This window comes from Xenopus laevis, chromosome 8L, assembly GCF_017654675.1.
Source record: "Xenopus laevis strain J_2021 chromosome 8L, Xenopus_laevis_v10.1, whole genome shotgun sequence".
NCBI lineage: Eukaryota > Metazoa > Chordata > Amphibia > Anura > Pipidae > Xenopus > Xenopus laevis.
The window spans coordinates 14286243-14342786 of record NC_054385.1 but is presented as its reverse complement, the minus strand read 5'-3'; the positions used below and the strand labels follow the sequence as shown (position 1 = coordinate 14342786).

The window sequence follows — 56544 nt, the reverse complement described above, 5'->3', positions numbered from 1 at the left end:
GAGCCGCCCCGCCGATAAAGTCACAATCACGTCACAAAAGGGGCGGAGCGAGCAGACACGAGACTATAAAACCGGAACCCGGATGCCGGGATTTGAAGTTGGCGGGTGGGGAGAGCAGGAGAAGAGCCTCAACCCGCGCCCACCCGCGAGGAGCACTGCGAGGTCGACCCGAACCCATCCGACCCGCGCGCATCGGGTCGGCCCGCACATCAATAGTGCCTAAGTCTGTGTGTCCATGTGTTCCTGTGACAGTGTCTGTCCATGTGTGTCCCTGCGGATCAGGTCGACCTCGCGGGTGGCGGCTCTCCCCGCCCGCCACCTTCAAATGCAGGCATCCGACTTCCGGTTTTATAGTCTCACGTCTGCTCGCCCCGCCCCTTTTGTGACATCATCGGCGAGGCAGGTCAGCGCGGGTCTATAAAAGTACCCCGGAAGAGAGGGTGCGGGCGGCGCAGGTTGTAGCAGGGCGGGTTAGGGTTGGGTGCGGGTCAGGGAAACCCTGACCCGCACATCACTAGTTGCCAGGTCTAATTTTCAAAACCAGCCAAAGTCAGCTACAAAACCTGGGCCAGATTTGTGCGAGCGGCGCCCCATACCAGTGCCGGTCACTTGGTGTGCGTGCCCTCACGTGGCCGCGCTGTCCTAGCGCCAACCACATGGTCCCACCACTGGCCCCGGTGAATGCAATTTTAAGTACATAGGGTCAGATGGAACCTATGGAACCCTCCAGCTATTTTTGAAGCCTTTCACAGTAAAGTGCTGGTAGTTGTAGTCCACCAACATCTGGGGACCCGAGGTTGAAGGAAAACGTGTTTTCTTTAAAAAGTTACTTGTAAATGTTAGGGATGTTTGGATTTGGTATTTACACAAATACAAAACTTATGGATTCTGTGCACCATAACATATGTAATCACTACTGATTATAGTAGTTTTTTTTTTTAATGTATGGAAATTTGCTTAAAAGGCACCTAGCACCTTAAATAGCCTCCCACTACAGAGGTGCGGGCTAATACAACCTGCACTCCAGGTTGGGGAAACAATGGGGGTTTTTTTTGTTAAAAAATATTCCCCCCGCCAGTTCTAGACTGCCCGCACTGGAAGGGGACTCCCAGCAAGAAACTTTTTTTTAAATTATAATTTCCTTCAAGAGCCTGCACCTCTGGTGGAGGAAATTCTTTTAGGGCAACAGGTGCCCTTTAATTTTTTTTTATTAGAGAAAAAAAGGCAGGCTTTGGTTGGAGTTCCCTAAAAACTCCTTATCCTTCAAAAAAAAAAACCATAATGTCAGTGTTGGGCTGAATGTTATGACCCAAAATATACAAAAGTCTGTGTTCTGCAATGGAAAATGGAGTCGTTCCTAAACTACCAGGATGAGGGGAAAGTACACTATTTTGGATACATACGGTCGCAAAACTATCACAATTATCTAGTAAGCTAAATCTCTAGAATATACAAATTATTTTCTACAGAGACAGTAGTTCTTTTTCCTGAGCTGCTACCATAGTCGTCACAGCCAGGAGGGAGGGTGACAACATAAACATCTTCCTTGAAATTCTTTCACTCCTGTTATTAAAAGCAGCCCTCTGTGTTGTTTCTTTAAAAACATCGCAACGCTCCTGTCATTAGCGTGAATGGAAACAGCATGTCACAACACAAGCATTTCCATTCATGTCAATGATAGGCGGTACGAATTGGGCAGGGGAGGTTAATTGGGCATGTTTCTGCTAACTGAAATATGTATAAATACAGATCTATAGGGAAGGAATGTCCTGGGCACACAATAAGCTATACCTTTATGCTTTTCTGTGGCAGATATAATCCATATGTATTAATACAAATATATACCTTTTGAAGTGTGAAAAAAAACTGACCACGCTCATTTTCATGCTAATTACCATGTTCATTTTACAAAATTTGGCAGGTTATTAAAGTATGAACATATTTCTGTGTTTTTTTCAGTTATTACAGTTTTGTTAATGAAGGTGAATTGCCCTTTAAGCTGTGAGTCTAACTTTTCCCAAGGGACCTCCTTATCTAAATTGATACTCTTATTTGCTTATCTCAAAATGTTTACAAAAGTATTTTAGTTGCACCTGGTGGCGGTTCTGGGCTCTCTGCCAAAAGCCAATTAAGTTAGAAACTTTGTATCTTTTTCTTTCTGTTCAGTGCAGAGATAGTCGGGACTTTTCAGTACAAACGCAGGACTGAGGGTTGAGCTGTGAAAAGCTGGACTGTCCCATTGAAAACAGGACAATTGCAAATATACAGAGAATTAATGTTCTGGGCACACAATGAGTTATACCCTCATACTGGACTGTCTACGGGAAACAATTGGCACCTCCATATATATATATATATAGGTATTCCTGCCTGTGTTTTGATTGGAGGGAACAGTTTGCTCTCACTATGGAATGTTCAGCTTGTGCAGTTTGTTTTTTGCCCCATTTAGACCCCCCGACTTGGGGAGACTCTGGTAGGCACAATGACACTTGACTTGCTCGCAGTTCGCCGCTGCACACCCCCGAATCCTGTGTGTACCTATGAATATGTAGGTGTGAATTTGCATCTGTGAACTGGAAATGTGCTTGCCTGAAGGCACAGTGGGTGGGAGGCAAAGACAGACACTTGCTAATAATTTCCCATGATGTTTCAGAACAAGCTGTTTCTTGTCAGACTCCAGGTTGAGATGCTGATTGGTAATTAAATTCATTCCCTTGGTAATAAACTCTGCGACTGTTTTTTTATGGTTATGTATGGCTTAATTGTAATTGCATACGTCTCCAGGGTTATACAAAGCCATAGCTCAAAAACATTCTGGGTCTCAGTTTGGGCACAGTCCTAGGCCTGAAAACTGCATGCCCACTCCATATAAATAAAGGGTTAATTCTATAACGAATAAAAGTGAGATGATGTTCAGTCCAGGAAAGACTTTACACTTAGGGTAGGACTACACGGACGTTTTAGGCGCAATCCGATGCGACAAAATGCCAGCAACAAATTGCATGCGACGGAAATAAGCTAAGGGTAGGACTACACGAACATTTTCTGCGTGATCCAACGTGCTGTGACAAAACGCATGCAACGGAAATAAGGTAAGAGATAGAAATGTCCGCAGCGTCTGCATCTGACAGTCGTGTCGCGTCGGATCAATGCTGCGACTTCATCTGACATTTCTATCTCTTACCTTATTTCAGTCGCATGCGTTTTGTCGCAGTGCGGCGGATCGCGCCGAAAACGTCCATGTAGTACTACCCTAAGAGATAGAAATGTCGGATAAAGTCGCAGCATTGATCCAACACAACACGACTGTCGGATGCAGACACTGCAAGCTGCGTCTGCATCCGACAGTTGTGTCGCTTTGGATCAACCATGCAACTTCATCCGACATTTCAATCTCTTACCTTTTTCCGTTGCATGCATTTTGTCGCATACGTTTTGTTGCAGCACGTCGGATTGCGCCGAAAACGTCCGTGTAGTCCTACCCTTAGGGAATGATTTGTAGTCACTAGCAGCTGGTTTGCAGGTTTGAGGAGTGGCTGGAATTTTGTCATTCTGCACCCGATGGAAGTGCAGCCTACCCTGTTGTTTAATTCTGCACCAATATGTGAAATTCCACAAGTGAATCATTATATTATTTGTGACACAGGGTAAGTAAACAGAATCACTAAACTTCACCGAAATAGAGGCTCTGCAATGCAGAAAGGGTCTTAGCCAAATACTGACATCAATTCACAAGTAGCCAGTTCTGATTAAACGGGTTGTTAACCTTTGAGTTAACGTTTAGTATGATGTAGAGAATGATATTCTGAGATAATTTGCAATTGGTTTTCATTTTTTATTCTTTGTGGATGTTGAGTTATTTAGCTTTTTATTCAGCAGCTCTCCAGTTTGCAATTTCCGCAATCTGGTTGCTGGCATCCAAATTACCCTAGCAACCATGGGCTGATTTAAAGACTGGAATATGAATAGGAGAGGACCTGAATAGAAAGGCGAGTCATAAAAAGTAGCAATGAAAATAAATGTGTTGCCTTAGATGGGGTCAGTGACCACCATTTGAAAGCAGTAAAAAAGATTTAGAGGAAGACGGCAAACAATTAAAAACTACTTTAAAAAAATAATGCAGACCAATTTAAAAGTTGCTTAGAAGTGACCTATAACATACTAAAAGTTAACTAAAAAGTGAATTGCCCCTTTAACCCTTCTAGGACAGCTACATGTATGGAATAGATCGGTCGTTTGGTCGATTGGACAGATTAAAAGATTTCTGTCGGCTGCCGATAATATCTCTGCATGTATTGCTTTGGGGCGGACATAACTTTCGTACGATTGCTGTCAGGGGCAGAACATCGGCTGATCTGTTCTTTGACTACTTTATTTGATCGGAATGGTAAGAATTTTAAAAGTTTTTACACTTGGCTATACAACAAATCAGTGCAGCATTACAAGTACACAAATAGACATATAACATATCCTTTCAACTACACACAGATAGTGGGAATGGTAAGACTTTGATCTGAATGCTTAGTGGCAGGTCGGGTGATGGGAAAGTCCGATCGTACATTGATTCGTACGATCAGATCTTTGCGTCTATGGCCAGCTTTAGGCCTATGGCACATGGAGCAATTGTGGGCTTTTTTTGGCCACACTGGACACAATATAAAATAAATCCAGTCCTGCGTGGCTATTTAATCCTTTTAGATGCATGCTGCTGACTACACTGGTTTCTGTGCAAACATGCTAAATGCATCTAAATCCAATTCAGCTAAGCCACCTGACATCAGTATATTTTATGTGCCTTGAAGCCTGAAAGGCCTTGTTTTGAGTGCATTTCAGGTCAAAGAAATAATTGGGGTGCCTGTGCCACCCCTTTGTCCCAACTGTTTTGTCCACAATTTCAAAGAAATAATTGAGCATGGCCCCTAGGGTCACTATCATACAGGGCTATAAATAATGTTACATAGTTACATAGTTAAATTGGGTTGGAAAAAGACAAAGTCCATCAAGTTCAACTCCTCCAAATAAAAACCCAGCATCCATACACACACCCCTCCATACCCTCACATAAATTCTATATACCCATACCTATACTAACTATAGAGTTTAGTATCACCCGGCAGTGCATTCCACAACCTCACTGTCCTGACTGTGAAGAACCCCCTACGTTGCTTCAAATGAAAGTTCTTTTCTTCTAGTCTGAAGGGGAGGCCTCTGGTACGGTGATCCTCTTTATGGGTAAAAAGGTCCCCTGCTATTTGTCTATAATGTCCTCTAATGTACTTTTAAAATGTCATCATGTTCCCTCGCAAGCGCCTTTTTTCCAGAGAAAACAACCCCAACCTTGACAGTCTCCCCTCCATTGGTGTAACTTCCTGTTCCTGAGCACCACAACAAAATAATTTTACGGCCCCTCTAAAGTTGCCAATAAATAATATTCCATAAACACATATTACTACTGCTCATGAGTCAGTATCCAACCCACTCGACCCCTGTAGCAGCGGACCTGTCTCAGCCCTAAAAAAGAGCGCCAACCCCCCCCCACACACACACACTATTCTGCGCTCTGCTGGAATTGCATGGCATCTGGGGGCCATATTTTAAGAAGTAAAAACAAAAGAGAGAGTGAAACGCACAAGCTTGCTATATCTGTGTGTGCTCCAGCTGATTTGGGTGATATTACCATATGCACTTACATTGAGGGAGACTGAACATTTGTACAGCAAAGGTATATTATCCTACTCTGCTGCTATACTACTAGGCTATAGGGAGACAGCACATTCCGACACTAAGTGCGACGTGACATCTGACCTTTCCACAATAAGCTGCTACCTCTGACATACAAACTCAGCACAGGGTGGGGGCAGTGGGGAGTCCCATATGTTGGGTCCCCTCCTGTTTGCCCATGATTTAACTCCTAGCCGGCCACATGTGCTTTTATGTGGTTTGTAACTAAGGTATTTTAAATGATGGTTGATCCCAATGTTATTAATAGGGGAAAGAAGATAAATATATAGGAAGGCCGGTATTTTTTTCAAGAAACTGTGGCAACCCTAATTGTAACCCATTAAAGGGAAAAGTTGACTAGTGGGTTGAGAGGCTGAGAAAGGAAGTGATGACCTGCGCTTGTGTTTGGGGGGGTGCTGCTAGGTCACCAGGGGGGGGTATTACTGAGTACAAGAAACCCATCCACATTATAAGTGAACCCGTTCCAATCTGACCCACATCTTACACAGAGTCAGGGCTGCCAGGTCTAATTTTAAAAACCAGCCAAAGTCGGCTACAAAAACAGCCCAGAGGCACTTCAAAAGTAGCCCAAAAACAGCGCAATATGTGCAGTGAAAAAAAGTCTTAAAAATAAATGGATATGTGTGTAAATATGCCTTTTTTAAATTTTCACTGTTTGGCAAATTTTCCAAAATGGGACAGTCACCTGTCACCAGGGGCTTAACTACAGAGGGGGGGCCCAGGAGGTATAAGGGCCCTATAAGGCCCTAATACATATACAATTTCAATAAATATTTGTAAAACAGGTCAACCTCTGGATATTTTGGTGGCCAGCAGATTTTTGCCACAAAATTGTCTGAAATTGAGGAAAGTCACCAGAAAAAACAAGTGCTTAAGGGGGACAGGTCACTGGGGTACAGAGCCCAAAATCTGGTAACTCCTGACTTCTACACAAGTCAGTCCCATTGCAGGCTGGGTATTGTATTGTCTTACATTGAACTTAGCAGTTGCCAAATTGTTAAACAAAAACGACATTACCCAACATGCATTGGGAGACGCAGGCTCTGCCCATGAGGGCAAGAATAAACTTTGGCTGGTTTCCAAACAACAAACCAGCCAAAGGCCCAAAAGGTAGCCCAAATCCATTTGTACTTTCAAAACCCGCCTGGGCTTTAAATTAGTAGCCCAATTTGGCTGGAAACCCGCCAGACTGGCACTCCTGCACAGTAGCAAATTTCAGCTCAAACTCACCTCTACTTCCGTGTACATTTGCCTTTTCTATGCGATTGCCATTGTTCTACCTGCTCAGATATAAAATAGGAGATTAGAATTTGTAAAGTCACCCAGGGCTCGTGCCCACAATTACATTAATCAGCTGCAACTTGTGGCAAACCCAGTTAAAATTTTGGCAAGGCCTCAATGGGGAGTTAGAGCCCCCTTTTTAACATTAGTTCAACTAATATTACTTTTGCTGGGCATTATTTTATTTTTTTTTTTAAAAAGTGTGGTTAGTAAATATAGACCAATTGCAGAGAGGCTGAGATCAGTACTTTTCGCTGAACTAGTAAATTCCAGGAAACAGCATTTGTATTAACCACGTGCAGGAGAGACGCGGCTGCTGTTTACTGTCAGTGGAACAGGTTACATGTAGCTGTGCAGGGTTCTTTCATAGCAACCGTTTCCTCCCACGCTCCGAAAACACACAGGCAGCGTCCTGAATCCTAGGGTGTGTGTGTGTGTCATAGGGACCTTACAATGATTACAATGATGTATAATCACAAGCTGCCCCCCAAAGCAAAATCAATTTTTAACCCAATAAGACAATTTTAATTAAACTGCTTATTATACTGAATTGATACAGTCTGCCCCAAATCAAAATCATTTTAGCCCCTCCCCAAACATTGGGGGAAAATACAATTTTAATTAAACTGTTTATTATGCTGAATTGATAATGTCTCCCCCAAAGCAAAATCATTTTAGCCCCCTCCTCAAACATTGCTCATAAGACAATTTTAATTAAACTGCTTATTGTGCTGAATTGATACGGTCTGCTCTAAAGTAATATCATTTTAACCCCCCCCCCCCCAAACATTGGGAATAAGACAATTTGAATTAAACTGCTTATTATGCTGAATTGATAATGTCTGGCCCAAAGCAAAATTATTTTTTTATCCCCCCCCCAAACATTGGGAATAACACAATTTCGATTAAACTGCTTTTCATGCTGAATTGATAACGTCTACCCCAAAGTAAAATCATTTAAGCCCCCTCCCCCCTAAATTTTGGAACAGTTGAGGTGCTTATTGGTGCCTCATTGCCCTCCATTATACCTCCTGCCCACCCCAGTAAGTCCTACTACCTTACTACCACTCTAAAGCTGGCCATACACAGGCCGAAAAAATCGCCCGACAGACCAAGTCGGCAGCTTATTGGCCCGTGTATGGGGTCCTCCGACGGTCTTCCCCGATCAATATCTGGCAAAAAACGGTCAGATGGGTCTAAAAATCCCTTCGGATCGCGGGCGCATCTGTTCGTTGATGCGGTCCCGCGATTCGACCGCCTTTTACCCATCGTTAGGATCCGATCAGTCCGATATTACCGACCTCAAGGTGGGCATATCTGGGTGAGATCCGCTCGTTTGGCGACATCACCAAATGAGCGTATCTCTCCGTGTATGGCCACCTTAAGTACCTTGCTATCCTAGTCCCACCCACAGATTTTCCCTCCTCTCTAGCAGACCAGAAACCCCCCCCTCTCCCAGTAGCCAGCCCATTGCTTACAAACAACCCCCAGACTGATTTCATTGCCTTTTCCAGCAGCCCATTGTTTCCACAAAGCCACTCAGACTGGTGTTGTCTGGCATGTTACTACACACAGCCCTTATTGGGCTTTGCTTGTCGTCACTGCACTCAGCCTCCTATTCGCAGCTGGTGGGAAGTAGACACACCCTGTATCCAGCCCACAGCATTGCACCCGCGTGACAGCTCCCCACACTGACTAGTCACATCGCTCCCCATACGAGGTGCCAGCATGTCCGACTCAGGAGCCCAGGGCGGCGAGAGCTGCATGAGTCTGTTCAACAATTATCTGCGCACCAGGAAAGGGATCATCCTCGCTGCAGAGACGGTAAGAGACAGACGGGCATCGCCGCCCTGCACCCACTACTCCTCTAACCGCTACTCACTCTCCTTCTTTTCTTGCTGTGGCCCTCGCGTGTGACTGCTCCCTGCCTGCCCACATTTCCTTGTGAACTTTCATACAAAATAACCGAGAAAACCTAAACAAGGACACAGCTGCTGCAGAGCTCTTGGGCGAGTGAAGGTTCAAGGGAGAATGCACTGCTGGGAGTGGCTGCTGTTTGCAAAGAGGTTCTGCGGTAGCTGCAGGGAGAAACTCTGGCATTATACAGGGTACAACTTTATCGCTGGATAGATCTATAAAGGGATATTAAAAGTTGCTCTGTTACCAGGCACGTGGGTTTTTGATTGAGACAAAAAGTTTCCATTAGCAATCCTGATCCCATCAGATGCCCATCGGAAGCAACAGTTCTGACCTGCTTTTTGGCTGAGATTCTTTGTATCTTTGTAACAGAGTATTTTGTAATACTTCTCCTGTTATCCATTGTGAGCAGCAGTCCTGCTTTATGGCAGCTGAGATTCCAGCTATCTGTATAACAGAGCAATTATATCCAATCCCCATTGTAAGCAGCAATCCTGCCCTGCTTTATGGCTGAGATTCTAACTATCTGTATAACAGAGCGTTCTGTCCCAGTGACTGCACATATCATCTCTGATACCCATTGCTCCCCCCTCCTTCATAGACACAGTAACCTTACTATACCCCTGTAAGCACACACACACACAGACTCACACAGAGTCACACACAGAGTCATAGACACATACAAGAGCGGCAGGAAGGAATGAGTAATCCAGCAGCTGCACCGAGTCCCTTCCTGACACACCCTGGACACATGGGTGCTGTACATTTATGGGCACATCTGGCCTGAATGTTTAACCAGACTGTCATTGGTACAACAAACACAGCTCTCAGCCTTCCACTCTCATACCTTATCTGTCACTCACATCTGTACAGCAGCTAACCCCTTCCTACCTGAACCCTGCAGCCAAATACTGTGTAACCCCTTCTTGCCTGTACTCTATACTCTGTATGTAACTCCTGCACTGTAAACCCTACAGCCAATCACTTTATAACCCCTTCTTGCCTGAACCCTATACTCTGTATATAACTCATGCACTTTAAACCCTACAGCCAATCACTATGTAACTACCCTTCCCGTCTGTTAATATAAAGAGTGCAAGCTCCAGTGTAAACTGGGAGTTTTTTTTTAATTTCCTTTGTTTTTTCTGGTGTTATTTTTGTTTCTAAGATTTATTTGATGTGAATTGTTACTTGATTTCTTTTTTTGTTGCAAGAATATTTAATAAAAAAATTCCATTCCCGTCTGTAGTCTACTCTTTATGTAACTTTTTCCTCCATAAACCTTACAGCCAGTCACTATGTAACCCCTTCCCACCTGTACTCTATACTCTGTATGTAACTTCTTCCTCCCTAAACCTTACAGCCAGTTACTATGTAACTCCTTCCCACCTGTACTCTATATGTAACTTTTTCCTCCCTAAACCTTACAGCCAGTCACTATGTAACCCTTTCCCACCTGTACTTTATACTCTGTATGTAACTTTTTCCTCCCTAAACCTTATAGCCAAACATTCTGTAACCCCCACTGTGTAACACGTTTCCTTCCTGAACTCTGTACTCCATATATAAAGGTGGCTATGTGCAGGTCTGCTTGTTTGGAGAAGTTGCCAAATGAGTTTATCTAGCCCCTTTATAGTGGGTGATATTGTGCTGACCCCATACACTGGCCAATAAGTGGCCAACGGTCTGTCAGCAGATTTTATAGGCCCATGTATGGGCTGCTTATCTCTGTCCTGCTTGAAACCTAAAGCCAATTATTGGGTAACTCTTTTCTGCCATCGCCCTACGACAAGGCACTGAGTATCCCATTCATGCATCAGCCATTTCTCCAATGAATGTGTCCCCTTTTTGCCTGAGCTCCACAGCCAAATTACTGGGTAACCCATTCCTGCCTAAACCCTAGTCACTAGGTAACCCTTTCCTGTCTGAGCCCTGCAGCCAATCACTGGATAAACTCTTCCTGCCTGGATCCTGCAGCCTGTCACTGGGTATTCACATTTGCCTGAGCATTGCAAACAAAGGGTGTTTCCATTTTTTCATGAGTCCTCCAGCAAATGACCGCTCGTGCTTGAGCCAAGAAACCAGTCTCTGGGAAACCCCTTCCTGCCAGAGCCTTGTAGCCAAATCCTTCCCTGTCTGAGTCCTTCCAGATTCCCACATCCAGTCACTGTGTAAACCTAGCTGCCTGATCCTGCAGCTTTTACTGTGTATCTATTTCTTACTTATTGCCCTGCAATCGGGTCGAGAACAGTTGCAGATATGAGAATCACATCACCCAATGAACACATCTGTCACACTGGTAGGGTTTCTACCTGGCTGGGAAAAAATATTCTTGCTGCCAATGTTATTAATAGGGAAGAAAGATAAAATATAGGATGGCCGATATTTTCCAGAATAGATGGCCACCTTACAAAAGGGTCTAATCCAAATGTGATGTTTATTTGGGGCTAAGAATTGGATCAGCTTGACTTGTTCCCTCACCTGGATGTCCAAGAGCAGACTAACTTGTGCTAGAGAGCCATTTGTGCAGGGCATTCTCTCTAAATATCTATATTGCCAGAGTCCTGACTGAGTGTTCTTCTGATTTCAGGTGCTGTGCTTTGTTATCGTGGTGTGTTACGGAGCCTCCAATGTTAGAGGGTACCTCGCTGTTGCTGTCATAGAACTTGTATTCTGCATCGTATATTTCGTTGTCTTCGCAGGGAAATATGATAAACAGCTGACCTTCCTTCACTGGGGATGGAGTGTGAGTACTGCTTATACCATTATCCGGGTGCGGGAGGCCATGCTTCAGGGCAGAAAGAATAAGGAAAGGTACCCAGAAGGGAGTATTTTTCCCATCATTCTGGTAAAATTGGGGCCACAAGGGGGAGTGGTGACCAGGATGCAATTATGGTGAAAATGGTTGGAATCAGGTAGTTTCTGATGCTTGGCATCTCATGAAGTCTTCAAGCACAAGCTTGCTGCACATATTACTGGCAGTTGTGGGAACTCTGATGGTAGCGGTAATTCTAGGGTTCCCCTGCATCCATACAAACCAGTGCCGAATGCAACTGTACAGAAGTAGCGGCTTAGGATGCCAGCATCTTTAGTGAATTGCATCAATTCGGGCATCTACTGCCGCAGTTGCAAAAAAGTCCTTTATTATGTGTTTGATATTTGGTGCATATTTGGTTGTGACTGTTCTCTCTGTGCCCATGTTCAGGATTTCCTGCGTTGTGCTGTCGCATGTCTTCTCTTCCTCATCACGTCGCTTATCACGTTGATCAGTCGTAGCGATGGGGCTGGCATAGCAGGAGCGGTAAGTAACTGTCCAAATCCGCTGCAGTTGGTTAGGAGACCAGCCAGGGCCAATTCTGTGCCATTGGCTGAGACAGATTTTCCAGGCCCCATTGCTAGTGCAGAGAGCACAGTTTAGAACTAGAAATTTCAAGATTGGCATTTCTGCTTTTAAATTTACCAGGATCAGATTTTTTGCTGCCTCTGGTAACCAGCGAGGGTAGGAATCGGTAATGAAAGAGAAATACGCGTATAGGATCTGCTATCCAAAATGGCCGGAACCTGGAGTTTTCCAAATAAGGGGGTCTTTCCGATCTCCATTCATTAAATCTACTAAATAAATAATTTAAACATTAAATAAACCCATTAGGCTGTTTTTTTGCTTCCAATAAGGATTAATCATATCTTAGTTTGGATCAAGTACAAGGTACTGTCTTTTTATTACAGGGAAAAGGAAATCATTTTAAAAAATGTGAATTATTTAATTAAAGGAGTTTGAGATGAGCTAACTTTTAGTATGACGTAGAGAGTGATTTTCCGAGACAACTTGCAACTGGTTTTCATTTTTTATTATTTGTGGTTTTTGAATTATTTCGCTTTTTATTCAGCAGCTCTATAGTTTGCAATTTCATCAATCTGGTCGCTAGCCTCCAAATTACCCTAGCAACCATGTACTGATTTGAATAAGAGACTGGAATATAAATAGGAGAGCCCTGAATAGAAAGATGAGTAATAAAAAGTAGCAATAACAATACATTTGTAGCCTTACAGAGCATTTATTGAAAGCTGGAAAGAGTCAGAAAAAACTATAAAAAAGAAAAAAATTAAGGCCAACTGAAAAGTTGCTTAGAATTACCCATTCTATAACATACTAAAGGTTAACTTAAAGGTAGGTGGGAATTAGCACCAAAAGAAAACTACAGCACAATGGCTGCATGCATTTAAAGGAGAACTAAACCCTAAAATGAGTGGCTTAATTATCTGTATTAACTACTAATCATTTCTATTCTCTGTGTACTGTAAATTGTGAGTGGGTCCCTAAGCTCAGTAAGTGACAGCAGCACAGAGCATGTGCAGTGAATCAGCAGAAAAGAAGATGGGGAGCTACTGGGGCATCTTTGGAGACACAGATCTTTACTGCTAAAGGGCTGTGGTTGCCTTGGGCTGGTGCATAATCCCAAAACATAATGTACAACATTTCTAGCTACTTCTTTAGTTAAGGTTTAGTTCACCTTTAATGCATAAGCAAAACAGTGCAACAGATGGATTGCTTTATTTTACTCCCAGGCAGTAATACAACTCAATGGGTTGCATGTGTTTTACCCCATGATAGATTAGCAATACAGTGCAATGGGCATTTTACACCCCTGAGAAGCATCAGAGATAGAGTACAGGTATGGCATCAATTATCCGAAAACCCATTATCCAGAAAGCTCTGAATAACGGAAAGGCCGTCTCCCATAGACTCCATTTTATCCATATAGTCCAAATGTTTAAAAGCAATTTCCTTTTTCTCTGTATTAATAAAACAGTACCTTGTACTTGACCCAAACTAAGAGATAATAATAACCCATGCTAGGGTAATTTGGACTGTAGCAACCAGATTGCTAAAAATTGCAGAGCTGCCAAATAAAAAGCTAAATAATCACAAATACATTTTTCTCCCAATATCACCCTCTACATCACACTTAAAGTTAATGAAAAGGTGAACAGCCCCTTTAATGCCTGTGATCTCATATTCTGCCTGCGCAGCCCACATGTAATCCAGCTGTTAGCCTATAGGCCAAACAATCCAATCAGTCCAGTTTGGCACAACATTTGGGTGACTATAACCAAACAAATATCCATTTTTGGCAACTTTGCCAAGGGATTTCGGCCTGTATGGTCAGCTAAAAAACCGGAGCATGGGGGAAGCAGCAATATTCTAACTCTATCACTTTTTTCCCTCGTCATTCATTGGCACTGATCTTGTTCTTGGCAGGTTTTCGGTCTTTTAGCTGGAATCCTATTTGGTTATGACGGGTACATCACTTTACCGCTACTGAGAAAACCCCACGCTGCAGTTCCAACAGGTAAGTAGCTGCCTTGCTTAAAGACATTTGTGCTGTAAAAATGACAATTTTAGTAAAGTGCAATCGTTTGGGGAAAAAATACTTTACTTTTTTTAAAAAAAAAGTTATAGTTCCTTTTGTTTTTTCAACAGGGAATTGTTATTAATTGTCAGGTGTCAATTCTTCCTTTCTCTCAGCAAGCTGCAATCATGCCTTGCTTTATGGTTGATATTTTAACTACGCTTATAACAGGACATACTGTCACAGTGGCACAGATCCTATCCGATTCCCATTATAAGCAGCAGTCCTGCCCTGCTTTATGGCTGAGATTCTAGCTATGCATATAACAGAGCATGCTATCCCAGTGGCACAAATCTGATCTACATTATAAGCAGCAGTCCTGCCCTGCTTTATGGCTGAGATTCTAGCTATGCTTATAACAGGACATTCTGTCACAGTCGCACAAATTATATTTGATCCCTATTATAAGCAGCAGTCCTGTCTTGCTTTATGGCTGAGATTCTAGCTATGCTTATAACAGGACATTCTGTCACAGTCGCATAAATTCTATCTGATCCCTATTATAAGCAGCAGTCCTGTCTTGCTTTATGGCTGAGATTCTAACTGTGCTTATAACAGGACATTCTGTCACAGTGGTACAGATCCTATCTGATCCCCATTATAGGCAGCATTCCTGTCCTACTTTATGGCTGAGATTCTAGCTATGCTTATAGCAGGTCATTCTTTCACAGTCGCACAAATCCTATCTGATCTCCATTATAAGCAGCAATCTTGCCCTGCTTTATGGCTGAGATTTTAGCTATGCTTATAACAGGACATTCTGTCACAGTCGCACAAATCCTATCTGATCTCCATTATAAGCAGCAATCTTGCCCTGCTTTATGGCTGAGATTTTAGCTATGCTTATAGCAGGACATTCTGTCACAGTCGCACAAATCCTATCTGATCTCCATTATAAGCAGCAATCCTGCCTTGCTTTATGGTTGAGATTCGAGCTATGCTTATAACAGGACATTATGTCATAGTTGCATAAATCTTATCTGATCCCCATTTTAAGCAGCAGTCCTGCCTTGCTTTATGGCTGAGATTCTAGCTTTTCTTAAAACAGGGCATTCTGTCACAGTCGCACAAATCCTATCTGATCTCCATTATAAGCAGCAGTCCTGTCTTGCTTTATGGCTGAGATTATAACTGTGCTTATAACAGGACATTCTGTCACAGTGGTACAGATCCTATCTGATCCCCATTATAGGCAGCATTCCTGTCCTACTTTATGGCTGAGATTCTAGCTATGCTTATAGCAGGTCATTCTGTCACAGTCGCACAAATCCTATCTGATCTCCATTATAAGCAGCAATCTTGCCCTGCTTTATGGCTGAGATTTTAGCTATGCTTATAGCAGGACATTCTGTCACAGTCGCACAAATCCTATCTGATCTCCATTATAAGCAGCAATCCTGCCTTGCTTTATGGCTGAGATTCGAGCTATGCTTATAACAGGACATTATGTCACAGTTGCACAAATCCTATCTGATCCCCATTATAAGCAGCAGTCCTGCCTTGCTTTATATCTGTGATTCTAGCTATCAAGAGACAAGTAAGCTAAGTAAGGTACAGGAAATCGAATAAAACTTTGGTTTATTTAGAACTGAATAAAAGTGCATTCGAATGTACAGGTTTATTAAAAATAGAATTCTTTAGATGCGAGTGTCCCTCCCAGAAGTAAGTTACCTGATACGCTATATGCAGAGTAATTGGGATGTGAGTGGAGTAGTTAGAATGTTAGGTGCGATAAGGAGTGTTATAAAAAGCAGGTTCAGGTAGGCACTTTTATGGATGTATGGGTAATGGAGTGGCAGTGCTAGAAAGCAGGCAGTGTGTGTTGGCAAGGCATAGGTTTGGGTGCGGTTCCTGAGAAAGGTGTGTAGATGTTAAAGGTGGCTATGAGGGAGGAGTGAATATTCTAATTGGAAGGAAGACAATTATTTTGGATTTGGGAAAGGCTCTAAAGATGGGGAGTCATATCAGAAACAGGAGTGAAGTGGAAGGATCACTGGCAGCAGATGGTGAGGTAACTGACCTTGCCAATAGTATTAGTAACAAGCTCAAAGGGATTTCGGGAGTATGTTTTTTTAAAATCTTTTTTTTATAATTTTTGAATTATGAATAAGCCTTCTTCTTTCAAGCTTTCAAATGGGAGTCAATGGCCCCATCTAAAAAACAAATGCTCTCCAAGGCTACACATTTATTGTTATTGCCACTTTTTAATACTCAGCTCTCTATTCAGGCCTGCTCCTATTCATATTCCAGTCTCTTATTTATATCATTGCATTGTTGCTAGGGTAAATCAGACCCTAGCAACCGGATGGCTGAAACGGCAAAGCGGAGAGCAGCTGCATAAAACGCTAAATAACTCAAAAACCACAAATAATAAAAAAAGAAAATCAACTGCAAATTGTCTCAGAATATCACTCTCTACATCCTACTAAATTATATTTAAAGGTGAACAACTACTGGAAAATGAACATGATTAAACTGAGTGGGACTTAGGGTATTGGCTGCTCTACTGGATCTATGGCTGAATGGCAGATACAGCAATGTTTATATATATATATATATATATATATATATATATATATATATATATATATATATATATATATATATATATATATATATATATATATATATATATATATACAGGGCCGCCATCAGGGGGGGACAGGGGGGACAAGCGTACCGGGCCCGGGCATGAAGGGGGCCCGGCAGCGCTGCATTTTTTGAAGATCCGGGCCCCCCTTACGAGCGCCCGAGCCGTACGTCTTGCCTCTTCAGTGCCGAATGCGGAAGTGCCGAAAAGCCGAAGCCGATGCGACGAAAAGACCTGAAGTCACGGAAAAAAGCCGAAGTCCCGAAGTCACGAAGCGCCGAAAAGACCCGAAGTCACGAAAACAGCCGAAGCCGAAGTCCTGAAGCAGCGCAAAGACCCGAAGTCACGAAAACAGCCGAAGCCGAAGTCCTGAAGCGGTGAAAAGACCCGAAGTCACGAAAGGAGGCGAAGTTGAAGTACTGAAGCCATGAGTTCAATTCTACTGAACACCAGTTTTGTGTTTTTTTTTTTTTTAATCCCCTGGCCACCAATGTATTATTTTAATATTCTATAGGCCCCTGCCACCAATCTTTTTTTTTAAAACTTTTGTTTTTGGGGCCCCAATTTTTTTTTTAACTCGTAAGGGGCCCCTTGCCACCATTGTTTTTTTTTAGGTTATTTTTAAAAAAAAAAAATTAATTTTCTTTTTGGTGGCCCCAAATTTTTTTAACTTGTAAGGGGGCCCCTGCCACCAGTTTTTTTTTTTTTTAAAAAAAAAATTATTTTTTTTTTAAATTTTTTTTGGGGCCCCAATTTGTTTTTAACTTGTAAGGGGGCCCCTGCCACCATTTTTTTTTTTTCAAAAAATTTTTTTTTCTCCAAATTTTTTTTTTGGGGCCCCAATTTGTTTTTAACTTATAAGGGGGCCCCTGCCGCCAATGTTTTTTTTTTTTTTCAAAAAAAAATTAATTTTTTTTCAAATTTTTTTTTGGGGCCCCAATTTGTTTTTAACTTAGAAGGGGGCCCCTGCCACCAATGTTTGTTTATTTTTTAGTTTTTTTTACATTTTTTTGTTGGGGCCCCAAGTTTTTTTTAACAGGGGGCCCCTGCCACCAATGTTTTTAAAAAAAAAAAAATTTTAATTTTTTTTTTTGGGGCCCCAATTTTTTTTATAAGGGGGCCCTGACCATCAATAGCTTTTTACAACTTGTGTGAGGGGGGGGTTACTTTTTTAGCGCTGATGTCTGTGTGGTCTTTTAACTGCGATGTGGGCGGGATATGGGGCGGAGCTTGGTCGTCAGTGTGGGCGGGGCCCAGGGGGCCCCAAAAATTTTGTTGTACGGGGCCCCGTGATTTCTAATGGCGGCCCTGTATATATATCTATATCTATATCCTTGTTATGAACTAAAGGGGCCCTCGTCTGACACCTACTCCCACAAGTGATAGAGATGCTCATTACAGTTATGGAAACATTGAAGTCAGCACTGGTGAGTGATGGAATTAGCTCTAATTTTGAAAATCCACTCTTAGTCAAGTAGGGACATTGGAAATAGAGAAACGGGGAGAGCTGTAGATTTAAAATGCCCACATTGGGTCCCTTAAAGGGACTTAAAGGGGTTGGTTACCTTTCTCCATTCACCATTCTGAGACAATTCAAGTAATTTTTAAGTTATTTAGCTTTTTATTCAGACGTTTTTCCGTTCGCAATTACAGCAATCTGGTTGCTAGGGTCCAAATTACCCTAGCAACTATGCACTGATATGAATAAGAGACTGGAATATGAATAGGAGAGGGCCTGAAATCGAAATATGAGGAATGAAAAGCAGCAATAACAATTGGAGGCACATTTATCAAGGGTCGAATTTCGAATTCATGTGATTTTTTTAAACTTCTGTTCAAATTTAAAAAAAATCTAATTTGTAAAAGTCGGACAAATTTAAACGAATCGAAAAGGCGAATCGAATTAGATCAAACTCGATTCAAGTTGTTTTTTTTTACCCCTGGACCTCTCAAATTGACTTATACAGCAATTCAGCAGTTTCAAGGCATGTGGTTTTAGATGGGGTTCAGTGGCCTTCATTTAAATATTTGAAAGCTGGAAAGAAACATAATGGCCATTCTAAGTTGCTATTAGAACATTATATTTTACTGTAATGACAAGACAAGCAGTTTCTGGCATAAGGAAATTAGCATATACCCTTTATTTTATATAAAGGGTATATGTACCACCAAAAAACACAGAAAACAAAAAAAGTGTGCAAATGTGTAATAGGAATCAGCATCAATTTCAGTGTAGCCAACAAGTCAATATGAGTAAACAAGGATTAATTTGGTACTGTCGGCTGTCTGTAGTCGGTCTGTCTGACCTCCCATGGGCCCCTCTGTATGACATTACCCGTCGTATAACTGGTTTCATGTCTACAGGCTAGTGCATTCCATTCACTCTCGCAGATCTTTACCTCTCTATTCAGCTGGACACACCGGGGCTGACCATATTGTGTGACCATTGGACATTAAGTGGGCCACTCAAATGGCCAAATAGCATACCTCCCAACATTTTGGAAGTAAAAAGAGGGATAAAAAAATTTCCGCACGTAGCGCAGCAATTTTTTTGACCACACCCCTTTCTGTGGCCACACCCCCAAATTACCATGTTTGTTTTACAAAATTTGGCAGGCTATGAAAGTTTGAAAATATTTCTCCTTATCGAAACTGTGTTTTTGTGTCTTAAAATTAGTATAGTATCTTATTTGCACCTGTTAGCTGTTTTGGGCTCTCTACTAAAAGCCAATTAAGTGAGAAACTTTGTTTCTTTTTCTGGCTGTTCAGTGCATAGAAAAGAGGGACTTTCCAGTACAAATGAGGGACTGCGGGTTGAGCTGTCAAAAGAGGGACTGTCCCTCCGAAAAAGGGACAGTTGGGAGGTATGAAATAGCAAGTGACTCCCACCAGGTCCAGATTGAGAGTCAAAATTGTCCCTGGCATTATAACAGCCCCTACAAGCTCAATACAAAATTACTGTCTACGGCATCTTACGGCAGTCCCTCTACAATCGACAGATTTCCATCAGAAACAGTTGTCCTTCTGTACCCATCATACTCTGTAATGTAACTTTTACTGCCCAGGGTGGGTAGACGCTCTAGACCACTGTATCTCTATGTATTTATACCATCTCTTATTTCTTATTTTTTTGCAGAAAACCAGGAAGGAGTCTAACCCCCCGGTACGACAGACATAAGACCCCCCTGTGCCTCTCACATAATGTGCCTTAGCCCTCCCATGCAGCCGCCGGTGATAAAGCAGCAGTGCCTTTCAGCAGAGATTGTTACAGTCGGCCAGCCTGCAAGCTGTTGTGGCACAACAAATCCCATAAGTGGGAGTTGCAGTTCCACACATGCTGGAATTTCCTGCTGTACACGTCTGCGTTTTAAAGCAGCTGTGAGCATGTATATATAACAAGGTGCAATGATAACCGGGAGAGAGCGTGGATGAAAGGTTTTGCGGCTTGATTATCACTAAACAGATTTGTCACCGTTAGCTAGACGTTTACTTGAGCTTTTATATTTTATGATACATTTCTCACAAACAATAAAACTTGTGAATTACTGACTGTGTGTTCAATGCAGGGAAAGCCAAGTCGCAGGCAAACACAGCCACCGACAATAGAATGCCATTCCCAATAGCTGGCACAGGATACTGCCAACTCTGCACTCCAGCTGTTTAAACAGAAGCCTCAGTTAGAATAAATACACTGTGTCCGTCTCTGCTTGGTAACAGTCACACATACAAATTCCGTTACTCCAGTGGGAATAGGTTTCTTTTACAACTGTTGCTCTGCTCAAATAGCCCTGATTTGGGAATCTGCCTTTAAGGTAACTTTTAGTATGTTATAAAATGGACAATTCTAAGCAACTTTTCAATTGGTTTTGATTCTTATTTTCATAGTTTTATAATTATTTGCCTTTTGCTTCTGACTCTTTGTCGCTGACCCTTCTAAAAAGCGAATGCTCTGTAAGGCTACAAATGTATTGTTATTGCTAATTTGTATTACTCATCTTTCAATTCAGGTCCTGTCCTATTCATATTCCAGTCTCTTATTCAAATCAATGCATGGTAGCTAGGGTAATTTGGACCCCAGATTGCTTAGAATGCAAATCGAAGAGCTGGTGAATAAAAAGCTAAATAACTCAAAAACCACAAATAATAAAAAATGAAAACCAGCTGCAAATTGTCTCAGAATATCACTCTCTACATCATACTAAATGTTATCTCAAAGGTGAACAAACCCTTTAAGGTACATAACCATGGGTGCTATTGATGTTTGGTACTAAATGATTTTATTATGCCCTGTGCCCATGGCTGCAGACCCATGGGGCCCGAGGGAAATCAATTAGCCCTTGTGTTGCCATGCACTGTAATACATGGAGTTGCAGCAAACACATTTTGAAACAGATAAGTGAGAAAAAAAGGGTTGTTCACCTTTTAATTGACTTTTAATATGATGTAGAGCAGGACTGTCCAACTGGAGGCCCATGGGCAAAATGTGGCCCTTCAAATGATTTTTATGCACCCCAGTTTGCTCACAGGTTCCATAGACTTCACTGTATGACTTCATCATTTTAATTTAGTCTGGCCCTCCAACATGTTATATGACATACAATTGACCCATTATATGTAACAAGTTGGACACCACTGATGTAGAACATGATATTCTGAGACAATTTGCAATTGGTTTTCATTTTTTATTATTTGTGGCTTTTCAGTTATTTAGTTTTATGTTCAGCAGCTCTCCAGTTTGCAATTTCAGCTATCTGGTTGCTAGGATCCAAATAATCCATGCAACCATGCATTGATTTAAACGAGGGACTGGAATATGAATAGGAGAGGGCCTGAATAGAACGGTGAGTAATAAAAAGTAGCAGTAACAATATATTTGTAGCCTTTCAGAGCATTTGTTGTTTAAATGGGGGCAATGACCCCCATTTGGAAGCTGGAGAGAGTCAGAAAAAGAAGGTAATTAATTCAAAAACTATAAAAAAAAAATAACGAAGACTGGCCATTCTATAACATACTCAAAGTTAACTTGTAGGTGAACCACCCCTTTAACATCACCATGGTGCAGCTAATCTCTCTAGAATATCATGCACAGAAATCCATAATGTTGTGCAGTTTAGATGAATGTTACATATGCCCCACAATAGATCATAGTTTGCACTGCTGCCCCTAATGGTGGCACAAATACATTATTTTTAACACAACGTACGGCTACCCAGTTGACGTTGAACTACAGTTTCCAGAATCTTTCTGCAGATAGAGAGATTTATTGGTCGGTATTAGCCGATGTTGGGTAGCCATGACATTAAGTATTCCTGTTATAAAAGTCCTACATTCTTGTTTTGTTATAGGTGTGGTTTTACAACCCTGCCTGGATCTGTATAAAGCCCAGCTACACAACAGGAGATTGTTGATATGATCAAACTGATCATTGTCATGTATGAGTGTTCGCCCAATAGATGGTTAGTCACACAAACTCTGCTACTGTTGAGCTGACCAGCACTGATTGACCAGAATTCCTCCTCTCTTAATGGTGCCCAAGCAAATACGTCAAAATAAACAGCCGGAGCTTGTACTTACCATTAGATACAAGACAGTTCACCATAGGTAAAGTTCTACCCAGAAATGGTGTATTAACATTCACACATATATTTTAGCTCTGACTTCCATTTATTAAACGTAGCACCTTTATTCTGTAGAAGGGTTCGTCTGAACTGGGATGTAAACTTTAGTCTTGGTGATATTGTCCGGATCAGAAGTCCATATGGTTACTAGTTGCCCAGTCCATTATATGGTTTATGAAAGAAGGCAACTTTTGTCTTTCTTCTTCTTCTTCTTCTTTGTAGTGGAGGTGGGAGCATGAGTAGGGGGTGCAGTGTATCCAGGGGGTCTAAGGAAAGGGGGCAAAGGAATAGGTTCACCTAAAAAATAACCTTCCTCTTCATCAGAAGATGAGGATGAGGTAAAAGAAGGATGGGAGAGGGATACTGACTCCTTGACCTCAGAACTAAGCGGAAGCTGAAAGGTGACTCTGGTAGGCGTCCTCGTGTGACTGTTTAGGTCAGGTAGCGAACGTCTGTTTGGGCATTCCCGAGAAAATTCTTTGGGTGCGCCCCTTAAACTGGAGTGCAGAGAGCGTATTGGGGCAGCCCGAGATATCGGCGTCTGGTCGATTACAGACAAAGACCTTCTGCTGCCGGATAACGTGCAGTCATTAATACTATCTCCATCTAGTTCATGGTTAGTGGAAGTGCCCACATCTTTGGTTTCTTTCTGGAAAGATAAATCCGTCTGTGAGGGGCTGAAAGAAATTTCAGGAGTGGCGTTTAACACACTGCAGCTCCGGGAGCAGTAAATTTGTCCATGGCGAGGTAAGAAAGGTCTACCCAACAGGCATACTCCACACCTGCCGCAGCGGAAGCAACTCTCGGAAGCATGCCAGTGTTGTCCTCCATAGGTTAGCTGTCCTTCATCTATACCTGAAAGACAGAAACCATTTGAATAATGGGAAGGTGTTTCATCCAGATAGCACTAGAACATTTTTAGGGATATTAGAATGTTTCACCCATGACATATTGCATAGATAAATGTCTCCCTCTGTCTATGCCTGTCTGTCAACTGTCTATGAACTACATCAATGTCTGAACTGAGATTCAATTACACAAAACAGCACAAACACAAAGGTGGGCACACGGGCCTGCCCAACCAATATCGACCAGGCATGTAAATGCAGTCCTTGTCCTAAGTGCCTGCCAAGTGGCAATTATGGTGTTATAGCTGGTCCGACAGCCAGATTATCTTATCAGCACGTCGCGCCCACCTCAAAATGGGCATATCTGTGAAAGATCCTCATTTGGTGACCTTCAAACAAGCAGATCTTTACATATATGGCCATCTTAAGCAACCTTATAGCAGCCCCTCTGGCATGTGTCCATATTTTCTGTCCAGTTTAGCTGGAGATACACAGACTGAAGATCATTATCTATATCTTTCCTTTATGATGTACAAGTACCCAATATCCCAAACTCACCAATGCATTCCCCACAGCTATCACAGTACTGGGCGTAAAGTCTCTCGTAGCAAGAACAGCAGAATGGGCGTTGGTCCTTCATTATATAACGCTGTCCCCCAAGTGGGCACTCACACTCAAAGCAGCAGAAGTGTCTTGTATGCCAGTGGAAACCCTCTGCCTCAGTGCACTCCAGAGAGAATATCACCTAGAAATACGATATAATGGTACAGATTTACATATATATATATTTTCTTGATCTTGTTACAAGAGGACATAATAAGCATTGCTCATATACATTATATACATACACACACACACACACACACATATATATATATATATATATATATATATATATATATATATATATATATATATATATATATATATACTCTAGAGTGAAGTCGATGAGGCATGGCATCTCTCATGCATTTGCATTAACAGTGATATTTGAAGAAGCATGCCATGCATATGCAATAATCAATGACCAATATGTCTTACTGGGGAGGGGGGATAACCCATGCACAGAATGGCCTTATTTATATAAAGCTACAAATCAGGTATATGGGGGGGATCTGTGGTCAGACTCACCTCATCGCATGCCAAGCATCTGGGTCGCTTAAGCTCGGCATGGTGGCGGCCACAATATACTTTGCCATCTTGGTAGAAGTAGATGAGGTCACATAGAAGCTCCAAGCACTGGGCACAGGTGAAGCACTGTGGGTGCCAGCAGAAACCCAGTCCTGCCCGGGACGCAAACACTGCCACGTCACCCACGCTTATCTGATGCCCGCACTGCAGAACCAGACACAAAATAAGTCAATAGCCAAAAGTGGCATTATGTGGGATACATAATGGGTTACATGTGATTGGCCACAGGATACCCGTATGTCTGTTAAAGGTTTCTGCACTGTGTTTAAAGGGATAAAATGTCATGAGAACATTTATTTTTTTATCAGTTAATAGTGCTGCTCCAGCAGAATTCTGCATTGAAATACGTTTCTCAAAAGAGCAAACAGAATTTTTTATATTAAATCTTGAAATCTGACATGGGGCTAGACATATTGTCAGTTTCCCAGCTGCCCCCAGTCATGTGGCGTATGCTCTGATAAACTTCAGTCACTGCTGCTGTACTGTAAGCTGGAGTGATATCACCCCCCTCCCTTTCCCCGTCATCAGCCTAACAACAGAAGGATGGGAAGGTAACCAGATAACCTGATAGATCTAAGAACAGCACTCAATAGTTACACTGAGTAGGAGAAACAACAGCCTGCCAGAAAGCAGTTCCATCCTAAAGTGCCGGCTCTTTCTGAAAGCACATGACCAGGCAAAATGACCTGAGATGGCTACACACCAATATTACAACTAAATAAAATACACTTGCTGGTAAGGAATTACATTTTATATTGTAGAGTGAATTATTTGCAATGTAAACAGTGTCATTTAGAAATAAAAACTACATCATAAAAATCATGACAGAACCCCTTTAAAGGCAATTGGTTTAGTCCCAGGAAACTCCGCCTTGGATACAAAATACACACAGTGAAGCGAAAGTGGCAGAAGGATAATCTGCAGTTAACTATAAGCAGCTGCCTGCTCTGTTTAATTTTATATCTGGTTTTAAAGGAATAAGAAGAAACCCCTACTAAAAGGATTTTTTTATATTCTGTACAGTTAAGGCCCTAGAGGCCTGTGTGGCCATAAATAGCCTGTGAAGCATAGCGCTGATAAAATACCTACAAATAGAAACTTAAATTGAAGCTGACAATGTTCTTTGCTGCGTGTGTTACTATAATAACCCACTCAGAATATCCAAGTCAAGTTCTAGAGTTCTAACTAACATCTGCATAGAGAGAAAGTTAATTGTCTAATAATTAATAAATGTAATTTATGCCCAAGCTATAATGCTGTCTATCCTTGGCATTCTTATATGTCCTAGTTGGGACTGGGCACCAGGGACAGTTAACTGCAGTTGGAAAGTCCAACCCAATTAACTGCAAATGGAAAATCTATCCCTCAAACTTATTTTTTATTGCACAGACCACCTATTCAGCTGTGGAAATAGCTTACTATTAAACGTTACACCATTAAATTCATGAAAATCCACAAACCTAAATAATGTGCAAATTATTTGTTTTATTATAAAACACTCATAGGGTATTTTTTTTTTCCTACTTAAGGAATAATTCAGCTTGCCCACAAAAGCCCCTCCGAGAAAATCTACAAAAGAACATTGTTATTTTTAGGGCATTTTCTGATTTGACTGACTCTTTAACTAGACTAGAGGTAACAAGATACAGTTACTGCACAACTTGGGTTGGAGGAAAAAGTTACCGTAGGCTGCAAAACCACAGTGGCTTATGTGAGAGGAACCACACACACTACTATGAACCCAGGCTACTACTGGTGCAGAAGGTGCTAAGGAAACAATCTCATTTACTTTTTTCATTCAAGTAAATGGAAAGTAGCGTGAAGGTTTTTCTCGTATGTTGAACTACATTGAGAAAATGCCCTTGTGCCTAAGATTGCCAGCTTTTGAGTTTATTGAGAAAATGCCCTTGTGCCTAAGATTGGCAACTTTTGGGTTAAAAAAAAAAAAGGGTTGCCAACTTTACTGGTAAGAAAAAACAGACAAGCGGGTAGGTGGTCACACCAAGTAGTGAGTCAGCGGTATGAACGGTTGTGTTGCTGGGACAGACAAAGTCAGGCCCTGATTTATGGAAATGCCACAAATTAAAGGGTAGCCTGCTGCCCAGCCGCGTCTACCATTTTTACAAATACTATAGAATTGGGCACACAGGAGATTTAAATCTCCTACACGTGGTGCTGAAACAGGAGTAGTGTGCATGGGGAGTAGAAGCAAGCGATCAGGAACGTAGGAGTGGATGGACCATCCAAGGGGGCTTGAACAAAGCTACAACATCAGAGGTGGGCCTGTGGCATTCAGGCAATGTTGGACTGGCCCACCAAGATACCAGGAAAACTCCCGGTGTGTCCAGGTGTCAGTGGGCCCTTCTGCTTCTAAGCATTTGTAACAATTTCATGCTCATTCCTTAATTCTTTATGGAAACATAGGGGCCAAATAGAGTATATCATGTAAAGAAAAAGTACTAAGAAAATAAAAATGTTGAGTGAGAAGTGGAAGAAAATTAGCTTGGAAAAAAGGCCCATGGTCTGGTGGTTTTCTGGTGGGCCCCTGGCATCCCAGTCCAAAACTGCATTCAGGAGGCAGATGATGATGTCAGGGCTGGGGCTGTGATGTCAGGGGTGGAGGTCAGGTAGTTTTTGGTCTTGGTTTCAGAGTTCTGTACTGGACAGCCTTAATAGAAAACAATGTGTGCAGTTCAGTATCAGACAAGTGACAATGCTATACCATAAGCAGATGGCTTTAAATCCCTTATACTTTCTATTCCTTGCCCGTGTATCATGTTATAGGTGATTAGAGATAGTGACCACTTCCTGGCACACTTGAATACAGTAATTGGAAAGGGGTGCCTGGGATTAACAAGGGACAGTTAAGAATTCCACCTTAGAGGGACAACCCTTGGAATGAAAGTTGGGGAACATGTAAAGTCAGTTACAGAACTAGCTTTTGTAATAATATGTTCTAGTACAAGATATTTAGGAAAAGCTAGAAACAGCAGCCTGTGCTACAAGATGGATTGATCGCTGAAGGTAACTCTCGATTAGGCTCTGCTAGCCTAAAGTGGAGGGACTATTCTACTGAAAGGGATTCAGACTATCAGCTTCAGAATGGGGGTGTCTGTGGCCCACTGGAGGCTTTCAAACTACTGACCAATGTTTTACTGTTCAAGAGCTTGGGAAGCCAAGATAGGGTTACACTGCATTTTGTGCACACAGCCTGAAACCAATTAGAGGGGACATTGGAAAGTGTAAGGTAAAGTAAAGGCTACAAAAAGGCGGATCTTCCACTATGCTTCTATGATATAGTGGTGAGTAATATCTTATCTTAATATGGGTCATCATCTGTTTGACCGTTGTTGCCATACCACTTCCTTTCTATCACAACAGCAGATGATTTCAACATATAGAAGTGCGTGTAGGAGTGAGCTTGCGGCTCTTTTATTACAATAAGCTCATCAACCCAAGAGAAACATCTCAGCCTACACTCATTGTCATTAATCCTTTCAGTACCTCACCAATAAATGTGCTTTACCCCATTCCCAGACCTCTAAAAATCCTTTTGGCTGGCGGAGGATCCTGAGAAATATGTGCTAGGCTGGAAAATGTTAAAAATGTTAGAAATTCCATTAAGGCCTTTGCTAATGCAACTTCTATTTTCTTAGTACATGAAATTGGAGATCGCCAAACATTGCCCCACTGATCCCATCATATATGTGCCAGTATATATTTATGTTAGTCAGTAGCTGCAACAGCAAACAAGGTTTTGAGCTGTATTAAAAGGGTTAAAGATTCATGGGAGGAGAGGGTCATTCTTCCCATTTACAAAGCACTGGTATGGCCATTCAGTTTTGATCTCCAGTGCTCAAACTGGATATTATTAAATTAGAGAGAGTCAAAAGAAGGGCAACTAAGCTGGAAAGTCTCATGATGAAAGCCTGGCACAGTTGTTTACACCGGAGAAGAGGGGAGATATGATAACCATGTATAAATATAAAAGGGGACCATACAATAAACTGTCTGCTTCTTTATTTAGCAGTAGGTCATTCCAGCACACCCAAGGCATCCACCTAAATAATAACAAAGGAAGTTCCATCTTAGAGTGGAAAAATTGTTTATTTCAGTGAGGGTGTGAAGTTGTAGGATTCTCTCCCTGAATCTGTTGTTTTGGCAGATCATTTAGATAGCTTCAAGAAGGGGTTGGAAATACAGGTTATTGAAATTAGCTCTTAGTACTAAGGTTGATCCAGGGACTGGTCCGATTGCTATCTTGGAGCCATTTTCAGATGCTTTTTTTTGCCTTCCTCTGCATCAACTTGCAGTTAGACAGGTATCCTTTAGACACAAAAGGTTGAACTAGATGGACAAGTGTATTTTTCGAACTATGTTACTATGAATGTGTGCATGACTCCACAGATCCCATCATATACATCCCCCTCCCCGAGCCGCAACCCTGCCCCCTCTTGCCCCCGGGCCTACCTGGGGGCCAGGGAGGAAGGAAGCGGCTTCCACAAAAGGAGGGATCTGGAATGGCAGGGCCCACGAGGACCGGGCCCACCAGGTTTTTTCCCGGTGTCCCGCCGGCCCAATTCGACACTGCCTATACATCTCTTGTCTTCTCTTATACATATTCCCTTCCACCAATTCACTAACACCACTCTCTTACCATGAAAACCAAAAACTGTGAAATACACACACACTTCTTTAAATACCAAAAAAAAAAAAAATATCATAATTCTGGAGTCTCACCTGCTGACAAACTGTTCCACTCATGGTTCCGGAGACCGGACGCACACACCCACGACCCAGGTTCTCAAGTCTCCGTTTCTGACTGAAGAGTAACAGCAGCTCCTCCTCTTCCTCTCCCTGCAAAGAGCAGCAGTACCGGGCCTGGGACAGGACCGGCTTACAACTAACAGCAGTACTGGGCCTGGCACAGAACAAACAGCAGTGCACGTCTGCCACAGAACCATGCACATAGCAAAGTAGTATAGATGATTGAGACAGGAAAAGGCTATATAATGGCTATAATATAAAGTAAAGTAATGTAACCACACAGAAACATAACTATTTATCCATTAAAAAAGAACCAAAAGTACTGGAAGGAGAAAACCATTGAGTTGACTTACAGTAATGATACAGCAAGGGTTGGGACAAGTTCAAATCAAGATTTAGAAATGAAGATCAAGATTTAGAAATGAATGGACTTAAATCGATCTAAAAGCCACTTACTTCGCTATCGTGTGGGGGCAGCTGACGGAGAAGTTGCTTCAACCTATACTTCTCCCCAGGACTGTTGATAAAGGGAATCTTCTTCTCTGGGAAACACTTGAAGAACTGATGAACCTGCACAATTTGGAAGCCACAATTATTACAAGTTAACAGGAGATTACAACGGACATTCATCAAGAAACCAAATGTATCACGAGTGAGCCAATGGAAAGTTGCAAGAAGGACAATATAAAGAGGCAGAAGACAAATTAACACCAACCCCATTAAAATGACTGCATGCCAACATAAAGTTACAAAAAAAAAATCTATCTCCAGGCATGTAACAACACAAAAAGACAACACACTGAAATAGAAGAGAACACCACTAGAATATGTCAGTAGTCTACATAATCTAACACAAGATTTAAAACACTAAACTCCACCCTAATCAAAGATAATACTTATGTAGTAGAAGAAGTCAAAAAGAAGTCCAGCCAACAGTATAGAGAGAGTAATGAATATCGATGGAAATAAACATTGTAGCTTTGTGAGAACATTGCCAACTAGTTGACCCCATGCTGAGGGAGCTCCAGCTTGTGGACACAGATGATTATACCTGAACAGGGTTCAGTCCAGAGGGGACCCATGAATATTTTTCCACGGAGCTGTCAGAGCTGCTGTCACACAAAGAGTCCCTCTGAGAACCTGACACCAGGCGACATAGGGAGCGTTCCAAATCTTGATTGGATGCGGTATGGCCATGTTCTTCCCATGGACATTGACAATGTTGGCAGATCTTCCTGTAAGACAAGCACCAACTGAAAGTTACCCTCACAACTGAATATATTTGTGGTTGCTCTCAGTGGCTACCAGCTCCATTCACTTGTATCAGATGGGATACTCCAATGCCCACTTGTCAGACAGACACCCACTAGGCAAATATACTCACATTGGGAGCTAAATTACGTAGTTACAACCAATCAGAAATTTGAGAGCAAAAATCGGAGTGTTTTTTATGGGTGACTGCACTAAAGTTTAACTTAAGAAGTAGGCTACAAATATTGTATATTTTGTTTTGAACTTCTGTACCAGCCCAAGGCAACTACAGAACTTTAGCAGGTAAGATCTGTTTCTCCAAAGATGCCCCAGTGGCTCCCCATCTTCTTTTCTGACATGGTTTGTGCTACTGTCACTTACTGAGCTTGGGGACCCACTTACAATATACAGTACACATAGAATATAAATGTTATAATATAAGGCTGATTAGTAATCATTACATATAATTACTACATTGCAGCACAGAACCAACTAGCATCAGAATTTAATAATCAGTTGTGTAGCATCAGCTTATATTACAGGCCAACCTTATTTTCTGCTTGATAATATGCAACAACCCCTAAGCTTAGCTTCTTAACAGCTGCTATTTAGAAGCTGAAACTTTAGGCTGGTGCAATAAGTTCAGTATATAAAATACTCCATTTTTAGCCATATTCATTTTTAGGGTTTAGTTCTTCTTTAAGACTTATGTTAACAAATCAGTCATAGGCACCATTGGTATGATGCTTAATGTCGATGTGTAAAGCGAGATCACCTACGCTATACAAAATGACATTCCTTTGAAGGCATTGCCAAAACTTTAAGTTCAGACATCAAAAAAGGAATAAGAAATGAAATCAGAGATAGGAAGCCGTTGCTCATCTAAACTTGAAGTTTGTATTAAGCAAAGATGCATGGATGGCAGGTACACGTGATATGTTTATAACTGTGGCACCACCTAAATTGCCCATTCATTTATGGAAGTTATTACAAGGTGGAAAGGCACAGTCAGCAGTCTCTATAGAGTTTAAGTGGTAACGACAGATTAGGATCAGCACCGATGACAGGAACATTGTAAACACAGATGAGGACTAAATATAGAGAAGTGAGTGTTTCTTAGTGCAAACCATTTATAACCCCCCACCTATAATTATATATAAATGCCAGATTCACAAACACACCTCCCTTTTGTTCCCTAATGGAAGTTGCAAAAGCTGAACCGCATATCATTAAGCCTAATATATTAACATACTTAAAAGATATTGATCCCATTCACGTTCCTGTCCCAGTGGAGCTTACATTCTAAGGTCCCAAGTCAGTAATCCAGTTTACATGCACTTTGGAGTGAGAGGACACTAGAATACTCCTTGAAGATAGTGCCAATGTACAGTATATGAACAAGTTGAATGATCAAGGCTTAATCAGAGCATCAATCGGTGGCTCCAGACACTAATGAGACCCAACCAAAAATATTCTGATTACACCTTCCTTATTCCTATCATCAGAGGATCACCCGATGGCTTCAGACACTAATGAGCCCCAACCAAATATATTCTGATTACACCTTCCTTATTCATATCACAGGTTTATATAACACTTTGAAAATGCAGCATTATCTAAAACTAATAGTTGAAGAGTGGGCCCTAGATGTCAGGTTCTCTGGTAGGCCTTAGGAAGCCATATTGATGTTTCTACTGACTGTACATTTCATTTCCACAAACACACAAATTGTCCAAATACACTTTATTTACAATCTCTACAACAGGAACCCCTGTGATAAAACACAAGCACATGTCAACACAGTGGGCCCTTTTACTCTATGTTTTTTGACCATCCCACGTTGCACCCTGGTCACAGCTCAGGTCCAACATAGAAGCATTTGGGGATATCCTCAAAGGAAAGGGATATCTTATATAGATCATTAAAGCAAACACATGGGGAAGAGCATGCAGATTGTGGAACTGCTGGTGCCAAGATCTACAGTTAACTGCTGACTTGTCTTATGCAGTTCTTTCAAGTCTCCCACTCTTTCCAGCCTGAGCTACTGCAGCTTTGGACGCTGTGGATAGTTCCAGCCCCAGTACAGAGGTTCAAGGTCCATGGTGCTTTTTATCTCCCATGGCTCAGACAGACGATTTCTGTGAACAGAATTCGTGTAAGGGCAATGTGTGTGAGTGTGTGTGACCTTACCTCCACCTGTGTGCAAGGAACCCAGGGCAGCGCTCTCCACAGGAATGGCATGGTTGCCCTTGGCCTGTCAGGTTGACCTCTGAACCCTAGAAAAGCAAATAAGGAGATTACTTATCTGTGCTTGTTTTGTTTTTTTTAAAGGTTATGTTTTATTTGTTTTAATAAACATTACAACAAAAAATATTGACAAAACAATAAACACGTGTACAGTTAAACATGTGTCAGTAGAATTGGATGAGTTACTTTCAAAATTTTCAGCTTATTTGGAGGTTGAACTAGTCATGGAAGTCATGGTAGGTACAAAAAAGATAAATTATCAGGTTGCATAGTCACCTCTTGGTTGTGTGCCCGGGCCCATTCCCCACCAAGGACTCCATACCTTCTCAAAATGATCTGCTGTGCCTCCCACTTCATATGTGAGCTTTATCTTGGGTATCAAAGAATCAACTAAGTTTATCCAGGAGTCCTTTGTGGGAGGGGTGGGCCTAGGGTTCCCACCTGGCCGGTATTTTACCGGAAAAATGATGGTTGATCCCAATGTTATTAATAGGGAAAAAAGATAAATATATAGAAAGGCCGGTATTTTTTTTCCAGAAAAGGTGGCAACCCTAGGTGGGCCCCATCCAGTGCATATTTACACATTTTTTAGCGTAGAACAGCAGTACTCTATACCTCAATCTTGCATAGGTAGTGGGCACTAGGGGGCAAATTCACTAAGATTCGTAGTTGCGCCAGGCGTAACTTCGCCGCACTTCGCCAGGCGTAGTTTCGCCAGGGCTTCGCAAATTCACTAAAATCCGAAGTTGCGCTCAGGGGTAGCGTAAGGTTGCGAAGTTGCGCTAGCGTTGATTCGCTAAGTGAAGCAAAGTAACGCTAGCGAAGGCTAATTTGCATACGGCGCCAAATTCAAATTTCAATGGAGGAATACGTATCAGCACTACAAGTGCCTAGAAAACCTTCAAAACATCAAATAAAATTTTTATTTTGCCCTACACATGTGCCCACTGTATAGGTAATGTCAGGAAATGTAGGGGGGAAGGAGGGGAGCCCCAAAAATTTTTTCGATCTTTTTCAGCCTATCACCCATAATGTAAAAAACACGCCAGCGTTTTTTGGGACTTAGAAATTTTTTTTACTTTTTTTGAAGCAATCCCTATCTACTCTATTGCGCTTCGCCTGGTCTGAGGTGGCGACGGAAGTCTAGCGTAAAAGGTAGCGTTCAGTACACTGCGCACGTTAGTGAATTTGCGTAGTTACGTCCGTAGCGAAACTTCGCCAGGCGTAAGGGTGCGAAGTAACACTAGCGAATCTACGCCAGCGTTCGTTAGTGAATTCGCGCAGTAACGAAAATGCCAAACGCTAGCGAAGTAACGTTCGGCACTTAGTGAATTTGCCCCTAGGTGTTCCACTTCTCCTAGGAGACATACTGTGGCGGAGAGTATTTGTGGGAATTCCAGGGTGGTTGCGAAAGAAGCCATTACTTACGACCAATAGACATTTATTACTGGGCAAGTGCTTGTTTTTTTTAAAAGTGATACATGTTTTTTACACTGTTACTGGTGTTAAAGGGAAATAGAGCTTACAATCAGATCTATTTAGTAAACAGCAGTGCCAGAGAGTAATGGCAACTGCAGAACAAATGGATATAGACTACATAAAAACAATATGATAGAACCTGTAGGATGCTTATTCCTAATAACCTAGAATGTTGCAGTCAGTACTTCACAAAGTAGGGGGCTGCAGCCTCTGGCTATATTTAATTCCCAGAATCATTATATCACTTTATAAATGTTGTTGCTACTGTTTATTACTCATCTTTCTATTCAGGCCTCTCCTATTCATATTCCAGTCTCTTATTCAAATCAATGCATGGTTGCTAGGGGAATTTGGACTATAGACACCAGATTGCTGAAATTACAAAGTGGAGAGCTGCTGAATAAAATGTAAAACAACAACGCAAAAACCACAGATACTAAAAAAAAAAATGTATACCAATTGCAGATTGACTCACAATATCACTCTTTACATCATACTGAAAGTTAATTTAAAGGCTCACAACCCCTTTGAGGGCACGAGTTCCAGTAGAACAGAAGCTGAAAGTAGAATGTATTTATAATAGTGCAGCTCCTTGCAATGAATTGGCCTTTGTTCTGAATGATGTTGGGAGGTGTCATAGACTCCCTGAAGAAGGTGGGACCTTGGCCCCATATAGAAAATAAAAGCCCTGGAGGCTAAAGAGAGGCAGGAATTTCAGGAAAGAAGGGACTTGTTTTAGGGCACAGGTGATAAAGGTCAGCGTGGATCACAGGCTACACATTACAAAACCTGGCTGGGAATTATAGCCCAGAGGGAAAAGGGAGAAACTCCTCGAGGAACAATAAACGGTAATATGAGAACATGCAGGTTGTCTTTGAAGCAAGACAGCTGTACAATGACACAGGAATGTAACACCCGATAGCATGGACGGAGGACTACAACTCCCAGCATCCCACGCTGTATTTGCCAATACTGAAGAAAATATTTATTGGAAGGATGTTTCCTTCTGGGCAGTCGCACAAAGGGTAACCACACCCCAAAATATAATTTTGCCTAATGAAATAAAAAATCATTTAAATCCCAGTGCATAATGCATAAAAGAAGTCAGACTCCTGGAGGTGTGTGCTGGCGCTGCTACAGGAAAAAAAAACCCCCGGTGTTAATCTGAGCAATAGCTTCCTGTTAACTCCTTGTATTTCCTGTGTTTGAGGGACTGCTCTATAGCAACTGGTGTCAGAGCAAACAGTTTCAGAGGTTACCCGCCGCTGCTGCCTGGCAATCAGGAAATTACTGTGGCCTAATAAACAGATATATTTTTTTCTCCAGGGTTTGATTTGTAAAAGGAATAGCCAGGTTTAATGATACTTACTGTGTACCGATATTACATTATAGTTATAATTATATATATTATTATTAACATGTATTTATATAGGGCCAACATATATATAATATATATAATTATGGATTACGGATATTTTGTCAACCCCCTTTCTATACGGCACCCTATGAATCACATAGACTCACCAACATAACAACTCAAACACTATTTCTCACTCATTATCTCCTGTTTTCTACATGATTTGATTGGCCAGCCTGTGAGCTGTGGTGGTACTATAGGCACCATCTCTTCCTACTATACCTGCTATCCCACAGTCATACTCCCTTCCCAGAGACTATTATCCACTGTTACTATAGGCACCATCTCTCCCTACTATACCTGCTATCCCACAGTCACAGTCCCTTCCCAGAGACTATTATCCCACTGTTACTATAGACACCATCTCTCCCTACTATACCTGCTATCCCACAGTCACACTCCCTTCCCAGAGACTATTATCCACTGTTACTATAGACACCATCTCTCCCTACTATACCTGCTATTCCACAGTCACACTCCCTTCCCAGAGACTATTATACCACTGTTACTATAGGCACCATCTCTCCCTACTATACCTGCTATCCCACAGTCACACTCTCATCCCAGAGACTATTATCCCACTGTTACTATAGACACCATGTCTCCCTACTATACCTGCTATCCCACAGTCACACTCCCTTCCCAGAGACTATTATCCACTGTTACTATAGACACCATCTCTCCCTACTATACCTGCTTTCCCACAGTCACACTCCCTTCCCAGAGACTATTATCCCACTGTTACTATAGACACCATCTCTCCCTACTATACCTGCTTTCCCACAGTCACACTCCCTTCCCAGAGACTATTATCCCACTGCTACTATAGGCACCATCAATCCCTACTATACCTGCTATTCCACAGTCACTGTCCCTTCCCAGAGACTATTATGCCACTGTTACTATAAGCACAATCTCTCCCTACTATACCTACTATCCCACAGTCACACTCCCTTTCCAGACACTATTATCCCACTGTTACTATAGGCACCATCTCTCCCTACTATACCTGCCAGCCCACAGCTGCAGTCCCTTCCCAGAGATTATTATCCCCACTGCTACTATAGGCAATATATCTCCCTACTATACCGTCTATTCCACAGCCACAGTCCCTTCCCAGAGACCATTATCCCCACTGCTACTATAGACATTATATCTACCTACTATACCTGCTATCCCACAACCACAGTCCCTTCCCAGAGGTTATTATCCCACTGCTACTATAGGCACCATCTCTCCCTACTATACCTGCTATCCCACAGTCACAGTCCCTTCCTAGAGACTATTATCCCACTGTTACTATAGACACCATCTCTCCCTACTATACCTGCTATCCCACAGTCACACTCCCTTCCCAGAGACTATTATCCCACTGTTACTATAGGCACCATCTCTCCCTACTATACCTGTTATCCCACAGCCCCTTCCCCATAGGCTATTATCCCCACTATTACTATAGGTGCTGTTGCATGATATTATCCACATTGCTACTACAGATGTTCAGTTTAAGGATACATTTGTGGTGTTTTTTCATACTCTTCTATGTAAAACTGTGATCTCTAGGCCCCAAAATCTGCAGGGCTAACATCAGATGGCCAGGTTTATCCCATAGAAAACAACCAGTTAGCTAATAATTACCAATCCACTACCAACAAGGCCATGTCTTTACTGCCTCAAACATTCCCGCGCATGACTGCCTGGGGCAACGAGTGCCTATATATACACACGCTACTAAAAGGCATGTTGTCCAAAAAACATCTAGTAATCCTGCAATGTATTTAATTTCAGTCAGACATGGAAGGTGCCTCCTTTAACCTATTTTGCGTCTGAACTACAAAGGTATCTACTTCTACTGTAAGTGATTAATCATAGTACTGCCTGAAAAGAGACAGAGGCTGGTAGAGTCACTTTCATTCATGTTTTAGCCTGTGAGAGGGTCAAAGACTTGGTAGTAAAGCCAAGAGGAAAGAAGAAGTGATAGTGGTTTAGATGCCCCTTAAACACCAGCAGTATCTGTCCTGCCACTCACCTGAGACCGTCTCCTCCTGGAATTACGGAACATCCTGACAGGGGATACCACCCGCTCTCTCCCTTACTTCTCTTCTTGTCTTCAGTTTCGTTCACCTGAAACCAAACTCCACCTCCACCCAACGGCACAGAGCCTCCCCAGAGAGAGACCACAACCCACCTGGAGAAAGGAACTAGACACTCCCTTCAGGCTAAACTACACACCCACTGAGACAGACTAGTTCAGCATGCAATTCCATCCCAGCTCTGAGTGGGTAGGGTTACCAACTTGCTTGAATAGGAGGTGTTACCCATAAAGAGTATATTTGGTGCTAAGCTGAAACCTGTGTAGTCACGCACTAGGTATGTTTCAAGAAAAGCATGACTCTAGCGGCCTAATTAAATACTGTCTTAATGTGGAAATTAAAGGAGAACTAACAGGCCTGGACTGGGATTTAAAAAGGGAACTGGCATTTTAAGTACACAGAGGCACAAGTAACTCCCAGCAGCCCAATAAATAGTGACTGTCTATAGCGTCTTACAGCAGCCCCACTGGTATTTGCCAGAACCCACAGATTGCCAGTCCAGGCCTGAAAACTAAAGTTAAAGTATTCCCAGGGGCTGTGCAGGCGACCTAGGCACCCCCCCCCACCAGCATTTCACCCTAAACTGATGCCTCTTCTGCCTACCCAGGGATTTTATCTATCTTTGCTCAAGTTACTTATAGCTACATAACAGAATTATTTGGGAGACACAGATCTTCAGTGCTAAAGGGCAGTGGGGGACTTGGACTGGTACTGAAAGTCAATACATAAAGTGTAGCGCTTGTAGCATCATCATTCATGAGCTTAATATTTACAGTGTGTAAATTAAAATGTCGCCCTATACTACAGTGTGTATATATATATATATATATATATATATATATATATATATATATATATATATATATATATATATATATATATATATCGAAACAAAATGGAGTGGAGCGTGTACCCAGTCCGTGACTTTTTTTTTTTTGTTCAATTAAGGACACAATTTATAATAAACAAAAAAGTCCTGACGACTTGCCTTGTAATTGAAAGAAAATTCTTTATCAAGCAAGAATATGCAACGTTTCGAAGCTCCCGCTTCTTTATCAAGCAATAAAGTTTACAATGATCTCACATCCTTAAAAAGGTTTCAGCTTTAAACACGCCCTCAAAGGGGTGGTATATATTTAAATGCAGTATATGACCAATCCAAATAAAAGGAAAAGTACACCCTTGACATCATAGTATTGATGTGGAAACAAATTAGCCGATTGGTCAGTCAAAATGTATCACAGTACAATTGTATAAACAACACAATATAAAGATACAACATATATAAAGGATGTGTAATAGTATCATAATCCCAACCTCTACCCAATATGCATAAGTTACCAAGTTTACTACACTATATGAAAGCATACAGGTCATACTCTCTATTTAACTCTTTAGGGTATAATGTTTGTAATGTATGTATCCAAAATTTTTCTCTTTTCTGGAGTTGCAGGAGTCTATTGCCCCCCCCCCGACGCAATAGCTTCCAAAATAAGAAATCTGAGGGTTGCTACGGAATGCCGTGCTGGGTGAAAATGAGCTGGAACAGGTAATTTGAGTACCTCCTTCCTAATCGTGGATTTGTGTTGGCTGATGCGATCACGTATAGGTTAGACCGTTTCCCCACTATAGGCAAGGCCGCACGGGCATTTAAGCATGTACACTACGTACTCAGTGTCACACGTAAAATGACCTCGCAACTCAAACTTCCTCCCTGTCTGTGGATGAGTAAACACATTAGTGCGAATCACACTGGAACATTGATTGCATCTCCCACATGGAAACATGCCATTCCTTAAGGGTGCTAAAACCCTGTGTGTACCTAGATCTGTCTTAACTAATCTATCTCTAAGATTCCTCGTACGTTTGTAAGATAGTAATGGTGGCCCCTGAAATTCTGGAATAGTAGGATAGGCTTTGCGCAATAATGGCCAATGTTTATATATGATATGGTGAATTTTGCGAGTACATGGGTGATACGTATGAACAAACGGTATACGAGTCATTTTGGACATGTCACGTGTCCTTTCCTGTATAGTGGAATCACGATCCAATTCTATCACTCTGGCTACCTCTTGGTCAAGTATCTGTCTAGGGTACCCTCTCTGTGTGAACTTCGTGGTCATCTCATCCAAACGTGTAACGAGCTGTTCCTCCACTGTGACTATGCATTTAACTCGCAACATTTGTGATCTGGGGAGAGAGGAAATGTTAGCCCTCGGATGTGCAATGTCAAAACATAATAGATTGTTACGGTCAGTGGATTTGACATATAAGTCTGTATACAGGCGTCTTCCCTTACGATACACGCTGGTGTCTAGGAATGTCACCATTTCCTCACTGTAAGTGAGTGTAAACCCAATAGTGGGAACACATGTATCTATATGTGATTTAAACTCCATAAGGGATCCAACGAAAAATTTTGGATACATACATTACAAACATTAGAGAATAGAGAGTATGACCTGTATGCTTTCATATAGTGTAGTAAACTTGGTAACTTATGCATATTGGGTAGAGGTTGGGATTATGATACTATTACACATCCATTATACTGTATATGTTGTATCTTTATATTGTGTTGTTTATACAATTGTACTGTGATACATTTTGACTGACCAATCGGCTAATTTGTTTCCACATGAATACTTTGATGTCAAGGGTGTACTTTTCCTTTTATTTGGATTGGTCATATACTGCATTTAAATATATACCACCCCTTTGAGGGCGTGTTTAAAGCTGTAACCTTTTTAAGGATGTGAGATCATTGTAAACTTTATTTCTTGATAAAGAAGCGGGAGCTTCGTAACGTTGCATATTCTTGCTTGATAAAGAATTTTCTTTCAATTACAAGGCAAGTCGTCTGGATTTTTTTGTTTATATATATATATATATATTAGAGATGTGCAGGCCGGTCCAATACCCGCGGGTCAGGTGGGTTTGGCCCGACCTTGCACTCTTCTTCGCGGGTGGGGGTTGAGCTCTTCTCCTGTAGTCCCCGCCTGTCACCATCAAATGTCGGCTTCCGACTTCAGGGTTCTTCTTTTATAGACAATGCGCCTGCTCGCCCCGCCCCTTTTGTGGCATCATCGGCGGCTCGGGTCTATAAAAGGAACCCGGAAGTCATGTGCGGGTGGAGGGAGGGCAGGTGGCAGGCGTGTGCGGGTCAGGGAAATCCCGACCCATACATCACAAATATAATAATAAGTGATATTATTTGGAAGTATAATTATGGCACCACTTCGCCAGGCGCAAATGCGCTATGGATACACTAATTCACTAAAATGTGAAGTTTTGTCCCGGGCGCCGAACGCTGGCGACTATGCGCTAGCGTTCATTTGTGCCTAGTGAAAATTCGCTAGTGATCTTGCGCTTAGGTCAATTTGCATATGGTGGGTAATTTAAAGTTGTATGGAGGTCTTTATTATAAATGTTGGTGCAAATGCTTTTTATTACAAATGTCCAGTTACCCAAAAAAAAGTTTAAGTCTGGACTTTTGCAGGCAATTCCGCTTCAGAAAAGGAAAAGTCGCCAGCGTTTTTGGAACTTAAATACATTTTCGGCACACAGGATATGATGTAAGTGACAGAAGATCGAGGAAGATCTAGCTTTTTTTTAGCACTTTGTCTGGGCTGAGGCGGCGAAAGAGGTAACTTTCAGTAAAATCCACACTACTGCGGAGTAGCACCCGTTCGCCGGAGCGAAAATACTCCTGGTGATAGGGTCGAAACTGAGATAGCGACGGTCTGGTTCGCTAGCGAATTGGCGATTTGTCTGGACGGGAGGAGTTGCCAGTTTTATCGGCCTGTGTATGGCCAAATTTAAGCAAAGTCTACTGCTCCTCTTCAACAAAATTATCTGGGATGTATAGTAGTGATGTGTGGGCTGACCCGATACCCGCGGGTTTACCCGTGGGTCGGGCGGGTTCGGGTTGACCTCGCAATGCTCCTCGCAAATGCCGGCTTCCGACTTCCAGGTTCCGGTTTTATAGTCTCGCGACTGCTCGCCCCGCCGGGCTGCGCGGGTCTATAAAAGGACCCCGGAAGTGCGGTTGTAAGCAGGCGCGGGCTGGAGCAGGGAGGGTGAGGGTAGTAAACATCAGATCAGAGCTGACTGTAAAATGATCCATAATGGGGTCTCACAGGCTAAGAACTGCATGTTATACAGGAAGACCATCTCTCATAGACTCTATTTTCAATAGATTTTAAATAAATAATCCAAATTGTTAAAAAAGATTTCTCTGTAATAAAAAAAAAGTACCTTGCACTTGATCCAAACTAAGATATAATTAATCCTTATTGGAAGCAAAACCAGCCTATTGGGTTTATTTAATGTTTACATGATTTTCTAGTAGACTTAAGGTGTAAGGGGCTCGCAGAGTCAAATTATGTAAGGGGAAATTTCTCAACGCTGACCCCCAACATAAGAAAGTCGAACACACCAGCTGTTAAAAAATGTAACTTTGTTTATTTTCTTACATGATCCTGTCAGGCAGACACAGTACTTAACAGACTTTCCAATAGTCACTTCCACTTAAGATCCACAATCGTTTTCTTTCATAGTAGTCTGTGAATTACTACTCAGCAGTTAGAATAGGGTTTTTACTCACAGCATGCTGGTCCTCATTGGCCTGGCTCGGTGATCCGGTGCACCACTACACCTCTTCACCACTCCACCAGTCCCCCGCTTCGATCATCTGGCACTCGACCAGTGCCCCTTTACCACTCCGGCAGGTACCAGCCACCTTGACTTGAAGGCTTCTACTTCCACCCTCTCTTGCCTAACAACCTCACCACTGTCACCCTATCTTGGGAATTATTCCCCGGATCCTAATCCGACTACGCTCCTTGTTGGGGCAAAAGACTACCCTTCCTTTCTCCCTACCTCTGACACCTAGTGCCAGCTATTACTGAAACTTCCTATCTAATTAACTACCTGATTCGGGGCCGGTGTTCTTCTTCTCAGTGAAGCTCTTGCATGACCTCACCTGCTCCTATAAAAAGTCTTTAACTATGGGTGTGGCTGCCCTTTTATACCTATTTGGGGAAGCTCCCTCTAGTGGTAGAAAAACAAAATTACTTCTAACTATAATACTCTACTGCCACCTAGTGGCCTTTTTTTTTTTTTTCAAATAATCATTCACACAGTTTTACATACAAACTCTCATTAACATCACATAATTCACAAACATTTTAACTCTTTCACCCACCCACAACACAATTCACTCTCTTACAAAGGTATGAAGATCCAAAGTACAGAAAGATTACTTATTCGTAAAACACCAGGTCCTGAGCACTCTGGATAACAGATCCCATGCTTGTATAACATATTCTATATATCCTGACCAAATAAAAAAAAAAATTAAATAAATAAATATATATATATATATATATATATATATATATATTATATATATATATAAGCAATCGTCACAACTACAACAGTGAGTGCTGATCCTCCATTCACTACTAATACGGAACAATTGATTGTGCACCACTGGATTCTACTGGTCTGAGTGCGGGTACTGTGGGACTATATATATATATATATAAATACTTTTAGCTTACATAATTACATAATACACCCAAATAACCACAGGAGGGCAATTTCCACCAATAGACTATGTATAACCTACAACCTGTATTTGGTCAATAATTGTACTCGAAAAACAGGAATGGTCAATATTTAGGAAGTGTATGAAGTGCTGTTACTCACTGCTCTGATACTAAGCCAGCGCAGGAGCTGTCAGTTCCTTACTCTTCATTACATTCTATGGCTTCCAGCACTCTAGCTGCCATAATCCTTTGGTCCCAGCACAGATAACGCTACCCAATCTTGCAATAGGGGAAAATAAATTGAGCATACAGTTTGACGAAAGAGGCACATATTCTACTGTCAGTTTGTGCCACACACAAGGAGTCATAAGCAGGCATTTCCGATTCCTAGGAACAGAAGTGCAAGAGCTCGCCCCTTTGTTCTCATTCAGGCAGCATTTCTGCCTTGGGGACCCTAGGACAGGGCCCCAGTTCCAGTCTGCATCCTCTGCATCTCCCTAGATGGCATCTCTTAATGATGCAAGGAGGGGTAATGCTTACTTGCCTAACCTGCGTGTACCTAACCAAATGAAGGACTCCTCCTGCAGCTTCCTTTTACATGAATGAGAAGACACCCAAACCTTTCCAGCCTAAAAAATGCTTATCAGAGTATTCAGATATTAAAGGGGTTGTTCAACTTTAAATGAATTTTTAGTATGATGCAGAGAGTGATATTCTTAGACAATTTGCAAATTGTTTTAATTTTTTTTTGGGTGATTTATCTTCTTATTCAGCAGCTCCAGTTTGCAATGTCAGTCATCTGGTTGCTAGGGTACAAATTACCCTAGCAACCACACATTGATTTGAATAAGAGACTGGAATATGAATAGGAGAGGGCCTGAATAGAAAGGTGAGTAATAAAAAGCAGCTATAACAATACATTTGCAGCCTTGCAGAGCATTTGTTTTTTAGATGGGGTCAGTGACCACCATTTGATAATTGGAAAGAGTTGAAAAACTCTTAATATATATATAATGAAGACCAACTGCAAAGATGCTTAGAATTGGCCATTCTTAAATACTTAAAGTTAACTTAGAGGTGAACCACCCCTTTAACCTCCTGCACCAGGGGTTTCAGGCGTTTCCCATTAAAATGAATTGGAGCTGCAGGAGGCAGCCTTTCAGCCAAGCAAAATGCAGTGAGCCGAGAAGAGTCATTTGTTCCATGGCCCTTAGGGACGCATTAAATAACTATGCTCAGTGTCGGACTGGGGGGCCCAGGGCCCACCGGGGAAGCTACTTCAGGGCCCCCTGCACCCCCCCTTGGTGCCATGGTGGGGGCCAGGTAGGGAGGTCAGAAGCAGCTGCAGAGTCATGGTGCAGGGAGCAGTTCTGAGCAGTTTCCGGTGTCCCACCGACCCAGTCTGACCCGGCCTATGCTGATTAAAGTATATACCAAATAATGCAAACATAGTCATAAATAATTGCTAGGGATGTACTGAATCCACTTTTTTGGATTCGGCCGAACCCCTGAATCCTTCGAGAAAGATTCGCCCGAATACCGAACTGAATCCGAATCCTAATTTGCAGGTGGGATAGGGAAAACTTTTTACTTTCTTGTTTTGTGACAAAAAGTCAAGCAATTTCCCTCCCTGCCCATAATTTGCATATGCTAATTAGGAGTCGGTTCTGCCGGGCAGAAGGATTCGGACGAATCCGAATCCTGCTGAAAAAGGACGAATCCTGGCCAAATTCTGAACCAAATCCTTAACAAGCGGTGCCATATAAAATATCTCATATTTAAAAGACCTGTTTATAGAAGGCCATTAATAACATTGGGATCAACCATCATTTTTACCAGCCTGGCTGTGGCATTCCTATCCCTCCACTGATTTATAATTTTATATAAAAAAGCAGTAATGGAAATAGGAATTCTGTGCCGCTGTTACACTGCATTTACAAATGTGTACCACTAAATTCCGTGAATTAAATGTATCATTCCGTGTGAGCCAAGCCTGGATTTGATACCTCCCTCTGGAGTCAACGGATTGAATCAATCTAATGATTCATCAACAAGGCTAATTTACTTATGCTTGAAAGGAGGCTTCAGATGTGCCCGCAGATGGCAATTTTTACACCATTTAGGAGGCATGCATGTGTTCTACAATCGACTACCCTTCTGCATGTCCTTTTAAATGGCAAGTCCAATTGCCAGCACGCAATAAACTGTCATACACACTTTCCACTTAATACTGCTACCTCTTAATATTTGAATTGTCATGTGAAGGACACATTATATCTTGCCCCCATTCCATTCCACCTCACCATGTCCAGTTATACCTAGACAACCCCCACAATCTGACCACACTCCATCCTTTTTCAGGCCAACAATGCAGGACTATACTCCACAAGAAACAGGACCATTGAGAGGTATGCATACCAGTGATACACTTGACTGTACTAGTTGGTACAATGGCAAAGGCAAGGTGCATTGTGGGCATACAACATGGCAATTTGCAGCTGCCCAGTCCCCTTAGTAAAGGAAACCTCATTCCACTAGCTATAAATTTACTATACATCTATCAAATATCTATTAGCTGTCTACCAATGATTCATTCTCAGCTTTCTATATATCAAACTTAGGGTTATTGTTGCCCTCTTAACTGACATTGACAATATATATATATATATATATATATATATATATATATATATATATATATATATATATATATATATATATATATATATATATATATATATATATAAACCAAGGAGGTCACCAGGTCTGTTGGAAGGTGACACAGCAAGCCACTTCATTCATGAAAAAATTAAATTCCCAATGACGGTTGAGCCCTAAAGAGGCAATTGTTTTCAGAATTGTTTCAAGAATCCAATATGCCTCATGTACCAATGAATGCTTGCCTTTATCACCTTTCTTTATACTGAGATGAATTCCATCTATGGCCCTGGGGAGTGATTCGTAGATTACCATATGTTCCTCAATAGTCGACCCCTTATTGCTCCTTCTGAGACCATTTGTGTGTTCCAGAACCCTTTTAATCACAGAACTACACGTTGTTCCCACATATTCGCCGCCACAACTTAAAGTGGCCAAATAAACGACATAACTAAGATTTTATACCCCTCGGAATTCACCATCATAAAAGAGAAGATTTTATGCTCTGGTCTTTTTGAATCCACACCTGTGAGAACCTGCAAATATCTTACTGATAGAATGATGATAGATGATGCTGCCTATGTCTGTTTTACAGAACACATCCACCTCTTTAGATCTCAACAAATCAGCTCTCTCGGTATATTTGTCAAACACAGGGTTTTTTGATGTCCCGAAAGGGATATTCTGATGTCCTAAAAGCAAATGCCTGGGCAATTAATCAATAATAGAGTTTGTTAATGTCTCGGAAGGGATAGCCCTAGGCAATTAAATGTTTGCACGAATGAATGGCAAATCTTCTGCTATTGAATATATTTTCCAGCTACCCCCGAGACACATTTAGGATGGACGCTATTGCCATGTAGTAAAGTATATCTCACAGTGGGCTTTGAAACCTTATATCTACAGTATATAGGAAATAGATATAACCACAACATTAGTTTTCTAATGTCAGGAAATATCCTTCCACTGGCACTGCAATGCTGAACAATCCCCTCTCCATCCCATATAACTCCAGGTATTGCCCCAAACCAGGTTCTGCGTGTTTCAATACCTTTTTAATATGTCCAAGGCTAGAACTAGTGGTAGGCAGAAGCAAGCGAGGGCCACAACTGGAGAGGGAGCTAGTGAATAGACACTAGTAGCAGGACTGGATTTTAAGAGGTTTTTGCCCCTAGGCCCCCCACTGCTTGCAGCCAACTCCCTTGCTCACACCCACCCCCCTCACCGCTCAAATTTCTCAAACCAACCTGTTTCTTCTTGCCCATTACGATCTCTAGGGCTGTTCAGACAGGGTGGCAGTAGTATTGCCTTTGGTGCCAATGCTAGTTGACATTGGATATGCTTCATAATCGAAATTTGGATAACAATTTTAAATCCATTTATTATACACATCATCTATAGTAGTATATCACAATATCTATCTATTATCTATCTATCCTATCCATCCATCCATCTGTCTAATCTTCCTTGGTCAGGAAGTTACATGTTGAGCCAACTGTTCATCCTGCCAGGATTTCTTTCCATGGTATTATCTTGAGCGATGCTTTTTCTCTGCTCCCCATTAGGGTTTTAGATTTCCGATTCCAGCTGATTTTGTCAAAGGGGAAGAATAATGACCTCTACAGAGGAGGAGGAAGACAGAGCCAAGAGTATTTTTGAATAAGCTTGGTGTGGGGGGAGGTATCTCTGGTTTTAAATCATGACACAGATTTTGGTTATGTGACCTTCTTCTTAGGGGACCCAAATGATGCCAAGGAATCACCTTTGCGTTTCATTATGACAGACTGTAAACATAACAGGGATCCATCTTTTGGTCAGGCCGCTTCCCCACAGTTGCCTGGGTGCCTGCACCGAAAGGTTCCCAGTCCCCAGTACAAGCTAATGGCCACCTACCCTGCTGTGCTAGTTACCTAGCAAGTGGGATTTTAAGGGAAGGCACTAGTGCAGTTGGTGAGGTTACAGGGTTGTGGTGCGGGTTTTAAAAAACGCACAGCAGAGGGTTTCAGTAACATATATCTCTATATGTCATTTTGTGATCCTCACTATATATTTTGCTGGTGATCTCCCTCCACACAAATTAATTAAGTTCATGGACAGACCATAGACCAGGGAGCTCAACATTACTATGCATGAACATGGGCATAAATAAAACTGACTGGACCACTGTTGCCTAAAATGTAGGCATTGCACTTTGCACACTGTGCCTGATAAGTAAATATCCTTATGGTGTTGGAAGCCTGGTCCAACCTGTGCATATATAATAGCTTGCAGAGAACATTTTCATAGCAATAAGAGTGACACCAGTGCATATGCGAACGGTATGGCAGCATCAACCTCATCACATATGAAATTTAATATGGCTGTGCAGAACAATATGTGCCACATATTTTTCTGAAGAATACATCAGAGGAAAAATAAGTCCTGATATAAGCAGAAAATATTTTTCTTTTAATGCAGTAATTAGCTTTATGTTACACCCAGGACTACAAACCCCATCATGCCTTACTGCACGCTCTAGCACTAGTTCAGTCACCTTTCCCTGCACTGCTTTTTGTCTGCATGAAGGAAAGGAGGAGAACCTGCCCAAATGGCTCCTTCAATATGAATGATCAAGGGGTGTGCCCTGTCTCTCTCTGTGCCTCCAAACACATTTTATCTCTGTGCTCTAAAATACAGATACGAAGAAGAGCAGCAGTAACAAAAGGCTGATCATGTGATCCACATAGGACAGCATCAGCTGCTAGCTGAAAGACATAGGGAGACAGGCCAGATTACTCACAAGGATTACTCACTAGGCAATTACCAGTTTCTGGGCCCTTAGCACCAGGCAGGCCCTAGGCCCCCTAGTGAATAATCTTTTCCCAGCCCTATTTATGGCATGACTGCCCTCAATGAAGATGGAGAATGCTCACGTCATCACTCACGTAGGTGAAGAGGAGCATCCTCTGTCCTCAGCTCCCATTGGCTGTCTTCTACCAGCTGTTCTAGACACTCTCCTCTCCATCCCCCGCATTTTACCACCTCTTCCAGGCTGCTGCAGAAAAAGCGCACTACTCCCTCTGCTCTGCCGCGATTCACCAGCATCCTGCAGTCATGGAAGTGGTCAACCAGGTGGGGAAAAGGGGCAATTGGGGAAAAATGGGGGGTGAGATATAGGGATGGGTTACAGCAGGAGAGCACCCTTGCAGCAAAATGGGGGGGGGGAAGATGCGATTAAAAGGTGATGGGAATAAAGAAGAACAGATGGAGGATTGGGAGGGTACGGGCAGAGGAGAAAAATCTCATGGAGGAGGGGGAGGGCTTTGATGAGAGGAGGGAGGTGAAGGAGAGAGGGCAGAAAGGATAAATATATATATATATATGTTATAGCTGTATATTATATATATATATATATATATATATATATACATATATATTTTACAATAATACAATTTGCTTAATATTAAGGAATATCGTATGTACACACGTATATATATTTAGAGCATATACAAATAATGTATTTAAAGCCTATATTTATGTGCCCCCAGGCACAGGCTGGATTGTTTTCCTATATCTATGATGAAAATGATGCATCTGCTATAGATATATAGATAGTGTTGTGTGTGTGTAGTGTTGTACATTTTCTTATGTTCCAGTAGCTGTTGTGATATCACTGTGCAGCCTGCTGTGCACTGTATTCAATGTATAGTACCGATATGCTTGTTTGTCATGGCCGTGCATGGGGGGAGGGCTGCCGTGAGGGAGGCATGAGTATTTCACTGCAGCACTTCTATATATATATTTTTCTGATATGGGTTGTTAATCCTGCAGACCAGTGCTGTCCAACTGTTTCCATATGGGGGGGCAGTTTTTCATTCACTGTACTTTATGTTCAGGTGCCAGATTAGAATATATATCTGGCGCTACCCAAAGAAGTCAGTGGAGCATAGGGGGCCACATCCAGCCCTGCTGTAGACGAGTTACACTGTTAGAGCCCAAATGGATTTCAGCACCATGGACAGTAGCATAGCATAGCATAGTAACAACACCAGCATATGTATAGGCAGAGGGGAAGCAATATAGTCAATAATGTACCCCATGTTGTTATTATTACTAATTGTATACTTATATATCATCATAATTTATAAAAGGGGTTACATTATTTATTATAATACACAGGTTTCAGTGCGTCATGTGACAATTTACATCCCTTAGCACCAAGTATAACTAATGACATCACTACGCACAACTTATAAGGAAATAATTTACAGGATATTCATAGGTTAGTACATATATAAGTACACACACACACACACACATATATATATTTTACACAATAGCCATGAATATCCTGTTAATGATATCCTTATAAATGGCGCTCAGTGATGTCATTAGTTATAATCAGTAGTCAGTAATGTCATTTCTGTCACATGGACTCACTGAAACTTGTGTTACAGTAAACAATGTATACCCTGTTGTAAAATATGAGCATATTAGAAGTCACCAAGGAGTTCCATAACCCATATAAAAGCATTCTTGTGACTTATTATATCCTTATAATACACAAAAGCCATGAATATCCTGTAAATTATATCCTTATAAACGGTGTGTAGTGATGTCATCAGTTATAAACGGTGAGTAGTGATGTCATTTCTGTCACATGACTCACTAAAATTTGTGTATTATAATAAATAAAGTACCCCCAGTTGTAAAATATGAGGATATTAGAAGTTACCTCGGAGTTCCATGACCTGTATAAAATGTATATATGGTCATGAAACTCCTCGGTAACTAATAATATCCTTATATTTTACAAGAGGGGGTACTTTATTCACTATATATTGTACAATAGCGGGTACATTACTCGGTATATATATATATATAACAAACAAGGGAAAGTTGTGCTCACCACTAGTTTTTAAAATCATTAGGCGGGGGTGCAATGAGGGTGTGACCACAAAAAACATATAGACAAATACAAGATTCCTCTGCACTCAACCCATTATCAATATATTTAATATTATCAATATTATTGATAATGGGTTGAGTGCAGAGGAATCTTGTATTTGTCTATATGTTTTTTGTGGTCACACCCTCATTGCACCCCCGCCTAATGATTTTAAAAACTAGTGGTGAGCACAACTTTCCCTTGTTTGTTATAGTTATACAGAAGCAGTGACCAGCTCCATGTTGTAGCTCCCACCCCCTCCAACTATAGTCAGGTGATCCCACTGGTGTCTAATAAAAGGGCAGCCAAGTTTGGGAGTTTTACTTTGAAAGCAGCTAGTAAGTTGCAGGTAAAACGTATTCGTCCCTTTTATAAAATGTTTAATTAAACCATAGAATTCTTAATGAATCAGATGAAAATTGAGCATAGGACTGGCCAGATATGGATGACTTTGACGTAGTTGGCCAGCTTAAATATATTGCAATATATGGACAAACAATCCCTGTTTTGTTTAAAGGGTAAGGCATTTTTCAGTAGCAGTATGCACAAAATGTCTCTGTCTTAAATATATTGATAATGGGTTGAGTGCAGAGGAATCTTGTATTTGTCTATATATATATATATATATATATATATATATATATATATATATATATATATATATATATATATATATATATATATATACCGAGAGGGACTAGTATTTATATGTATAAATAGCTATTTATATCTATAATCTATTTATGCAGAAAATAATTCTTCTGGATAGATGATAGATATATGATAGATGACATATATATATATATATATATATATATATATATATATATATATATATATATATATATATATATATAATACACAAAAGCCATGAATATCTTGTAAATCATATCCTTATAAACAGTGAGTTCTGATGTCATCAGTTATAAACGGAGAGTTCTGATGTCATTTCTGTCACAACTCACTGAAATTTGTGTATTATAATAAATAAAGTACCCCCAGTTGCAAAATATGAGGATATTAGAAGTTACCTTGGAGTTTCATGAGCTGTACAAAAACACTCGGCCTTAGGCCTCCTGTTTTTATATGGTCATGAAACTCCTCGGTAACTTATAATATCCTTATATTTTACAAGAGGGGGTAGTTTATTCACTATATATATATATATATATATATATATATATATATATATATATATATATATATATATATAGATGGATAGACAGATATGCAGAGAGGGCAAGCCTATTACATGAAGGTGTTTGATTTACATTATGGTTTTGCAATGGTTGTCACATAAATTGTTGTACCAGCATCCCGGCATTTCTGGAATTAGTAAAGTTGTAATTTCACAAATATATCCGAGGTCTTATTCAGCACTGGCAAAGTGGTCTCCTAGATTTAAGGTGCGTGGGGGCAGATGGGAATAATGAGAAGCTATATAATGGAATGGAACTATACAAATAAAGCATAATAATTATTATTATAATATTGGTAGTGAAAATGTTCTCGAAATAGAAGTGGAACAGTTCAGCTACATTCTCATCATTGACTGTAACTCTGTATCTCCTCCAGCTGGTGGCAGGGGGTCAGTTTCGAGTAGTAAAGGAGCCCCTGGGATTTATAAAAGTTCTGCAATGGGTGAGTCAATTCTACACTCTCCCCCCTTCCCAATCTGTCTCTCCCCTCTCCAAATCCTCCTACTTCTCAACTCCTCCCCCTTCTGTTATTGTAAACCACTATAATCCCCCATTCATGGTAGTACTCCTAGCTTTGCTCTTCTCTCCTTTGGTTTCTTCTCTCTCTCTCCACACAATCCACTTTACCGTGCATTGCAAAGTGATGTGCACACTTGACCTTATGTGACTTGAGTTGAGGGCTTGTGTGCTTTCTGGGCTTTGTGTAGTACAGTAAGTATGATGAGAGCACTGAGATTTACTACAGGTTATGTATTGCATAGGGACACTATAGGAGTGCATGGCAGAGTATCATGTATCAAAAGTATTGTATAAAGTCAATCAACCAAAGAGGAGGATTTCTTTTCACTGTTAACACTGCCCAGTCCAAGTCTTCAATTGTACTTTAATATGCACTTGTCTGTATAGCTCAGCCTTTTCTTATTTATATGCAGAGTGGTCAAACATCCAACTGTTTATCCACACTATTATTCCCTTTCATATCTATTTATATATCTTATCTATTTCTCCCATTCTATATATATTCATCTATTAATCTACCTGCCTATTTGTCTATTTATCACCCATTTTCATTTGTCACCCACTATCTATCTATCTATCTATCTATCTATCTATCTATCTACCATATTACAATATAATACACAAAAGCCATAAATATCTTGTAATTTATATCCTTATAAACAGTGAGTAGTGATGTCATCAGTTATAAACAGTGAGTAGTGATGTCATTTCTGTCACATGACTCTCGAAAACGTGTGTATTATAATAAATAAAGTACCCCCTGTTGCAAAATATGAGGATATTATCAATTACCTCGGAGTTCCATGTCCTGTATAAAAACACTCGGCCTTGTGTTTTTATATGGTCATGAAACTCCTCGGTAACTTATAATATCCTTATAATTTACAAGAGGGGGTACTTTATTCACTATTTCATATCTTTTCACGTGTTTATCTGCCTATAACCCTTTTCATCTCTCTCTTGTTTAAAATCTACCTATCAATCTATACATCTAGCAGCCATTTAACATCTATCTATCTATATATCTATCATCACTATCTAACTATCTACATTAGAACCCCCATTTTTAGTTTTTCAGGGGACCAGCAAAAAATTATGTAAAATCCAGGAAAATGTAAAATCAGGGAAATGTATTATGCATAATTTATAGGTTACAAAACAACAATGTAAAATGGGGGTTCTACTGTATCTGTCTGTCTATCATCTATCACCGATTTAATATCTATACATCTATCTGTTTTCCTGCCTTTCTATCTATAACCCATTTCATATCTATGTATTTATCTGTCTATCTATCTGTCTATCTATAACCCATTTTAATCTCTCACCCATTATAATATAGTAATAGCTATCTATATATCTGTCTGTCTGTCTGACTGTCGGATCTATCCAGGGCCGCCTTCAGAAATCGCAGGGTCCCATACGAAAAAATTTCCTGGGCCCCCTGGGCTGCACCCACAACAAGCCCCACTTACAGGTTCGCCCTCCCCACCCCACAGGGCCACCCCCCACCACACACACAAAAAAAAAAAACTTTGGTGGCTATTGTTTCCATATGTTAATAAAAAAATATTGGTGGTTAGGGCCCCCCCATTAAAAAAAACATTTGTGGTCAGGACCCTCCATTAAAAAATATTGGTGGCTAGAACCCCACATGGGGAATAACAATTGGTGGCCAGGGCCCCCCCAATTTGTAAGAAAATTGGTGGTCAGGGCCCCCCTTAAACATCCATGTAAAAAAACTTGCCCCCCCCCAGAAGTTTAAAAAAAAAATTGGTGCCCAGGGCCCCACCACACAACAGGGACAACAAAGGGTTACCTTTAGGGGGGCCCTGCCATGTTACACTTACTTCATTAGTGTGGCCCACCTGCTGTCAGTGAGCTGCCAACTACAGAAGGGAGGAGGGGAGCACAGGTGGCTGCATCTTCTTCCAGTGACAGTATTTTCTTCCCTTATTGGTCACAGAATTTCAAGTCCTGGTAAAGCTGCATGGTGATTGGATGAGCTGGAGGAGAAGTTCAAACCTCGGCTATCCAATCCCTGAGCAGCTCAACCAGGACTTAAACTCAGTGACCAATAAGGGGAAGTAATGGACAGAAGAAACTTCCCCTTGTGCTCCCGTCCTGCCTTCCCAAAGTCAGCAGCTCTCAGAAAGCAGGGGGCCTGGCCAGGGCCGCTCCGGCCATGAGGCAAGGTGAGAATCTTGCCTCAGGTGGCACGGAGCGGCCAGTTACCAAGGGCGGCAAAAAGCCGCCTCTGGTAACTTTAAGAGACAAATTTCTGTTTTTTAAAATGGCAATAGCGCTCACTGCACTAGCGATGCGGCCCCTCCTCCACCCGCTCAGACGCTAGAAGTTAGAGGAGCGGAGCAGGAGGAGGGGCGGCATTGGGGCTGCTGCCTCAGGCGGCAGCAGCCCCTGAAACGTGCCTGGGCCCGGCTAATCAATAAAGTGCGGCATGGCCGGCCCCCCCTTACCCTCGGGGCCCCCTAAAACTCTCCCCCCTGTCCCCCCCTGATGGCTGCCCTGCTCATAAGGGGGCCCGGCTCTTTCAAAAATGCAGCACTGCCAGGCCCCCTAAGGCCCGGGACACTTGTCCCCCCCGATGGCGGCCCTGTATCTATCTATTCATATGTCTGTCTATCAATATATCTATCTATCTCAGTCTTTTTATCTATCCCTCTCTCTACCATCTATCCATGTTTTTCTTTGCTGGCATCATGATTTGTGTGTTCTGTCACACTCAGAGTTACATGCTAATCCTCTTTACTATGTGGCATCACTGAATCTCTAAAAATACTTGTCAGTCCCTGTGGAGATTGACAAGGTCACAATCTCGCTGTGGATTAACACCAGGATTAGCCCATCCCAGTCTGCGTGCTGCAAACTCTCAAAGGGAGGGCAGGGCTTTCTACCTACCCCCCGTGTGCTCAAGAAAGCTCAAAATGAGGCTGCATTGCTACGCTTATAGGGAAATATTGGCAGTTGTAAGGAGAATGCTATAGCTGCTTAATGTGAAATACATATAACTTACTGTATCCCATTGTCACCATTAAGCCTGGGATATACAGATGCTCCCTCCTGGTACCAGTGAGAATATGCTATACTTGATGCTAAAAAGAAAAGGAGAGCCACACTATAGAAACATGTATAGTAAATGGTAGAATCATCATTGATACGTCTGTTAAAGGGTTCTCGAGCATGAAGATCCATTAAACCTGTTAAAATATGACTGTTAAACATGCTCCCATCCTATAAGATGTGTAAGCGCATTCTTGTTCAAATTGTTCCTATAGTCTTAGGGCTGTGACAAACTGTCCGCTACCTAAATAGCACAAAAGAAACAGTTTTTTTCCAGCTCAAAAAAACACAACTCTAAGAGGCACATTTATCAAGGGACGAATTTCGAATTCATGTGAGTTTTTTTAAAACTCCTATAAACTCCCATGAACTCGAAATTCGACCAATCGAAATTTATTAATGAAATTGAATTTTTAAAACCCGGATAAATAGAAGGCTCTGTTGTAGTGTGGACCAAGGAGGAGACAACAACACCAAGTTCGCGGTACAAAAGGATTTATCAGGAGAATAGTCGTAAGCAGGCAAATGGTCAATACAGGCAGCAAGGATCAGAATCGTTAAACAGGCAAGAAGTCGGTACATGGATAATCAGAATAGCAAGAAATCACACCCAGGAACTATACAAGATAGACCTATAATTGGGCAAAGACAGAAAGGGCAATTGGGAATAAATAGTCCAAGGTTGGCGCCAAAACTTGACGCGGTGACGTCATGACGCCGACGCCGGCGGCCTCACGTTGGCGTCCTGACGCC

The 56544-nt window shown here is 41.5% G+C and overlaps 3 protein-coding genes across 3 annotated transcripts in view; 2 read left to right on the top strand and 1 right to left on the bottom strand.

The window, feature by feature from the left end:
• The first annotated feature begins 8545 nt into the window (after window positions 1-8545).
• Window positions 8546-20487, top strand: plp2.L (proteolipid protein 2 L homeolog). The gene is made up of 5 exons (XM_041573256.1): window positions 8546-8847; window positions 11531-11686; window positions 12146-12241; window positions 14201-14291; window positions 20078-20487. The coding sequence occupies exons 1-5, from the start codon at window positions 8752-8754 to the stop codon at window positions 20095-20097; spliced, it is 459 nt and encodes a 152-aa protein (XP_041429190.1). The 5' UTR covers window positions 8546-8751; the 3' UTR covers window positions 20098-20487.
• A 2056-nt stretch (window positions 20488-22543) lies between these two features.
• prickle3.L (prickle homolog 3 L homeolog) lies at window positions 22544-38005 on the bottom strand. Its single transcript, XM_041572473.1, has 8 exons — window positions 37789-38005; window positions 32807-32892; window positions 30417-30600; window positions 29822-29935; window positions 29339-29479; window positions 24539-24742; window positions 23966-24152; window positions 22544-23414 (listed from the first exon to the last, which is right to left on the bottom strand). The coding sequence occupies exons 1-8, from the start codon at window positions 37819-37821 to the stop codon at window positions 22732-22734; spliced, it is 1632 nt and encodes a 543-aa protein (XP_041428407.1). The 5' UTR covers window positions 37822-38005; the 3' UTR covers window positions 22544-22731.
• An 11083-nt stretch (window positions 38006-49088) lies between these two features.
• syp.L (synaptophysin L homeolog) overlaps window positions 49089-56544 on the top strand; it is a 19376-nt gene continuing 11920 nt past the window's right edge. The window contains 2 exon segments of the mRNA NM_001087472.1: window positions 49089-49176; window positions 52568-52633. Of these exon segments, the coding sequence (NP_001080941.1) occupies window positions 49159-49176; window positions 52568-52633 (84 nt within the window). The 5' untranslated portion in view covers window positions 49089-49158.

Coding starts and splice junctions, on each gene's coding strand:
- plp2.L (XM_041573256.1), top strand. CDS start 8,752: ATGTCCGACTCAGGAGCCCAGGGCGGCGAGAGCTGCATGAGTCTGTTC. Junction 12,242..14,200: donor GGGCTGGCATAGCAGGAGCG/GTAAGTAACTGT, acceptor TGTTCTTGGCAG/GTTTTCGGTCTTTTAGCTGG. Junction 14,292..20,077: donor CCACGCTGCAGTTCCAACAG/GTAAGTAGCTGC, acceptor ATTTTTTTGCAG/AAAACCAGGAAGGAGTCTAA.
- prickle3.L (XM_041572473.1), bottom strand. CDS start 37,821: ATGTTCCGTAATTCCAGGAGGAGACGGTCTCAG. Junction 32,893..37,788: donor CCAGGAGGAGACGGTCTCAG/GTGAGTGGCAGG, acceptor TTGCTTTTCTAG/GGTTCAGAGGTCAACCTGAC. Junction 30,601..32,806: donor TTCCTTGCACACAGGTGGAG/GTAAGGTCACAC, acceptor CTTGTCTTACAG/GAAGATCTGCCAACATTGTC.